The sequence below is a fragment of the Hypomesus transpacificus genome, unplaced genomic scaffold (assembly GCF_021917145.1).
Source record: "Hypomesus transpacificus isolate Combined female unplaced genomic scaffold, fHypTra1 scaffold_96, whole genome shotgun sequence".
Lineage (NCBI taxonomy): Eukaryota > Metazoa > Chordata > Actinopteri > Osmeriformes > Osmeridae > Hypomesus > Hypomesus transpacificus.
Genome location: NW_025814044.1, coordinates 305,198 through 377,286, shown reverse-complemented (window position 1 = coordinate 377,286; position 72,089 = coordinate 305,198). Strand labels below are relative to the sequence as shown.

General features: G+C 41.3%; 2 protein-coding genes across 2 annotated transcripts in view; both read right to left on the bottom strand.

The window, feature by feature from the left end:
* Positions 1-37,367: 37,367 nt before the first annotated feature.
* LOC124466365 lies at positions 37,368-38,975 on the bottom strand. Its single transcript, XM_047018197.1, has 3 exons — positions 38,268-38,975; positions 37,986-38,132; positions 37,368-37,660 (listed from the first exon to the last, which is right to left on the bottom strand). Exons 1-3 carry the CDS (start codon positions 38,833-38,835, stop codon positions 37,440-37,442), a joined length of 936 nt encoding a protein of 311 aa, XP_046874153.1. The 5' UTR covers positions 38,836-38,975; the 3' UTR covers positions 37,368-37,439.
* A 17,986-nt stretch (positions 38,976-56,961) lies between these two features.
* Positions 56,962-72,089, bottom strand: part of snorc (secondary ossification center associated regulator of chondrocyte maturation) — a 41,575-nt gene continuing 26,447 nt past the window's right edge. The window contains exons 2-3 of the mRNA XM_047018199.1: positions 57,536-57,700; positions 56,962-57,418 (exon numbers count right to left, since the gene is read on the bottom strand). Coding sequence (XP_046874155.1) covers positions 57,309-57,418; positions 57,536-57,700 — 275 coding nt within the window. The 3' untranslated portion in view covers positions 56,962-57,308. The remainder of the gene's footprint in view (positions 57,419-57,535; positions 57,701-72,089) is intronic.

Sequence of the window (72,089 nt, the reverse complement as noted above, 5' to 3'; positions counted from 1 at the left end):
CAAAGCGCAGTTGAGATTGCGCTTGTGCGTCCTTGAGAACTGTAAGTCGTATAACTTAATGTTGTCAGTTCATTTAAGTCTGTTATTGTATTAGTCTATAGTTCTTGCAAATTTAAATTAAGTTAACTGGTGATTTTCGTTGTTTGTATTCTTCCCCTGCTAGCGAAATTGCACGTCTGTTGATTCGATAGCGATTGCTGCCCTTGCTCACATTTGTATTTTAGGTGCATTATTATGCTTAAGTAGCCTAGTTTTAATGAATAAATAGTGGGTATATTGTTATTATTTGCTACAGAATGCTTAGCCTATCAAGATCAAATGAAGCAGACAGTGTACATGCTTCCGAGTGGCCTACCTTAATCTATAGGCTAGGCCAATGCATTTACAAGAAGTTGTTACGTCAATTATTAATTGGCAGCATTTATTCCATTTAGAACATACTGTAAGTCTTTAAGTATGCTAATTTTATTTCTTTAGGGGAAATCGGACAAAAATATGTGCAATATTACATCAGCTATTAGACCATTACATTAAGCTGCTCCGAAATATAGGCTTAGCATTTTGTTTTAGCCGGGGGGGGGGGGGGGGGGGTTGAACTGATCTGCCCCCACTGCAAAAAAAATCCTAGGGGAAACACTGCACACAGTAATGTAGCTACTTCAGACCAACCCATTTTAGATTTGCTCTAGGCGCAGAGTCATTTATCCCGCCAGTATAATAGCAACAGCGCCGGGAGTCCTGCCCACAGTCACTTGCGTTTCACTTTTTGATACTTACGTTTCAGATTGTTAAAATAGGGCCCAAAATGTCATTATCAATGCTATTTTGGGAGCCATCTTGAAAATGTCTGTGACATTTCAGATGGTTTGCTTAATGTTAAAACTAATTCACAAGTTATTTTAGATGTTGAGAAAAGCGCTGTGAAAGTTTGGTTCTTGATTTCCCAACAAATTCTGTGTGTATTTCAGACACGTCACATCCATAACGCAGGTTATTCCTCATAATATTGCTATTCTGCATAAAATTGCTATTTTTATGTTCACCTAAGACTCCATGATCATGTCAATATCAAACTTTCTACATTAGACTTAACGGTTCACAGAGTTACAGAAAAAAGTATAGTCTCCAGAAAATGACTGTCATTTCTCGTCACATCCATAACGCAGGTGTTTTTGTAAAAATGTTGTGTCTGAAAAATATTTTTAGCAAAATATTGTTTTCCTCCTCTATTCTACCCATTGAGTAATTTCAGAATATGCATGACTAATTAAAAAATTGCAAGAAGTTTTGTTTTACTGAGAAATCTTTCTTGTCATTGTTACGTTCCAGGACCCCTCCCTGTTTGTACTGCTTGTTTGCACTCTGTCCTGTTCTCCAATGGTTCCAGGTCCTGCCCTCCTGTGGTCCAATCAGTGTCCCCCAATCAGTGGCAGCCAATCGGAGGCACTCAATTACCTTCATTTACAAATCTGCTCCTGCCCCGCCCGGTTTTCCTTTGCTATTTAAATTCCTTTGTTCTCTCCTGTTGGGAGGAGGGTTTGTCTGTTGTTGCCATCAAATCCTTGACTGGGTGATGTATGGTTTATATGGTCTGTGTATACCCAGAGTTGTGCCGTTTGTTTAAACCCTGGGGGGGAGGGGGATTCCTGTAGGTTAGACGCCCATGGGCTTACATTCTACCCGTAGGATTACTTTGTCTATACACCCTAGGTAAGACCCTGGGCGGACCACCCCCTGTATTGTTTTGTTTAAGGCGCCTTACTTGTGTGCCAGATGTGTTTGTATTGGGGGCGGTTGACAGGCTAGGGGTGGGGAGGTTACCTATTTGATTTCTTTGCTTTGGTCCCGCTCAGCCCCTTTCTCCCAGCCTCCTTGTTTGGTCTTTGTCGCGCCCTGTGATTCCTGTTCTTTACATTGGTATGTGCATGCTCGTGATGACATTTCCAAAGTTTCGACTCCATACGGTAAACCGTCGCAGAGTCAAGGCCTCACGTCCGCTTTGGCGTCCTCTTTGTCAAAATCGTTTGCACGTTATTCTTGAACGGTTTGACTCATCGATAACATTTAACATTTTGATAACTTTTTGTCGGCATGGTCTGAAGATGATGTGTTGCAATTTTCATGAAAATCGGAGCAACGGCGTAGGACGAGTTCGAAAAAGTAGCAATTTCTTAAAATACAAATGACGTAAAAACCATCATGACGACAATGACATCAAAGGGTTCAATCGAATCGTCTGCATCCAAGGAATCCAATGATACCTCAATTAAGAAAAACGGTCATACAGTTCAAAAGTTGTGGGCGTAAACGCACCTCCAACTTTGACGCCTTGGTGGCGCTATAAAGCTTCAGGGATCAACATGAAACTTGGTGACGATAATCAGGACACCGTTCCAAATCAGTGTGCCAAAATTCAAAACTTCGCACCAATCGGTTCTATGGGCTGCCATAGACTCCTAGTCCTAAGTATAATAATAATAATAATAATAATAAAGCTAACAAAAACAATAGGTGCCACAGCAGCTTCGCTGCTGCTTGGCCCCTAATAATAATAATAATAATAATAATAAAACTACAAAAACAATAGGTGCTAATAAATATAGCTGCAAGCAGCAATCAAAGGGGCCAAGCATCATTCGATAAGGAAATTCAGTAGCTAAAAAGCTAAACTTTTCATAAAAAACATTCATGTCATTTTGAGACAGAATGCGCTGGCTACATGTAGCAGCGTTATATCTACAGAGCACAATAAATCTGCTTCTTCTTGACTGTAAATCCCCTGACAATGAAACGTTATCGTTACCATTATGATTATACTGCTAGACAGCTAGTGTGGCATACCTGGCTTCGCTAAACAGATAATCCAGTGTCACGACATGCTTGACGACTGTGGCTGGATTCGATCCTCCACCTTGCGTTTCAAAGCAGCCCGTCTAATCCCAGTGAGCTATTCTCGCTGCTGGAAAATGCTGTGTTCGGTTACTTTATTAAAAAAAAGGAAGCCGTTTCTCCCGTGGCGAGCTTTGTCAGATTTGACCCAAGTATAAACAGCTGTAATTCAGTCATATTTTGACATATCAAGGTGGTTATTGTGGTAAGAAGATGATTAGATTGCATGCTCGTGATGACATTTCCAAAGTTTCGACTCCATACGGTAAACCGTCGCAGAGTCAAGGCCTCACGTCCACTTTGGCGTCCTCTTTGTCAAAATCGTTTGTGCGTTATTCGTGAACGGTTTGACTCATCGATAACATTTTGATAACTTTTTGTCGGCATGGTCTGAAGATGATCTGTTGCAATTTCCATGAAAATCGGAGAACGGCCTAGGAGGAGTTTTAAAAAGTTGGCATTTCTTAAAATACAAATGACGGAAAAACCATCATGACGACAATGACGTCACAGGGTTCAATCGAATCGTCTGCATCCATGGAATCCAATGATACCTCAATTATGAAAAACGGTCTCACTGTTCAAAAGTTGTGAGCGTAAACGCACCTCCAACTTTGACGCCTTGGTGGCGCTATAGAGCTTCAGGGATCGACATGAAACTTTGCTTACGATAATCAGGAGACCGTTCCAAATCAGTGTGCCAAATTTCAAAACTTCGCACCAATCTGTTCTGTGGGCTGCCATAGACTCCTAGTCCTAAGTATAATAATAATAATAATAAATATAGCTGCAAGCAGCAATGAAGGGGCCAGCCTTCCAGAGCAGGACATGGCCTCCATAGCACTTAGGCAACAATTAAGTCACAACAACCTGTTGCACTCATGCAACACACCACGTTTGGTTGAAATATCTGTTTGCGTTCCAAAGTAGTGAGTGTTCAAAGTGTTTTTTTTTTCTGGTATAACACCACAGGCCTCCTCTGCTCCTCGTGGGAACGATGGAACCCAAGTTTGGTGACAATCGCACAAATGGTTGATGAGTTACGCTCTCACGTGTCTTTTGCAGCTTCGCCGCCGTCTTTGATTGTCTCTACCGAACAAACGGTTTTGAAAATGGAAAATCCATCCCGATACCTTTGTGAAGCTTGGTCTGAAGATCATCTGTGCCAAATTTAGTAAACATTGGACACAATTTGAAGCGTGTAAAAGGCTTTTACACTTCCATTAAATCCAAAATGGCGCCCGCGTCAATTCGGTTGTTATGAAATATTATCGATGGTCAAGTTTGATATCTCACAAGACATCAACCGACAAAAAAAATACTTTATTAAGGTAAACACTTCAACAGTTATTAGCCAAAACACGTTTATGCTTCCGGCCACGCCCCCTTTTAGTCACATGACAAAATATTTGGAGGACATACTCAGAATAAGGTTCCGAGTAGGCATATCAAATTTGGTGTCACTGCCTCAAAGAACTGCTGAGATAAGACTTCATTTCCTGTTTGGTGTCTATTCTGCTGATTTTGATTGGCTCTCACGGACAAACGGTTGTAGGGATCAAAATGCTCTACCATAACTTTTGTGCGGCTTGGTCTGAAGAGCATATCTGGTAATTTTGAAGAAGATTTGACAAAAATTGTAGGAGGAGTAGGCTTTCAGAGGTTTTTGATCAAACCGGAAATAGCGGAAAATCTATATAACCGGAAATTAACGCCATGGTGTGCATTGAACTCGACTTGATCCAGGGAATCCAATGGTACCTCATTTTTGAAAATCGGTCATACGGTTCAAAAGTTGCGTGTGTAAACACAAGTCCAACTTTGACCCATTGGTGGCGCTAGAGTGCCCAAGTATGGGACATGAAACTTTGTGAATTGGACCAGGGGACTGTCCCAAATGAGTGTGCCAAATTTCACAACTTTCGATCAAGCGCTTATGGGGGCTGCCATAGACACCCAGTCCTAAGAAGAATAATCATAATAATACTAACAATGACAATAGGTGCCTCGCAGCTTCGCTGCTTGGCCCCTAATAATAATACTAACAATAACAATAGGTGCCTCGCAGCTTCGCTGCTTGGCCCCTAAATATAACTGCAAGCAGTAATGGCGGATTCCTCCAAACATTGCGAACCATTGAAAAATGTATATTCTTGACAAATTGGAATTGTATAGAAGAATCTATGCTGCAGAATTACCAATGGGATACCAAATCTGAAATATAATACCATCAAGATCCACAAGGGCCTTTATTTCAACCCAAGGAGTGAAGGGAGGGGGCTTGGTTAGCCTATCCATTCCAGAAAGCCTTTGTGCTTTAGGGCGTGGAATGTAGCGCCACCTATGGGTAATGGTGGGACAGTTGTGGTGTGGTAATTACCCTTGGTCTATACTTTCAAAAAAGCTTGACCAGAGCATACCCCCCGCTCTCAGGGTACCGAGCTTCAGCTCAGTCATTATGCTGGGATGAATGTAGGCCTATATGTAGAGACCAGGGAGACAGACACACCGGCCAGCTGCCCTGATGGGTCCGTGGTAGATCATTAATGCGGGTTGTATCCTACAACGCTTGTGGCCTCCGAGTAGGACATACTGCTGCTGATAGATCAAGACGTTTGGTGGTGGACACATTGCTGGACGAGAGTGACATTGTCTGCCTTCAAGCAACCTGTATGGCCAAGCAAGATCTGGACAAATTGAACTCCCTACACAAGAACTTTCATGGTGCTGGAGAGTCCACTATCGATCTCAGCATGAGAATGGTTTGTGGGAGGATAGCTGGTGGTGTAGCTATACTGTGGAACATAAAATATGACCCAATGGTAAAGGTGGTGTGGCTTAACGTTGACTGGGCTATTGGGTTGGAGTTTAATCACAATGAAAATAAATGTACTATTGTAAATGTGTGCACACCATATGAATCCTATGACCATGAGGATGAATTTCAGAACAGGTTAGCTTTTATTCAGTCCTTCATAGAGGACAATAGTTCATGTTGTGTCTATGTCATGGGTGATTTTAATGCTGACATGTCAGATAAGTGTTTATTCGCACAACATCTGCAGCAGTTCTGTAATGAAACTAAATTAATTATATCAAGCGTTATTGCCTAATACAAGTTTTACCTATATAAGTGAAACGTGGCACACAACTTCCTGGCTAGACCATATTGTAACCACAGCCGATGCTCATGACTCACTGGAAAGTATAGAGATGTGTTATGGGCTGGCCACCACTGATCACATACCAGTTGCTATGCTGCTAAATGTTGAGAGTGTACCCTTGTTGCTGGCCCCCCAAGAAAACTGGACTGGTCAAAATTGACCAAAGAGGTTATGCACAGATATTCTCTATTAACTGACAGCTTACATAGTGATGTTGCATTTTCTAGGGATGCCCTAATGTGCACGAATATATGAACTGCAAGGATAAACATCATGCTGAAAAGCTCTGTGCCATGTATGATGATATTGTCAAATGTCTTTATGCTTCCAGTGAACCTTTTATTAATCACAAGAGTAAGGTCCCTAACGCACGGCCTGTCTGGAATGAGTTTGTGTCTGAGCAACATGCTGCTGCTAGAGAAGCCTTTAGAGTCTGGTCAGAGGCAGGCAGACCCAGACAGGGAGTGCTGCTTGATAACAAAAACCTCACAAATGCTAGATTTAAATATGCACTCGTTTCATTAAGAGAAATGAAAACACAATGAGAGCAGACTCGCTGGCCAGAAAGATGCAGAATAACAATCTTACTGACTTCTGGAAGGAGGTCAAGATCATAAATAATAACAGAACTCCCCTCCCTTCTGATATCAAAGGGGTTAGTTGTCCAGAGAAGATTGCTGATCTATGGCATGAGCACTACAGTAAACTATTTAATTGTGTTCAAAGTAACACAGTGAGAATTGATAATGAATATAAAGGTATCTCTGCAGACTTGATAGTTAGATCAGTAGATATTTATGATGCCATCCACATGCTAGACAACAACAAAGCTTGTGGTATGGATTGCATTTCTGCAGAGCATCTAAAAAATGCCAGTTATAGACTCAGTCCATTTCTAGCCATGTGTCTCACTGGAATTATGGTTCATGGTGTTCTACCGAACTCTATTATGTCAGTATTGTTAGTGCCTGTTGTTAAAGATAAGGCTGGTAAACTGAACAGCATAGACAACTATCGACCCATTGCATTGGCCAGTATCTTGTCTAAAGTGTTTGAGAGAATTATTTGATTGAAATTGCAAATGTATATTCTGACTGCAGAAAATCAGTTTGGTTTTAAAAGAAAACATGGTACTGATCTCTGTATCTATGCTCTGAAGGAGATTGTCTCAGGTACACAAGTCTTAATTCATCTGTATTTTTATGCTTTATTGATGCTTACAAAGCTTTGGATCGAATTTGTCATGAAAAACTGTTTATGAAGCTAATAGCGAGAGGTGTCCCTAAACCTCTTGTGAGGATTTTGGTGTTCTGGTATGCCAATCAAACTTTTCATTTTAAATGGGACAATGTTGTATCAGCTCCTTTCCATGTTGGTAACGGAGTTCGACAAGGAGGAATTTGATTTCCCTTTTTGTTTAATATGGATATAGACGACTTATCAAGCCAGCTGAATAAGACAAATACAGGCTGTCTTGTTGGTGAATCTATTGTCAATCATCTGATGTACGCAGATAATCTGGGTCCACTCAGCCTGTTGCAACAGATGCTATGGGTGTGCTCTCAGTATGGCTTAGATCATGATATAAAATATAATGCAAAGAAAAGCCACATAATGATAGTCAGAAATAATCAGGACAGGAAATTAACCTTCCCTACCTTTTATTTATCTGGCAGTCCCCTTGGTGTTTGTGAGGAAATAAAATATCTGGGACATGTCATTTGTGATGATTGGACAGATGACAACGATATGTATCAACAGCGCTGTCAAATATATTCTCAGGCCAGTATGTTATTAAGGACGTTTTCTATGTGCTCAGATTCAGTTAAATGTTCCCTGTTTAGAACCTACATAACACCATTGTACACTGCTCATTTGTGGTCTATGTACAGGAAAAGGAGTATACAGATACTGAAAGTAGCCTACAATGATGCTTTTAGATTGCTACTTAATGTGCAAAGGTGGCATAGTGCTAGTCAGTTGTTTGTGTCTAAGCACGTACCAACCTGTAAGGCAATCCTGAGACAACTGATGTATGGTTTCAATGATGCTTTTAGATTGCTACTTAATGTGCCTAGGTGGCATAGTGCTGGTCAGTTGTTTCTGTCTAAGCACGTACCAACCTGTAAGGCACTCCTGACACAACTGATGTATGGTTTCATGTGTCGACTGGACAAGTCTGAGAACTGAATAGTACAGGCTCTGGTCAACCCTCTAAAGAGCTGCTATTGATTACTTGGAACTTAAGACTACATTGGCACAAAAGTCTTCATACTTTTTATGCACTGTATTATCTATGTTTTATGTTTTTGTTTTACTCCCTTTTTTATAGCTCTATGTCCGTTATTTTATGTGGAACTTGGCGTCTGAAATAAAGATTTATATATATATAAATACATATATATATATATCAATGTTTCAGGATTTGTATAACTTTTTACCATTGCATACAAAATCGGAAATGCAATACCAAAAAGATCAGCTTTTGTTAAGAGTTCCAAGATTACAAGATCCACAAGGCCTTTGCTAGAGAGTAAGGAATGAGTGGGGGCTTGGTCAGCCCACACTCTCCTGAAATGTTGCGTGTGCGTCTTGCCAAGCCCGCGCGTGTGTAAGTTAAGGCTGAGTGTGTGAGGATGTGGAGCACGCGCGGGCAGGAGGAGGGGAGACATTCATTGGAAATTTGGCTAGAAATTAGCCAAGCAAGCATGTTTCAAATATTCACCAAAAATCGACCTTTGATCTTACAGTCAACTTTTTCACAGATTTGTGTTATAAACATTCTCAAGAGTCTTCATATGAACTTGTGATTGAATCAGAGTATCCGTTTTTGACTGGCTGATGTGTAAAGCATTATTTTAGCGTTAGCGATAAGTTCAATTTGCTTTATATCATTCATTTTTGGAGATATGAAGTTGCCTTTGCACACGGTAACATGTTGTAGTGTCTTCCATCGATATACCAAGTTTCGTGTTGATATCTCAAAGATTTGCTGAGACATGACTTCACATCCTGTTTGGCGGCTTTTCTGATGAATTTGATTGGCTGTACCGGACAAACGGTTGTGAGGATCAAAATTATTTTCGATAACTTTTGTGAGGCTTGGTCTGAAGATCATCTCTGGTAACTTTGAAGAAGATATGACAAAAATTGTAGGAGGAGTAGGCTTTCAAAGGTTTTTTATAAAACCGGAAATAGCGGAAAATCTATATAACCGGAAATTGACGCCATGGGGTGCGTTGAACTCGGCTTGATCCAGGGAATCCAATGGTACCTCATAACAAAATTGGTCATACGGTTCAAAAGTTGCGTGTGTAAACACAAGTCCAACTTTGACCCGTTGGTGGCGCTGGAGTGGTCTAATGGGAGACATGAAACTTGGTGTAGGTATAAAATCAACTGTCCTTAATGAGTGTGCCAAATTTCACAAAAAGTTGTCAAAGGGTTCTAGGGGCTGCCATTGACTTCCATGGAACAAGAATAATAATAAAACTAACAATAACAATAGGTTTCCTCCTGACGGAGGAATCCTAAATATAGCTGCAAGCAGCAATGAGGTGGCCAAGCAGTCAAATGACCCATAAAACACTTTAGAAATCCTCAGAACAGGGTTCCGAGTGCATGCAGCAAGTTTGGTGTGAATCCATCAAAGATTTGCTGAGATACGACCCAACTTCCTGTTTGCTGGCTTTATAGCACATTTTGATTGTCTGTATCGGGCAAACGGTTCTGAAAATCTAAAAATCATGTGAAGGCCTTTGTGAGGCTTGGTCTGAAGATAATATCTGCCAAATTTGGTGAAGATTCGACAACATGTGTAGGAGGAGTAAAGAAAAAACGTTTTTCAATTAATTCAAAATGGCGTCCGCATTAATTCGGCTATTATCACAAATGATGATGGGTCACACACGGGACGTCCCAAGATACCATGAGACAAAGGAATCACTTAATAAAGGCAAACAAATCAACAGTTATTGGCCTAAACACATTTCTGCTTCCTGCGGCCACGCCCAGTAATGAAATGACACCAAATTCATTGGACAGCATCGGAAGAGGGTTCCGAGTCATCATACCAAGTTTGGTGTTGATTTCTCAAAGATTAGCTGAGATATAATTCAACTTCCTGTTTTGTTGCTTTGTTGCCGATTTTGATTGGCTGTACCGGACAAACGGTTTTGAAAATCAAATATCCTTTGATAACTTCTGTGAGGGTTGGTCTGATGATGATGTTTGCCAATTTTGGGGAAGATTTGACAAAAATTGAGGGAAGAGAAGCAAAAAAACGTTTTTTCACAAAATTCAAAATGGCAGAAAATCTGTATAACCGGAAATTGACGCCATGGTGTGCGTTGAACTCGTCTTGATCCAGGGAATCCAACAGTACCTCATTTTTGAAAATCGGTCATACGGTTCAAAAGTTACGTGTGTAAACACAAGTCCAAGTTTGACCAGTTGGTGGCGCTAGAGTACTCCAATGGGAGACATGAAACTTGGTGAATATAAAGAAGGGACTGTGCTTAATGAGTGTGCCAAATTTCACAACTTTTTACCATACGGTTCTAGGGGCTGCCATAGACTCCAATGACAGAAGAAATGTAATAATAATAAATATAGCTGCAAGCAGCGATGTGGTGGCCAAGCAGTCAAATGACCCATAAAACACTTTAGAAATCCTCAGAACAGGGTTCCGAGTGCATGCAGCAAGTTTGGTGTGAATCCATCAAAGATTGGCTGAGATACGACCCAACTTCCTGTTTGATGGCTTAATTGCACATTTTGATTGCCTGTACCGGGTAAACGGTTGTGAAAATCAAACAATCATGTGATGGCCTTTGTGAGGCTTGGTCTGAAGATAATCTCTGCGAAATTTGGTGAAGATTGGACAACATGTGTAGGAGGAGTAGAGAAAAAACATTTTTCAATGAATTCAAAATGGCGGCCGGATCAATTCTGCTATTATCACAAGTTATCATGTATCACACACGGGATGTCCCAGCATATCATGAGACAAAGGAACCACTTAATAAAAGCAAAAAAATCAACAGTTATTGGCCAAAACACATTTTTGCTTCCTGCGGCCACGCCCAGTAATGACATGACACCAAATTCATTGGACAGCCTCAGAAGAGGGTTCCGAGTCATCACACAAGGTTTGGGGTTGATTTCTTAAAGATTAGCTGAGATATGATCCAACTTCCTGTTGGGTTGCTTTGTTGCCGATTTTGATTGGCTGTACCGGACAATCGGTTTTTAAAATCAAATATCTTTTGATAACTTCTGTGAGGGTTGGTCTGATGATGATGTGTGCCAATTCTAGGGAAGATTTGACCAAAATTGAGGGAGGGGAAGCAAAAAAACTTTTTTTCACAAAATTCAAAATGGCAGAAAATCTGTATAACCGGAAATTGACGCCATGGTGTGCGTTGAACTCGTCTCGATCCAGGGAATCCAACGGTACCTCATTTTTGAAAATCGGTCATACGGTTCAAAAGTTACGTATGTAAACACAAGTCCAACTTTGACCAGTTGGTGGCGCTAGAGTGCTCCAATGGAAGACATGAAACTTGGTGAATATAAAGAAGGGATTGTGCTTAATGAGTGTGCCAAATTTCACAACTTTTTACCATTCGGTTCTAGGGGCTGCCATAGACTCCAATGACAGAAGAAGTGTAATAATAATAATAATAAGAAAAGGTAGAATCACTTATGTGGCTTCGCGGCTTGGCCACCAATAATAAATATAGCTGCAAGCAGCGATGTGGTGGCCAAGCAGTCAAATGACCCATAAAACACTTTAAAAATCCTCAGAACAGGGTTCCGAGTGCATGCAGCAAGTTTGGTGTGAATCCATCAAAGATTTGCTGAGATACGACCAGACTTCCTGTTTGATGGCTTAATTGCACATTTTGATTGCCTGTACCGGGCAAAACGGTTGTGAAAATCAAACAATCATGTGATGGCCTTTGTGAGGCTTGGTCTGAAGATAATCACTGCGAAATTTGGTGAAGATTGGACAACATGTGTAGGAGGAGTAGAGAAAAAACATTTTTCAATGAATTCAAAATGGCGGCCGCTTCAATTCGGCTATTATCACAAATGATGATGGGTCACACACGGGACGTCCCAAGATATCATGAAACAAAGGAATCCCTTAATAAAGGCAAACAAATCAACAGTTATTGGCCAAAACACATTTTTGCTTCCCGCGGCCACGCCCAGTAATGACATGACACCAAATTCATTGGACAGCCTCAGAAGAGGGTTCCGAGTCATCACACCAGGTTTGGGGTTGATTTCTTAAAGATTAGCCGAGATATGATCCAACTTCCTGTTTGGTTGCTTTGTTGCCAATTTTGATTGGCTGTACTGGACAAACGGTTTGGAAAATCAAATATCCTTTGATAACTTCTGTGAGGGTTGGTCTGATGATGATGTGTGCCAATTCTGGGGAAGATTTGACAAAAATTGAGGGAGGAGAAGCAAAAAAACGTTTTTTAACAAAATTCAAAATGGCAGAAAATCTATATAACCGGAAATTGACGCCATGGTGTGCATTGAACTCGTCTCGATCCAGGGAATCCAACGGTACCTCATTTTTGAAAATCGGTCATACGGTTCAAAAGTTACGTATGTAAACACAAGTCCAACTTTGACCAGTTGGTGGCGCTAGAGTGCTCCAATGGAAGACATGAAACTTGGTGAATATAAAGAAGGGATTGTGCTTAATGAGTGTGCCAAATTTCACAACTTTTTACCATACGGTTCTAGGGGCTGCCATAGACTCCAATGACAGAAGAAGTGTAATAATAATAATAATAAGAAAAGGTAGAATCACTTATGTGGCTTCGCCGCTTCGCGGCTTGGCCACCAATAAATATAGCTGCAAGCAGCAATGTGGTGGCCAAGCAGTCAAATGACCCATAAAACACTTTAGAAATCCTCAAAACAGGGTTCCGAGTGCATGCAGCAAGTTTGGTGTGAATCCATCAAAGATTTGCTGAGATACGACCAAACTTCCTGTTTGATGGCTTAATTGCACATTTTGATTGCCTGTACCGGGCAAACGGTTGTGAAAATCAAACAATCATGTGATGGCCTTTGTGAGGCTTGGTCTGAAGATAATCTCTGCGAAATTTTGTGAAGATTGGACAACATGTGTAGGAGGAGTAGAGATAAAACGTTTTTCAATGAATTCAAAATGGCGGCCGCATCAATTCGGCTATTATCACAAATGATGTTGGGTCACACACGGGACGTCCCAAGATACCATGAGACAAAGGAATCACTTAATAAAGGCAAACAAATCAACAGTTATTGGCCAAAACACATTTCTGCTTCCTGCGGCCACACCCAGTAATGACATGACACCAAATTTATTGGACAGCATCACAAGAGGGTTCCGAGTAATCATACCAAGTTTGGTGTTGATTTCTCAAAGATTAGCTGAGATATGATTCAACTTCCTGTTTGGTTGCTTTGTTGCCGATTTTGATTGACTGTACCGGACAAACGGTTTTGAAAATCAAATATCCTTTGATAACTTCTGTGAGGGTTGCTCTGATGATGATGTTTGCCAATTTTGGGCAAGATTTGACAAAAATTGAGGGAGGAGAAGCAAAAAAACGTTTTTTCACAAAATTCAAAATGGCAGAAAATCTATATAACCGGAAATTGACGCCATGGTGTGCGTTGAACTCGTCTCGATCCAGGGAATCCAACGGTACCTCATTTTTGAAAATCGGTCATACGGTTCAAAAGTTACGTGTGTAAACACAAGTCCAACTTTGACCAGTTGGTGGCGCTAGATTACTCCAATGGGAGACATGAAACTTGGTGAATATAAAGAAGGGACTGTGCTTAATGAGTTTGCCAAATTTCACAACTTTTTACCATACGGTTCTAGGGGCTGCCATAGACTCCAATGACAGAAGAAGCGTAATAATAATAATAAGAAGAAAAGGTAGAATCACTTATGTGGCTTCGCCGCTTCGCGGCTTGGCCACCAAATATAGCTGCAAGCAGCAATGAGGTGGCCAAGCAGTCAAATGACCCATAAAACACTTTAGAAATCCTCAGAACAGGGTTCCGAGTGCATGCAGCAAGTTTGGTGTGAATCCATCAAAGATTTGCTGAGGTACGACCCAACTTCCTGTTTGCTGGCTTTATGGCACATTTTGATTGTCTGTACCGGGCAAACGGTTCTGAAAATCTAAAAATCATGTGAAGGCCTTTGTGAGGCTTGGTCTGAAGATAATATCTGCCAAATTTGGTGAAGATTGGACAACATGTGTAGGAGGAGTAAAGAAAAAACGTTTTTCAATTAATTCAAAATGGCGGCCGCATTAATTCGGCTATTATCACAAATGATGATGGGTCACACACGGGACGTCCCAAGATACCATGAGACAAAGGAATCACTTAATAAAGGCAAACAAATCAACAGTTATTGGCTTAAACACATTTCTGCTTCCTGCGGCCACGCCCAGTAATGAAATGACAACAAATTCATTGGACATTATCAGAAGAGGGTTCCGAGTCATCATACCAAGTTTGGTGTTGATTTCTCAAAGATTAGCTGAGATATAATTCAACTTCCTGTTTGGTTGCTTTGTTGCCGATTTTGATTGGCTGTACCGGACAAACGGTTTTGAAAATTAAATATCCTTTGATAACTTCTGTGAGGGTTGGTCTGATGATGATGTTTGCCAATTTTGGGGAAGATTTGACAAAAATTGAGGGAAGAGAAGCAAAAAAACGTTTTTTCACAAAATTCAAAATGGCAGAAAATCTGTATAACCGGAAATTGATGCCATGGTGTGCGTTGTCTCGATCCAGGGAATCCAACGGTACCTCATTTTTGAAAATCGGTCATACGGTTCAAAAGTTACGTGTGTAAACACAAGTCCAACTTTGACCAGTTGGTGGCGCTAGATTACTCCAATGGGAGAAATGAAACTTGGTGAATATATAGAAGGGACTGTGCTTAATGAGTGTGCCAAATTTCACAACTTTTTACCATACGGTTCTAGGGGCTGCCATAGACTCCAATGACAGAAGAAGCGTAATAATAATAATAATAATAAGAAGAAGAAGAAAAGGTAGAATCACTTATGTGGCTTCGCCGCTTCGCGGCTTGGCCACCAATAAGAAAAGGTAGAATCACTTATGTGGCTTCGCCGCTTCGCGGCTTGGCCACCAATAAAACTAACAATAACAATAGGTTTCCTCCTGACGGAGGAATCCTAATAATACTAACAATAACAATAGGTGCCTCGCAGCTTCGCTGCTTGGCCCCTAATAATAATAATACTAACAATAACAATAGGTGCCTCGCAGCTTCGCTGCTTGGCCCCTAATAATATTAACAATAACAATAGGTGCCTAGCAGCTTCGCTGCTTGGCCCCTAATAATAATATTACTAACAATAACAATAGGTGCCTCGCAGCTTCGCTGCTTGGCCCCTAATAATAAAAATAATAAAACTAACAAAAACAATAGGTGCCACAGCAGCTTCGCTGCTGCTTGGCCCCTAATAACTAGAGAGCATACAATTTCTGGGGAAATTGTGAGGGTGTGCTTGCTGCTGCCCCAGCTGCCCATAGTCTCCTGGTGTTTGGTTAGGGTTTAAGTGTATGACTGCAGTTCTGACCATTGTGTTCCCTTGATAATAATTTTGTAATAATTTTTCAAGAATTACATGTATCACTCAGATGGAGGAGAGGTGATACTAGTTGGTTGGAAGAGAAGGACGCCAAATGTAGCTCATGAAGATGTAGCGCTCAGTAGGTAACTCAGTAAATTGTAATCAGATATAAACAACTTGTTGGTTGCCCAACAAGAGGAACACACAGCATATGCTTCTTCAACTCCTTAATCCTCTGAGGCACCTGTTGCACCTGGTCATTAGGTTGTAGGCTATGGGACGTCTAATATTGCATTTGTCATGTAATTATGTGTAGGACAACGTCATCAACGTCAATATATTAATGTTTTCTGTTATTTTAAAGCAAGCTCAGAGACGTATGAATGTGGAGTTGCTCGCTATATAGAGTAGGACACCGTGAGCTGACCTCACAATGTAGCCTATGTGACGCCGCTTTTTATGACACACTTCAAATATGTAAAGATGGTACCATTTAACCCTGTAAGACCCCATGGTTGTAAAATTACAATGGCACTTTGAACGGTCTAATTGTTCATTTTTTTACATTTTGGGTGGCTCTTAAAAGAGTCGTTGTTGTGTGTGCTGTGGCTAGCACAGGAGTAGTCGGAGACCGTCTTGGATGTTTCCCAAGAACACATTGTTTCCAACGTGATCAAGGTGGACACCGTCGGGTCGGTACATCCACACGAAACCGTTTCGTATTTGGGGGTGTTGAATGCTCCCCATCCCACGGTCGGCCAGGAAGCTAGACACCGCTGCGTTGACTCGACGTCTTGCCCTGTCAATACCAGAAGCGCTGGTGCTCCTCTGATACCTCCAGACGCAGCGTTCCAGGATATCCGAAAACACCAGCAGAGTGTTTGGGAACATCTCCATGATGGCCACCAGGTCTCGCTTCATCCGCCTCGTCAAGTGTAGCCCAGTCACTTGGCTGAGGTCGTTTCCCCTGACGTGGAGCACCATTATGTCCGGGCTGGGAAGCATGCCACGCTTCTCACGGAGCTTAGGCACAAGGTCTGCCCACCTCATGCCCCTCACCCCTACCCATTCAATATGGCACTCCAGTGCAAGGTCGGGGTACAGTCCGACCTCCTCCGCGTGTTGTGCAAGCCAGTAAACCAACGAGCTGCCAACGATCCAGACGTGGGGACGACTTTGGTTTTCCATGGTGTGATATGATCCGACATCCAACATCTGCCTCTTATATACTAAATGGCTTCCCGCTTTTCAAACAATGCAAGGCTAACATCTGCCTGTTTATTTGCCGCCTGTGTCTGTGTTGTTTTTATTCACAATATTCTCATTGGTTGGCCTAGAGGAAAAATAGCTCTATATTATTTCTGAGACACTCATGTCCTATTTTGTAATTTTACCACCCTGATCGGCATCATTTGAGTAATGAGGGCAAGCACAGGCTTATTGATTACTTAAAAAACGTTTTGTTTCATTATGCAATATAGAGGAGCCTAGTTAGAGAAGGATTGAGCAGTTTTATTATTACATTAGCCTATTTTATTAATAATTTTCAGAGTAACCTCAAACCTTTCTTTTGTTTCTTTGACTTAACATTTTCTTTAAGGGCTTAGTGGTCTCGGTTTACATCCTTATTTATAGCGACATCATCATTTATAGCGAAGAAGCCTACCGGACACTGTTAGCTCGCAATGCACAAAGAATGCTCCTGCAACAAAGTTGTTACTTAGTAACAAATAGCCAGCTAGACCATATGCTAGACGCCCAGCAGAAGTTTGTAGCTAACAAAGAATGCTTGTGCAACAAAGTTGTTACTTCCCCTGCAAGAGGGAATGGTGATCAGCAACCTCATAGGTGATCAGCAACCTCATAGTTGAATCAAAACGAATACATTTGGCAGACCGGTGTAAAAATTGACCTAATCTCTATGACTTAAACGTCATTGGCCAGGTTTCCCAAATTCGTTAAGAAGCTCATAAGAACTTCTTAAGAACGTTCGAAGAGCCCTAGAACGCTGTTCGAACGCTCTTAAGAAGCTCTTAGCATTAAGCCAATAAACGTCATTGTAAGTTTTCCCTTCCCGTGATATTTTCAGGCATTCAGCTTATTCATATTGCATTCATTCATTAATAAAGAACCCCCTTTGAAGCTTATTTTAACGACGATGTTACCAGCAGTAGCTATCTCAGGTGGAATCGCGATTCAAATAGTAACATAGGCTAACTAAAAATATGCCCCCAAAAACGTAAATAAGCTTGACATTTATTTTGGGGAAAATCAGTCATTCATAAAAATGTCAGTGGTAGCGATCATTGTCAGTACAAAGGCAAAATGCGATATAGCCCTGCTGTGTGGAGAAGCTGCCCCGATAAATTGTAGGCTACTACTACTGCTTGACTGTCTTGGTAGCGATTGCGTTGGTTGAATTCGATTTAACATTACTTCCGTTGTACGGTCTAGGCTGAAATGAATTATTTTCATGAACAGATTGACAAGGTTTAGGCTGTAGCAATGGAGTTCAGGTTAGTAGTGACTAGTCAGATAGTTTTACCTATTGAAAGACTTTTTATTTAAGTAACGTTAGTAGTACTGTAAACAGCTGTGGAGATGTTTTTGTTAGCTACTAGACTAGGCTACAGCAATGCAGTGAGCTACACTGGTTTGAAACCACAGGTAATGATAATTTCACCCACCAATCGTTTACTTGTAATCTAATGTCATAATAAATCCTACAACGAAAATGTGTTTGTGAGGAATGTTTATTTTAACGATTGAAAACAGATGCATCATAGACCGCTGTAGTATGTGTTGCCCGGGCAACAGAGGCTAATTTCACTGAAGCATTATGCAAACGGTGCGAAATGAGGAGGGATTTTCGCTAGCCATGGCCAATTGGAGTGTTTTCTTGTTTGTCTTAACGTAGCAACCATGGCAAACATTTCTAGCTTTCTAGGTTTCAAGGTGGAGGAGAAACTAATCGTTTGTGTGGCTGCTTACCCAGTCCTGTAAGATACATAGCTGTATTTGTACAGAGATGTTAATTAAAAAACAAAAGTTGTTAAAAAAAACAATGCATGGCGCAAGGTTTGCCGAAGTTGTGGGTGCTTGTACTTTCAAATTCAGTTTAGTCACATTACGTAACTTCGTTCTGTGGTAACTAGCTACAGTAGCTACCCCGGCTGGAACTCCCTATCGTATCGACAGATTAGCAGAGACTGAGGAATATAGTAAAATGTTTTTTACACATGTCAACGTGTCTATTAAACAGTTTTTTATGTTGTATACAAGTTGTATTTTGATCGATGTTGCAACTACGTAAACCCATGTCTGCACACTTGGCCATGACAACTACAATAGTGACTTTAGAGAACTACATTGTACATGTATCTGTTTGAAACGCCCCCGAGCGTGGTGAACGGTGGGAAGGCAAGCGATGGCAAGCGATTCGCGTCGCTGCAGTGTGAATGCACTGTTAGCATCATGACGATGCTAATGCTTCAGTGAAATAGTAAGCTACTGTTTCCGAAAGTAGATGTACTTCCTTAATGATATTAGCTTGTATTGTACAATACACATTACAATTGTGTGTCATATCACGAAGTAAAATGAGCAAATAGTTATCACCCAGGCCTCTTTGCTTGTGGCGTTTCTGCAGCTGCCTTGCAGTAAAGCAGTTAGCCTAGCCATCTCCCAGAAAATAACGAGCTGCTAAACTAATGTTCTTCTAGAGATAGTCACGAGTTTTCGTGACGTTGGTGACGTTAGTGGCGTCAGTGACTGTGGCTAGCAAGTTAGCCACCGTTAGCTTCACTTTTCGCCACAAAACCGTAATTTCTACTTACACCGTGCAACGGAACGTAAATCCCAATACAAACAACTCAATTCCTACCAAAACGAAACGTTTGACACCGAGGATGTCTATGTAGTCCAAATATTAACAAAGTTTTAGGGGGGCAAAAAGAAATAATAATAATATTAATAATAATATATATGTGAGATAACAATGGTTTGTGCTCGCCGAAGGCAATCACACCCCAATAATAAAACTAACAAAAACAATAGGTGCCACAGCAGCTTCGCTGCTGCTTGGCCCCTTATTATCTGTGTAACAAATGAATGAATAAATAAAGACATTATAAAAAGTTGGAGATAGTTGTGCTGACCTGATGACACTGTCCAGACAGCTGATCTGCTGGTAAGAGTAAACGGTTTTATCGTTAAAGGCTAGCTCCTCTGGGATGGAGGCACTGCTGTCATCCAAGGTAGCTGCGGTTTCCTTTCAGCACAGCCCCCTGTGCATCGAAGGAGTCCCCTGGGCCCAACACTGATGGGCTCTTCTGGAAAGACTCTGATGGGAAGAGGCCTGGATTAAAGCAGTAGGCCAGTTATGGGCATGCACACTTACACAGACTGAGTAGATGATATGAAATGATAATGTTTCTCTTGATCTCTCTCCATCTTTTTTTCTTCACTTCCTTTCTTTCAAATCCACATATACACATAATCCTAAAGGCTTGATTGGACTCACTGCCATTGCTTATCTTCGTGTCAGTTTTGGCAGAGGAGGTGAGGTACACCTGCTGCTCCTGACTCTTCTGCAGGTGAATTCCTTTACAGATCTCCTGAAAGGTACGCTGAAGATAACACAATTGTGTCACACACAAGCTTTTTTCAATTGTGCTTTACAAGAGATAGACAGAAGTCAACAGAGAGAGAGTAGTGATAAAACAAAGGACAGAGAGTGAGAGGGGGACTAGGTACACACAGGTTTGGCTTTGCTGCTCTCTTCCTCCTCAGTTCCCCATGTTCTGCTTGTTTCCATAACGTTACGCACTGGACGATGTGCCCATGCCCATAAGGTGGTCATTGCTGCCCAGGCTACCGTAACCACTGGAGCCATTGTTATGCACCGGCTACGCACACACACGCAGGATGCGTGCTCTTATGGTTTCTTCCCTTTAGCACTTATTTTTGGTTGTTCACAATGTGTACTTCTGTTTTTGGCTACCTGCAATGCTTTGGGGCTATCTTGTTGTTATTATCAGTGACCTATGCACTTTGTAAAGCTCTCTCTTGGAAGTCGCTTTGGATAAAAGCGTCTGCTAAATGATGTCATGGAGTTAGAGAGGGGTGCAAAAATCTCCAATGAGACTTCAACTTGCACCTTGCTCAGTGTTTCTATCTAGTACTCTCTGCATGTGGTTTGTTTCTTTCTCAGGCTCCTTGCTGTCATGTCATGCAGTTACCCTGACTGTCTTTCGCTATCTCAATCTCCTGCCCCATTTCTTCTTCTTTTACTTTCATTTAGATGCTTGTCCCTACCCTGCCCTTCCATCAATCCCCATCACCGTCCCTTCACCTGCAGCAGCAGTCGGTGTGTCTCTTGAATGTCCAAGTCCATGGTCTTGACCTCTACCAGTGCAGGGACTGGAGCCATAAACACATCCTCGTTCACAGGGGCCCCTAAGGGAAACAGACATCAACACACACAGAGGAGAAGGCACATAAATACAAGGCCAAAACATCAATACCATATCACCCAATCTCTTTAAAATGCATTTATCATTTAGGTAAGACCAGCAGCCAAAGTAAACATTGGGATGCTAGATATCTAGAGTAGATCTAGAATAGCCAGACACTCACCTGCGGACTTTGTGTCCCCCAATGACAAAGGACACTTTACAACCCCAACAGGGGTTGACAAAGCTAGACCAGGAGGTATAAACAACAGGACATCTTTGCGGTGGCTGTGTCTCTAATCACAGGTGTGGAAGAAATTGGGATTTACTGTGTGCTTACATTATTCACTATCAATGGAACTAGTCATTGGATACTAGTTAGTATGTTCTCATGTAAGCTTGCTATTAATAAGAGTAGATTGCAGTGACGTGCACAGGCTATGGCTAAGGTTGCCCGGGCAACTGCCTGTTTGCCCTCCCTGAGTCAAAGTGCCCCTCCGAGGAAAATAAATAAATAATAATGAATTTAAACAGCTGCAGAATTTCATGTAGACCTAGATTTAAAAAATCGCCACCAGAAACATTTCATAAAGTAGCCTTATTCACTTCCAATCGATAAGCCTATGGGCAAGGAGAGTGGAAGTCACAAGGGGGAGGGGGGTATGCCCCCTACTCTGTTAACTCTGCAGTACTGCACGCGACCGCCACCTGAGCCTGCATTTTCTTGCACTTCAGAGACGGTCACGGTTGTTTTATTCTGTGTCGATAAAAAACTGCTTTGACGTTGTCAGAAAAGGTGAGTTTTAAGTTGTAGAAATGTACTGTGTTTGTGTGAGGCCGTGTGTGGGCGCTGTGGCTCGTGCAAGGTATGTTTAAACCACGTTTCTCTTTAGCCTCTGTCTGTTTGTGCCTATCTTTTTATTAAGTGGGTCTCTGTTTGGTTAGTTAGGGAGCCAACAGAGACGTGGCCGTGAATCATGGTCCCAGCGACGTTCTGATCAGCAGTGAACTAACCAGACTGCACTAATATTGCACAGGTATGTGGAAGCATACCATTGTGTATTGGTGAATTTAGCAGTGTTATTAGATCAATTAAAGGTGTGTGTATTGTGGAATGCAGACATTTTACTGTGTTTGGTTTGTTTGTTTTTTAGACCCGAGCTTCGCGGCGTGCTAGCTGCTGTTCTTTTGAGATTCGTTGTACGCATGTGTTTGTGAGTTTGTTACCTTGAGTGACTGGGCTTTGATTTTTCCCTCTAGCCTGGGGACTGTATGTATGTCTTGGTGAAAGTGTTGTGATCCCCAGGTTAGAGGAATTTTCTTTATTTTGTATTGTTCATTGTCTTCCCCGTAGTCAGCCCCATTACTGGTCAAGCCATAACACCCTGTAAGCTTTAGGAAGCCGGTCTCCATAGTATAACTTCACTGAGTGACTAGTGTTGCAGTCTTGTGTTGTCCTTAAGCAAAAGTTTCACCAAAACTTGTTTGCAGTGGTTTGCACTAAGGGTTTTGGCACTTTATTCACGTATGGTATCGAGACCGTAGCTCCCATTAGCCTTCATCCTTTTTGGCTTGACTAATCTTAACTGGTAACTGTTAAGATTCCCACCTTTTTAAGTATTTATTGACCAGCGTCTAACGACCTCCTTCAATACCTGAAAAATAAAGACTGTAATTTTGTATTTTTCTAACTTACCTGTGTCTGTACACTCATGGGGTGGCGTAGTCAGCTGTACTGTAGGGGCGCTACACTTGAACATGTTAATATGAAGTTGCTTGAACAGACTCAGTGCCAAAACTAATTGTGAGAAGTCAGTAGTTGTGGAGAATCAGAGTGGGGAGTCAGATGGCTGAGCGGTTAGGGAACCGGGCTAGTAATCTGAAGGTTGCCAGATCAATTCCTGGCCGTGTCAAATGATGTTGTGTCCTTGGGCAAGGCACTTCACCCTACTTGCCTCGGGGGGAATGTCTCTGTACTTACTGTAGGCTAAATGACTAAATGTAAATGTAGTTGTGAAACAGGATGAAGGTAGCGCTAATTCTCAAGGGAAACAAGAGAGCCTACCTAAGATTTGTAGCCTATTTCCCTGTTATATTCAAGTAACTACTTGTTACAGGAACTATTTTATGTGTAGTAGTTCGGCACTGTTTTACTATAGAGCCGTGTATTGATACCGTTTTCAGTGATGCTTGTGAGTGATCTTGTCTATAACGAAAGTATCAGTAAAGAGTTCATAAACTGTATTCTCCTGCATGGTTATTAATTTGTTAAGTGTAGAAATATAAAAATTGGCGACGAGGATGGGATGAATCCATATGTGCAGTGAAAGTAGCACATTTTACCGTCTGTTTTTGCCTTGTGGATGCTAAGCTAAATCAATGGACCAGCTAAGCTAGCTATCGTCAACCGTGACCGGAGGAGGGAAACAGAACGCATAGAATGAACGGACCAGTGAGTGACAAAGAAAACGACTAAAAATAGAAGTAAAAGATGGCTGGATGGGTAGGGCAAATGGACAGTTTTGATAGCACTGTGGAAGAATGGACTTCATACATTGAGCGACTTGAACAGTATGATGACAGTATGACACTGAATGACTATGTTTAGCTTGTGTTCTGCTCCTCTCTCCTACCAACCGTCTCTGGAGGAGGGGATCCCTCTCTGAATTGCTCCTCCCAAGGTTTCTTCCATTTTTTCTCCCATTGGGAGTTTTTCCTTGTCTTCCTTGAGGGTTTAGGTTGGTTGAGGGGCAGTTCTATGGGTGTATGTGAAGCCCTCGGTGACATGCTTGCGTGTAAAAAGGGCTATACAAATAAATTGGATTTGATTTGAACAGTATAGTGTTGCAAACAAAATAGAGAACGACAGAAAAGTAGCCGTGCTGTTGAGCGTCATGGGTGCTAAAACATCCAATTTGCTGCGCAACTTGTTGGCGCCGGATAGGCCAGTTTCAAAGGGTTTCGAAGACAATGTGAACACTTTGCGGGAGCACTTAAATCCAAAAGTCCATAGTAGAAAGGTTGAAAATTCACAATCGTAATATATGGATATAGAATATATGGCAGAATTAGGCAGGCTATCAAAACATTGCAAATTTGGAGATGGGCTGTCCGATGAGGGATAGATTGGTGTGTGGACTGCTACATGAAGACACACAGAGGCAGCTCTTTACAGAGAGATACCTCACACTTGCACGTGCATTTGAAATAGCCATAGCTATGGAAACAGCTGCAAAAGGTGCACTGGAGTTACAAAAGAAAACGACTAGTGAATGCACAGTGAACAAAATTGAAACAATGTTGCCGCTGTGGAAAGACATCGCATGGGCCTGATAACTGCTGCTTTAAAGACAAAGACTGTAACTCGAGCAACAGAAAAGGGCATATACAGAAAATGTGCTGAACCAGAACGAATGAGAGGAAGTCAAAATGAGAAACAAAAAGGTAAATGAAATTAATGAAGCTGATTGAGAGACAGATTCTGATGAATATGAGAGAGGCTTGGCATGCTTAGACCTTCATACGGTAAATGACTGTGAACACAAAGTCATTTGGGTGGAAAGTGGAAGGACAGAAACTAAGAATGGAGCTGGACACTGGGTCAGCCCTGTCAATCATTTCACGCAAAAAATATCGAGACAAATTTGCCAAAGTAAAACTGAGACGCACATCAGTGACATTGAAGAGGTACACGGGAGAAAAGGTAGTTCCACTGGGAAAACTAAAGGTGAAAGTAATATATGACAACACAAAACGAGTGCTGGACTTGTATGTCGTGCAAAATGACAATGTTCCCTTGTTTGGGAGAGAATGGCTGCGAAACATCCAGTTTAACTGGCAGTCAATCAAAATGATGGAAGCGACTGAGAAAAGCGCACAGCCTACCCCAAAGAGGCTAAAAAACTTGTTTGATCGTTTTCCATCAGTTTTTCAAGATGGTGTTGGAACTCTGGCACAAATAAAAGCCAAAATAGCCACAGAGGAAAATGCACCGCCAAAATTCCTCAAAGCACGCACCTGCCCTATGCCTTACACCCAAAGGTTGAACTAGAGCTCAAGCGCCTAGAGCAGGGGTTCCTAACCTTTTTCCCGGGTAACCCCTAATTTAACATTCAAAATCCTTAACGACCCCCCAACCACCCCCCACGTGCCTTTACTATTAGTTAATCAGACAGTTACATCATCTGTTCTCAAGTTTTTAATAAATGCAACAACAGCAGAATAATAAACACAAAACGCAACGATTCAGAATAAGAATGATATTTTTTTTCTTGCAGCATCAGGCTCCACTCATAATAATTATAATGACAAAATACTAATAGCAAATCATAATCTCCTCATGTTCATTTAATCAGAGAAATCACTTATGAAACAAATGTAGCAGTTGAATTTTCATCCATAGGCCTATTTATAAAAAAAGATTTTTTGATATTTTGTCATGTCTTGTATTGTTTTCCATTAATTCCTTGTAGCCTATCCTTTCCTTTAATTACTTTAAAAGTGTAATAACGCTATTTAATGTGAGCTCTGGGCCTGCATTCCTTGAGCTAGAGATTGGATGTCAGGTGCGATTTTCGTTACAGCCAAACGAAAGTCATTGTGCACTTCTAACTTGTTGCGTGCCTTCGTTTTGATGGTTACTAAAGAGCTGAAAGCAGTCTCCGACAGATACGTTGTGGCAAATGGCAGGAGGAGTCTGGTGGTGGCATGGTGTGCAAGCTTTGGCGCAAAGTCGCGTCCTTTTACAAGCCAGAACCGTTTGTACCCGTGTTTGGTAAAGAGTCTCTTCAGAAGAGAATTTGTCTTGACATCCACAAGCTCATCCTCCGCTTCTAGATACTTCACATCCTCCTCTTTTGCGGTGAATTGCGGTCGTCTAATAGTTGCATAGCGATTGTCTCTGCCTAGCATGGCTAGCTTGATTGTATTCTCCATGTGTGCCTTTGTGCACTTGTTTTGTTTTCTCAGATAAATGTTTAATGTCCTTAACTCCTGTAACAGTCCACGCTGTATCTGTTCCGAATGTTATAAAAAGCAAGCACGGGAAGCAAAACAAGGCATTGACATGACTGCATTCAGCTAGCAAGGCCTTTCTGTTGTAGCTTACCAATCGTGGGAGAAACCTCTGTTTATGATTTACCTCTACCCTTTTCGCTCGCCTGTTGTGTAATTTTTATGTCAGGTTGGGCCAAACTCTTTTATTTTTATTTTCTCCACTAAAGTTCTCCTCTCAAAAGTATTTTGGAGAGGATATCTGACAGAATTTGAGAAATGAGAACGTCTGAAGTCCGTTCCGGAGTCATTCATTTTCAATACCATTAAGTAGGCCTTACAGTCGCAAAATCACTTCTATACTCTAACTCTGCTTGGAGCGCTAGTTCCAGCGCCCCTGAGGCATAATTTTTGAGGACGCTGATTGGCTAAATATGTGTTTCTTGTTAGCAACGGTCAGCAATTCACCTATCGCCAGCAGGTTGGTAGGCGTTTCGATTGGCGCTTTTTCTAGCGCCCCAGATGTCGAGCATGAAGTAAATGTATCCCAAAACAGGATTTTTGTATATATATATACACAACACTTTATTGTGTATTTTTAACACTGTCATGCTTAAAATGATTATTGGTTGGTTATTGTTTAGAAAATATATTACATGAAAAACAAATATCTAAAACACTTTTCACCAGGGAGGGCGGCGCCCTAGCGCCCTCTATTGACCAGCCGCCACTGTCCATTACCCATGCGCACTTGGCGACATGTTCATTGACATCCGAGAATCGTGCCTTCATCTCCTCTTGTAGCAGTTCCATGTGACATGTGAACTCTTTGCTCAAGGATTCCAGCAACTTTCCATCAGTATGTTTGAGAAAGTGATGGAAAGTGTTGTAGGTCATGTTTCAGCAGTTTATTCTTTCTGGATGCCACTTTTTGCACAAACGCGTCAAGGATCTCCTTGCATTCCAGGATATTTGCATCTGCGGCCTGCAGGCGCTTGTTTGTTTCATTGTATAGGCTGAATATGTCAGCCAGGTATAACGTTCTAGTAAGAAATTCACAGGTCATTTGGTCATACAGTTTCTGGTTGTTCAGTTTCAGGAATTCCTAAATTTTTTCTTTCAGTTCAATAAAACGAACCAACACTTGGCACCTTGATAGCCAGCGCACTTCGGTATGAAGGAGTGTCTGATGGGCCTCATCTTCACACAGTTCTGCAAAGATTCGTTTGTTCAAGTTCAAGTCTTTTATTTGTCAGGTGCACAGAGCAACACAAGGTTAGACTGGGCACTGAAATTCTTAAGACAAGACAACGCAAGCACCTGGCATAACATAACATATAAGTACACAGAACAAATTTACATCTATGCTGAGCTTAGATGTAAATTTAAGCTCAGCTTAAATGTTTGGTAAAGAGTCTCTTCAGAAGAGAATTTGTCTTGACATCCACAAGCTCATCCTCCGCTTCTAGATACTTCACATCCTCCTCTTTTGCGGTGAATGGATCCATTAGCAGTGGCGGCTGGTGAAAATTATTCTAGGTGGGGCTGTGAAATATTCAGTCAATTCGGTAACCATCCTAATACAATTGAACACAAACTGCATGATACGAGTTCTCTGTGAAATAGTTTATGTAATTAATGCACACAGCTAGAGTGTGCATTAATTCCATATTTGTGGACGATAAATATCATTACACTCAGTTCAGAAATATTGAAAACCACGGACATCTGGGCACTTGAGCCACTCTGCCTGGTATTATTAGGAAACACAACACAACTATTACTGTAAAACGAAATATTTAGGATTTATAAATGAATTTAACACAATCAATTATCTTTGATAGAACGTGTCTGTTCTTATCCACTTATTCGTTGTTTCTCCTCACCTCAATCCGGTGACCTTCGTCTAATAGTTGCATAGCGATTGTCTCTGCCTAGCATGGCTAGCTTGATTGTATTCTCCATGTGTGCCTTTGTGCACTTGTTTTGTTTTCTCAGATAAATGTTTAATGTCCTTAACTCCTGTAACAGTCCACGCTGTATCTGTTCCGAATGTTATAAAAAGCAAGCACGGGAAGCAAAACAAGGCATTGAAATGACTGCATTCAGCTAGCAAGGCCTTTCTGTTGTAGCTTACCAATCGTGGGAGAAACCTCTGTTTATGATTTACCTCTACCCTTTTCGCTCGCCTGTTGTGTAATTTTTATGTCAGGTTGGGCCAAACTCTTTTATTTTTATTTTCTCCACTAAAGTTCTCCTCTCAAAAGTATTTTGGAGAGGATATCTGACAGAATTTGAGAAATGAGAACGTCTGAAGTCCGTTCCGGAGTCATTCATTTTCAATACCATTAAGTAGGCCTTACAGTCGCAAAATCACTTCTATACTCTAACTCTGCTTGGAGCGCTAGTTCCAGCGCCCCTGAGGCATAATTTTTGAGGACGCTGATTGGCTAAATATGTGTTTCTTGTTAGCAACGGTCAGCAATTCACCTATCGCCAGCAGGTTGGTAGGCGTTTCGATTGGCGCTTTTTCTAGCGCCCCAGATGTCGAGCATGAAGTAAATGTATCCCAAAACAGGATTTTTGTATATATATATACACAACACTTTATTGTGTATTTTTAACACTGTCATGCTTAAAATGATTATTGGTTGGTTATTGTTTAGAAAATATATTACATGAAAAACAAATATCTAAAACACTTTTCACCAGGGAGGGCGGCGCCCTAGCGCCCTCTATTGACCAGCCGCCACTGTCCATTACCCATGCGCACTTGGCGACATGTTCATTGACATCCGAGAATCGTGCCTTCATCTCCTCTTGTAGCAGTTCCATGTGACATGTGAACTCTTTGCTCAAGGATTCCAGCAACTTTCCATCAGTATGTTTGAGAAAGTGATGGAAAGTGTTGTAGGTCATGTTTCAGCAGTTTATTCTTTCTGGATGCCACTTTTTGCACAAACGCGTCAAGGATCTCCTTGCATTCCAGGATGTTTGCATCTGCGGCCTGCAGGCGCTTGTTTGTTTCATTGTATAGGCTGAATATGTCAGCCAGGTATAACGTTCTAGTAAGAAATTCACAGGTCATTTGGTCATACAGTTTCTGGTTGTTCAGTTTCAGGAATTCCTAAATTTTTTCTTTCAGTTCAATAAAACGAACCAACACTTGGCACCTTGATAGCCAGCGCACTTCGGTATGAAGGAGTGTCTGATGGGCCTCATCTTCACACAGTTCTGCAAAGATTCGTTTGTTCAAGTTCAAGTCTTTTATTTGTCAGGTGCACAGAGCAACACAAGGTTAGACTGGGCACTGAAATTCTTAAGACAAGACAACGCAAGCACCTGGCATAACATAACATATAAGTACACAGAACAAATTTACATCTATGCTGAGCTTAGATAAGTGAACTTCCTAAATATACAGATAGCAATAAATAAACGACTATACCAACCCTAACACTAAAACTTCCTAAATTACAGATAACAATAAATAGTACGCTATACTAACCCTAATACACACAAAAAAAAAAAAAACTGTTACAACCCTATAACCTAATCTAACCTAAATGGAGTACAGTGCAGTAGTGCAAATTTGCAGATCAGTGACTATGTCATTGACCAAACAGGAGCCTGGTGGCGAGGTACAGTAGTGCAATGTTACTGAAAGAGCAACCAGTAGCTGAAAGTGACAGTGTATAAGTGACTTGTGTGCAGTAAAAATTTCCATATCAGTGTCCATTGAGAAGCCTGATGACCCTTGGGTAGAAACTGTTGTCCAGTCTGCGTGTGCGCGACCGGATGCTGCGGTAACGCCTGCCAGAAGGCAACGGGCTAAAGAGACTGAAGGATGGGTGGGAACAGTCTCTTAGAATCCTGCTGGCTTTCCTTAGGCAACGTGTGTGGTAGGTGTCCTGTAGGGCTGGGAGCTTCCTGCCGATTATGAACTCAGCAGAACGGACCACACTTCGTAGAGCCTTGCGGTCCCTGTCTGTGCAGCTCCCATACCACACTGTAATACAACCAGTCAGAATGCTCTCGATAGTGCATCTGTAAAAGTTAGTGAGGATGACTGAGTCCATACCAAACTTCTTCAGTCTCCTCAGGAAGAAGAGGCGCTTACGGGCCGCTTTGACCACCTTGTCCGTGTGAACAGACCAGGTGAGGTCATTGCTGATGTTCACCCCGAGGAACTTGAAGCAGCTGACCTTCTCCACTTCCGATCCATTGATGAATAGGGGTGCATGCTCCTCCTCCTGTCCACAATCATCTCCTTGGTCTTGCTGATGTTAAGAGAGAGGTTGTTGTCCTGACACCATGATGTCAGGGTGTCAACCTCCTCTCTGTAGGCTGACTCGTCACTGTCAGAGATGAGGCCCACGATGGTTGTGTCGTCAGCAAACTTAACGAGGAGGTTGGAGCTGTGCGTTGCCGCACAGTCGTGGGTGAACAAGGAGAACAGGAGAGGGCTGAGCACACAGCCCTGGGGGGTGCCTGTGTTGGTACAGATGAGGTGCGGTCACCGATTCTCACCACCTGTGGCCTCCCCGTCAGGAAGTGGAAGATCCACTTGCAGAGGGAGGTGCTTAGTCCCAGGTCCACAAGCTTGGAGACCAGTCTGGAGGGGATGATGGTGTTGAATGCAGAGCTGTAGTCAATGAACAGCATCCTCACATATGTATTCCCCTTGTCCAGGTGGGAGAGAGCGGTGTGCATAGTCAGAGCGATGGCATCGTCTGTAAGACCTATTGGACCGGTATGCAAACTGCATAGGTTCCAGTGTGGGGGGCAGCGAGGAGCAGATGAATGATTTGACTAGCCGCTCGAAGCACTTCATGATGATAGAGGTCAGTGCTATTGGGCGATGGTCGTTCAGACATGTGACCTTGGTGTTCTTGGGCACAGGGATGATGGTGGTCCTCTTGAAGCAGGTGGGGAGTACAGACAGGTTAAGGGAGAGGTTGAAGATGTCACTGAAGACCCCTGCCAGCTGGTCAGCGCAGCCCCTAAGGGCCCTACCTGATATGCCGTCTGGGCCAGGTGCCTTGCGAGGGTTGATCTTCTTAAAGCATAGCCTCACCTCGGCTACAGTAAGTGTAGGCACACCACTGGCTTGGCCTTCAGGTAGCTCCACTGCAGGGGGGTCACCTCAGACTAAACTCTGATGCAAATAAAGTCTCTATCCTTATCCTTTTAGATCTCAGTGCAGCATTTGATACCATTGATCAAAACATCCTAATCAATAGACTGGAAAAGCTTATTGGGTTCACGGATAGTGTATTGAACTGGATGAAATCATACAGTGCCCTCCAAAAGTATTGGAACAGTGAGGCCAATTCCTTTATTTTTGCTGTAGACTGAAAACATTTGGGCTTGACATCAAACGATGAATGTGAAACCAGAGATCAACGTTTCAGCTTTTATTTCCAGGTATTTACATCAGGATCTGATGCACAAATTAGAAAATATCACCTTTTTGTTCGAACCCACCCATTTGTCACGTGAGCAAAAGTATTGGAACATATGACTGACAGGTGTGTTTTGTTGCCCAGGTGTGTCCTATTACATACATTATTCAATCAATAAATACCACTGAATGTCTACACTCAGGTTCAGATTGGGTAAGATAGGTTTTGTCTATGCAGACTGTATTCAGAGGTGAAAACAACATGAAAACCGGAGCGCTGTCTTTGGGTGAAAAACAAGCAATTGTGAGTCTTAGAGAAGATGGAAAATCAATCAGAGCCATTGCAGAAACATTGGCCATAGCCAGTACAACCATTTGGAATGTCCTGAAGAAGAAGAAAACTACTGGTGTACTAAGTAACAGACGTCGAACAGGTAGACCAAGGAAAACATCAGCAGTTGATGACAGAAACATTGTGAGAGCTGTAAAGAAAGACCCTAAAACAACTGTTAGTGAGATCAGCAACAACCTCCAGATGGCAGGAGTGAAGGTATCACTATCTACTGTTCGCAGAAGACTTCATGAACCAAAGTACAAGGGCTACACCAGAAGATGCAAACCACTCATTAGCAAGAAGAATAGGAAGGCCAGGCTGGAATTTGCCAAAAAGTACAGAGATGAACCTCAAAAATTCTGGGACAAAGTTTTATGGACTGATGAGACAAAGATTAACTTTTACCAAAGTGATGGAAAGGCTAAAGTTTGGAGAAAGAAAGGAACTGCTCATGATCCCAAACACACAAGCTCATCTGTGAAACACGGTGGAGGTAATGTCATGGCTTGGGCTTGCATGGCTTCTTCTAGGACGGGCTCATTAATCTTCATTGAGGATGTAACACATGATGGCAGCAGCAAAATGAACTCGGAAGTCTACAGAAACATTTTGTCTGCCAATTTAAGGAAAGATGCAACCAAACTGATTGGCAGAGCCTTCATCATGCAGCAAGATAACGACCCAAAACACACTGCCAAAACAACAAAGGAGTTCATCAGGGGCAAGAAATGGAAGGTATTAGACTGGCCAAGTCAATCTCCAGACTTAAACCCTATAGAGCATGCATTTTACCTGCTTAAGAGGAGACTGAAGGGAGGAACCCCACAAAACAAACAACAACTGAAAGAGGCTGCAGTGAAAGCCTGGGAAAGCATCAAAAAGGAAGAATGCAAAAGTTTGGTGACGTCAATGGGTCACAGACTTGCTGCAGTTATTGAAAGCAAAGGATTTGCAACTAAATATTAAGTCTTATTCACTTAAATATGTTTTAAGTATGTCTGTTCCAATACTTTTGCTCACATGACAAATGGGTGGATTCAAACAAAATGTGATATTTTCTTAGTTGTGCATCAGATCCTGATGTAAATACCTGGAAATAAAAGCTGAAACGTTGATCTCTGGTCTCACGTTCATTATTTGATGTCAAGCCCAAATGTTTTCAGTCTACAGCAAAAATAAAGGAATTCGCCTCACTGTTCCAATACTTTTGGAGGGCACTGTATATCACAGGAAGGAAGTTTTATGTTAGTTTAGGAGACCATAGGTCTAAGAAACATGAGAACTGCTACGGGGTTGCTCAAGGAAGCTGCCTAGGTCCATTACTTTTTTCTCTTTATATGTTACCACTCGGTGACATAATCAGAGAACATAACATGAATTTCCATAGCTATGCGGACGACACACAACTTTATATATCCACTGAACCCAACGATGCAACGGACATCAATTCCATTAACAGCTGCCTGTTGGCAATAAACAAATGGATGAATGATAACTTTCTTAAATTAAATGAAGACAAAACTGAAGTCCTACTATGTGGCCCCAAATCCAAAAGAGAGATGCTTACTAAGAATCTAGGAAGTTTAACCCCCTGCCTTAAACCAGAGGTGACAAGTCTCGGTGTAATCCTGGACTCAGATTTGAATTTCAACTCCCAGATTAATAAAGTGACCAAAACTGCTTTCTTTCACCTGAGGAATATAGCAAAGGTACGACCATTCATAAACCAAAATGATGCAGAGAAGTTTATTCATGCTTTTATATCCAGCCGGCTGGACAACTGTAACGCACTTTTTGCTGGTCTTCCCAAAAAAACCACTGAAAGACTACAGCTCATTCAAAATTCTGCAGCTAGATTATTAACCAAAACTAAAAGGAGAGAACACATTAGTCCTGTCCTAGCTACTTTTCACTGGCTCCCTGTTACCTTCAGAATTGACTTTAAGGTCCTATTCCTCACATACAAAGCTCTACACGGACAAGGACCTAGCTACATTGCTAACTCTCTTATAAACTACACACCAGCTAGAACACTGCGATCATCAAATGCAGGCCTATTAGAGGTCGCCGGAAGCAGCCATAAGAAGATTGGTGATGCTGCCTTTGCCAATTACGCCCCAAAACAATGGAACAAATTACCCATAAATATCAGAGAAGCAAATACGCCAGACATTTTTTAAAGACAGCTTAAAACCTACCTTTTTACCAAAGCATTTAACTCATTTTTATCTCAGAAGGGCCTTACAACTGGTAGTAGTTACATTATTGTTTTTATAGATTTGCTTTGTATTCCCGCAAAGATTGCGGCTTGTGTTTGACTTGCACTATTGCTTATGTGTTATATTTGATCAATTTTGTTGAGTTATTGTATTTTGTTATTCTGTAGTTTTTATTATTATTATTATAATTTTACTTTATTTGAGTTTTTTATTTTATTTTAATTGAGAAACCACAAAGACTGTGCAAGAGTGTATGTGTTTTGTTATATGGTTGGAAACTGCAAGTGCAGCTCGGATCTAAGACGGATTCGAGAGACTGCAGATAGAGTGCGGCTTGTCTGGTTTGTTATATGTTTGGAAACTGCATGAGGCAGCTCACATCCAAGACGGATTCGAGAGACTGCAGATAGAGTGCGGCTTGTCTGGGTTGTTATGTGTGTGGAAACTGCAAGTGGCAGCTCGGATCTAAGATGGATTCGAGAGACCGCAGATAGAGTGCGGCTTGTCTGGGTTGTTATATGTTTGGAACCTGCACGAGGCAGCTTGGATCCAAGACGGATTCGAGAGACCGCAGATAGAGTGCGGCTTGTCTGGGTTGTTATGTGTGTGGAAACTGCAAGTGGCAGCTCGGATTTAAGGCCGAATCCCAATACTCCCCCTTACCCCTTCCCCTTACCCCTTCCCCTTAGTTTTGCGCGTTCCCGTGAGAGCTAGAGGTGTCCCAATACTCTTTTGGAGCTAGGGGAAGGGCTAAGACTAAGGGGTATACACCCCTTAAAACCAAGCAAGATCGGGAGCTTACTTGAAACCTAGGGCTATGTGAAAACTGCGCGACCGGCAACAATGGCGACCAAATCATCCAGAGAGTCCGATAAATGTTATATTATCGGCTTAATTAATTGATAGAAAAATTATGACAGTCTTGTTTTGTGTTATATACAGTCATGAACATATATTTTTGCAACCATTTTCCTAATTGAAACGTTTCAAAAAATCGCTAGTTTGGTACGTTAATGTTACAGTTCTGAATTGCACAACAGTCCCGCATTTCTTTGACTAGCATGTCTACAGTTCTAAGTAAACTCCATTAGCAGCGAATTTCGTTTAATATCAGTGCATAACGCTACTTGCTTTGGAGATATCGATACGTGCTAGATGACGTACCTGTAACCAAGTGGCGTCCCATTTCCTAGGGCTATGTAGCCCTTACCCCTTACTTTCGAGGGCCAAGGGGAAGGGGTAAGTTAAGGGGAAGGGGTAAGGGGGAGTATTGGGATTCGGCCTAAGACGGATTTGAGAGACCGCAGAAAGGGTGCGGCTTGTCTGGGTTGATATGTGTGCGGAAACTGCAAGTGGCAGCTCGGATCCAAGACGGATTCGAGAGACCGCAGATATAGTGCGGCTAGTTTGGTTTGTTATATGTTTTAGATCTATTACTATTATCACTTGTATTATTGTTTTTTGACGATTTTATGTAAAGCACCTTGAGCTGCAATTCCTGTATGAAATGTGCTATGTAAATAAAGTCTTACTTACTTACTACTGTGTCCTTCAATTTAGCTGGATAGATTTAAAATAGACATTTTAAAAATCTTATTTAACTACTAGCCTACAACAATTCTGTTGTGTGAGCGTGGTATATGCCCATAATCTACCTCTTCAGTACTTCATTCAGTATTATTCATGATATTGGATTTTTGCAGTTACGACATAAGACACACACACACACACCTACTTAAGTGATTTTCTGAGACGTATAACTTGGAACCTGCTCTTTGGGGACACCCCTTTCTACATGGTTTAGACACAAAATAAGCATTTGGCTGCAATCCATGGCATGCCATTAAGAAGATTATCACTTCAAATTTGATCTGAAACACTTTTTTGACCACCTGACATTTTACCCTTACTTTGAGGACAAGTATTTTTTAGGTCACTTTTAGGGACATACTCACAAACTCACACACAAAGACAGATTTAAGTCACAAATGAAGACCTCACAGTAATTTGAGGGACACTGCAAACCAATTTCCCGAACATGTCTATTTAGGAACAGTATAAAGTACAAAGTCTCAAAGCATTTAACTTCCACTGTTTTGGCAACATAATGAAACTCTAGTTAACCATTGAGCAAAGCTACATTTTGAAACAACCACTACCTAAAAAACAACTATTAACATTTCCATAAATGGTTGAATGGTTGTCTTGACTGAATTAAACTCCTTGTCCAAAACTATATTCAGTACAAAGTAATAAGGCTCAGGTAATTTGTGTCACAAAGTCTTTTTACTTTACTTTACTGAAACAATTTATTACATTAATCATAAAAATATGTTAGATCAATCTATACATAGCCTTCGTACACAGTTTGGCCAAAAGTTATGTGGACACTTGTTCAGTAAATGGACACATGCTTGTTCATATAATTTCTAATCTGCAGTATGTCTTTCAAAACCGCAAGTCTTTCAAGTAATTTCATTCATAAAAAAAAATAAAGAAACATTATAGCTTAACCAAATTCCTACCAGCAAAGATTTTCTTTCCCTACAGTAAGCTAGATCTACATTAAATGGCTGTTATGGCAATAAAAGACACCAAAAAACACTGAATTATTAATATTAGATTGTTCTGCTCTATTGATTTTCATTAACAAAATGTCATCAAATTCACTACAAACCTTCCTGACAATACCATCTGTCATTTATTTACTTACTGTAACTTTTTCCAAATATATTGTCAATTTTTCCTACCCTGCCCTGTTCCACCTTGCCTACTTTCACTATTTAATCATGCTCTCTATTCAGCTTCTCCTTGTAAACTGTTAATTAACCGGGAGGGTAGGGTAGAGTAGGCAGGGTGGAATAGGGCAGGGTAGGGTAGAGTAGGCAGGGTGGAATAGGGCAGGGTAGGGTGAGTAGGCATGGTGGAATAGAGCAAGGTAGGGTGAGTAGGCATTGTGGAATAGGGTAGGGCAGGGTAGTAGAGTAGACAGGGTGGAATAGGGCAGGGTAGTAGAGTAGGCAGGGTGGAATAGGGCAGGGTGCGAAGGCAGGGTGGAATAGGGCAGGGTAGTAGAGTAGGCAGAGTGGAATAGGGCAGGGTAGTAGAGTAGGCAGGGTGGAATAGGTTAGGGTAGTAGAGTCGAGCTGGCAGGGTGGAGGCTGGACAAGAGTGGAATTGGCAGGGTGGAGTGGAGCAGGGTAGAGAAGAGTTGGCAGGTAGCAAGACAACGGAGTAGAAAAAATAGACATGTATTTCAAAACAGAATATTAATGTTTAAGTGGTACAGTCTATTTTTTTTTTTAAGTACAGTGACTATTAACACTTGAAAACAAACACATTAAGAACTTGTTTTTAGTTTTAGTGACGTAATTCTGTTCCTGACATAATTCTTTATCGCAGTCCAGGTCCTGCTTTTCAAAGAATTTGGTTCTGCTTCCAGGCATAGGACACAGTCTTTCTTTCCAGGAACTGTGCAAGTCAGGATGAATTTCATCATATGAAGCTCAACAGCCTTAACTTCTTCTTTGTCCCACTTGGACTTCCTCAGCTTTGCAGGTTCTTTAAAATTAAATATTAAGTGAAAATACATATTTACAAGGGATTATTTGTGTTACTGTATCTTAAGAAAGTTATATGCCAATGTAGAACTTTTAGATCCCATCTAAACTTTGGTTTTGCATTTAAACCTATGACAATTAAACTAAAACTTCACTTCCCTTCCATCAGACAGTTCTTTTAAAAACTTCATTCATCAGGTCTCACACTACTTTATACAATTATCCAAGTATCAATTAGAATGAGTGGCTATCAAACAATGTCATCAATGCAACACTGGAAGTGATATAAACGCCACCCAACAGTTAAGACAATTCATTGTTATTACCTTCATTGGCTTTTGTAGGGACTATGCCAACTCCAATAACCACTGAGACAGGCTGGATGGTCCTCACAGACTCAGGTTCCAAAATGGCATCAGCAGGATCCTCCTCATCACTTGAAGGGTTCTCTTCTTCTGAAAGATCAATCTTTTCTAATTGGGCAAAATAAATCATAATACGGTCATATTTAAGTCAAAAATAATAACAATAACTTATTGTACGATTTAGTATTATTGTAATGTGGATTTGCTTCAACATAGTCTGCAGACAACATAAGATGTTCATACCTTCTGGGTTAATCTCAATATCATCCAAGCTTTTGCCTTTGAAGTCTGAGAGTGTTCCCTTTTCCATAGCCATTAAGACTTTGCTCATTTTAGCGAGCTGTAGTGTTCCTTCGGGAAGCCGATAAAACTCCCTGTGAATTCTTATATCGTGTCCAAGGAAGTCAGCCAACTGGTCAGCCTCGTTTTCCTCAAGGTTCAAAACCTTGGACATTGTTGCGATATGTTTTCTGAGCTTTGTTGACGTCAGAGCCTCAGCATGTTTCACCCCACAGTCATTGGCAAATTTGTGTATACATTCCCCACCTCTGTATGGTGTCAATGCCCCATGTCTGGCAAAAACATACAAATTATCTTTTGGGACTTCACAAACCTCACGCATTTCAACCAGGAGGTCCATTGCTGCAACCACTGATAGTTTTAGCAGGACAGGGACCTTCCTCCCACGTTTTCCTCTGATCTCAACACGAGTGAAGTGCTGACACATCTTCCTCTCATATTCAGTCAGACATATGGTGATATCTTGATGGAGCTCTGATGAGTTTCTTTCTTTAAAGGCAGCCATTGGCATTTTTGATACCTCTCCTTCTCTTCGTCGATTAAAAATGATAACCTGTGCCAGGGTAACCTTTGCAAGATTGGCAAAGCTGTCTTTAGATGGACATATCCTAAGTAAACTATAAAACTCAGTTTGTTTCTTCTCCAGGTGTTCATGTAACAACCTCACATCCTCGGTGAACGGTAGGACCTGTGGGTTATTCCATTTGGCTTCTTTGAGAGTAGTTAAGGCACCTGCTGAAACAAACTCATTCCATCTGGCTTGATGTATTAGCCTGAAATCACAAGCAGAACCTGCTAGATCTTGGTCTCCTACCATCATGGCATTGCTCTCTACAATGCTGCAAATCTTCTGTAAAGAGTGGCCAAGTTTAAGAGCAAGGGAAGGAATGCGGTACGTATTGTCTTCCGGCTTATATCCTGCTACAACTTTCACAGTGGCAACGACATGCTGAAAGTTTGAGGGTAAGACAAAGTCATCCATTGTTTGCATTGGAGTGATAGCTTTGGCTTCTTTAAGAAGTCTGCCTACCTCTCTCATCTTCTGTCTGATATAGTCATGCTTGCCCACATCAGTTCCCATCCTGTTAAACAGGTGTTGTCCAAGTTGCATAATGCATTTATCATTCTGAACAGTGCGGGAAACTTCATCATAAACCATGTTGGAAAGTACATTCTTTAAACCCTCACTAATGTCAAGGCCAACAGGAGTGGTGAGAGCACACAAGGATCATACACATTTTCTTCCACCTTTGGGTTCACCATCTTTTTTCTTCAGTGGGCAGATTCTGACGTGTCTCCACAAGGACTTTTTAGAATAGAGACCTTGACAATGAATGCAATGAATAAAGTCAACAGCTTCAGTGCTCTGCTTTGGCCGGTAACAGGGAATCATATGGCCACCTCCTTGTCTGACAACATCTGCATTGTGAGCAAAGATGCCCCTTTTCCTGAGGTGGTTCAATCCATTTCTACGCTCTGTAGAGTTTTTTGGAAACATTACCGCTTTTACAACCTCCACCTCATTGCAGTGCACAGTTTCCAGGTGCCTGGCCATTTTTGAATATGGCTTACAGCAGAACAGACAATACTGCTTCTTATCATAAGCTCTACTGCGTACAGTACTGCTGCGTGATGTTGGGGATACTATAATAGTGCTCTGTTGGTTTCCTGTTATGACTTCTGATGTACCAACTGTGTCTTCTGTGAACAGCTTCCTGGGTTTTTTGACTTGCGGTTCACCAATAGTTTCATCAGAAGAGCTGTCGTTGAAATCAGGAATGTAATCATCATCAGAGTAATGTGTGTGTTCCGAGTCTGACATTTCTGAGGCACTTGAGATCTGAAAAACAACAATCCCTGATAAATTAAATGCACACATAAAAGAGTAAAAAATAAAGATGTTCGAATCTAATGTATCAAAACCTAATTACATCCAATTAGAAGAACTTGACTTAATTGTCACATAACATTACCAACAAGAAAATGATTTATTAGTCTTTAACGCTAACGATGTTCAAAACCAAACGGCCTTTTTTTAATTCACAATAATTTTAAGATTTGAAAGGCCCATAGTTACTCCAATTACAAATATGGTCAACACTGATAAACACCTGTTTTCTTTTGGAAGACTGTTTTCCCCTGCAATGTCGTCTTTTTCTGCATGACAATTCAACTGCTTGGGGTGGAAGACTCTTTATCTGAAGTTTAAAGAATTAAAAAAAAGTCTACAAAATATTTATGCCAATACTTTCATTAACAATAGTATGCAATGCTTTAAGGCTTGCACTGTGGGATGCAAAGAAATAATGCAACCATAAAAGAAACAACTGATAATAGCTAAATATTTATCTGATGAAAAGGGTACCTGGCTTTCAGATGGTGATGTGATATCGGCTAATGAATCAGAGTTGAAGCTGTCCGACAAAAAATCGGAAGCTGATTTGTCTTCCATGATTGAGGCATCATTTGTTGAACAGGACTGCTTTGAACATAAAAAGGACAGTCAGTTATAATCCACTTTTATATGAAGAAAGTTACTTTAAATGTAGTAAGATTACATTAAGCATTATGTACCTGTCTGTCACTCGGTAAGGAAACCTTCTCAAACTTTCCAGAAAAATTCGACAGTTGGTACTAGTTTTTTTTTTTTTTACATACCTCCAGCTGCGCCAGCTGTTTATCTAGCAAGGCTCGCTGTGACAAAAGATTTTGTGACAAAGTTTGTTGTTTCTCAAGTGCATTTCTTTTATAATCAGTGCTGCTCGGCTTTGTCGATGTAGCTTGAAATGCCTGTGAATAAACAAAAAAATATGTATTATCAACTACAAATAGACAAATTATGAATATTAAGTACTGTCTTAAAACCAAAAATATTATAATATTATAGTCTCACTTATGAAAGTTAAAGGATAATTGTTCATATTTGAGCCAACAATTGTATGATCAAGTTTAGCGTCCTACTAAGCATCCACAAAAATCTCAGTGAAAATAAAACATTCAGAACTATTTGAAAATCTAGTTCAAAAACAGCTCATTAAACCATTTTCTCAGGACTGCGAAGGCGTGGCAGATAACGTTTTGATTGGCATCATGACAACTCTAATATTTAGAACTCTGTGTGAGTTCTAAATATTACCGATGCTTCCGGGAGAAATTGGGGACCAGACATGCCTTACACTTTGTGTCCCGAACTCTGACAGTAGACAAATCGGGGACTTGCACTTTGACAAAAGACAAATTGGGGACTTGATGTACGAGTAACTTCATGTTCCAAACACTAACAAGAGACAAATTGGGGACTTGCATACTTTTAGAACAGACAAATTGGGGACTTGATGTTAATGACACTTCCGGTAACCTTTCCATTTTTACCTTTAGATGTGTGCTTTCTAAATATTATCGACGCTTCCACCAGAGTGAGTTATTTTTCCAAAACGGAAGCTAGCTAGCCTTAGTTAGCTTCCGTTACCTAGCAACCTAGCATAATACTCGTAGCAATGCTACTACCTGCTAGTGTTGCTTGTTAGCCTCCTAATTGTAAATTTTGAAGCCATACCATAGCGTTTGTCATATAGTTTTTGTCTATGGAAAAATAGTCGGTTGGAATGTTCAGAATCACACGTGCGACGTTACTCTGTGGGGCCCGCTTTTGAACGATCACATATGTGCGATGCTACTCCTTAACGGGTTAATAAGAGACAAGCTGGGGACTCGACACAGCTTGCATTACATCTTTGATCGACCTTTTCATATTACTATGCACAAGAACCTCGCTTTTAGCAATACTCGTGGGCGGCGGACCCCTACTCTATCAATGACACATGTAAAATACCTCCAAGTAATGTTCCCAAGGGTGTAGAGCTTACCCTTTGTTCTATGGCTGAAGAACTTTCTCCTGAAGCACTGCCTTGTGGTCTATCATGAACGTTTGTCGTCTTCTCAGAGGTGGAGGTATGTGTTTGATCAAGTGACTGGAGCTGGAAAGAACAGATCATTTTAGAAACAGGTCATACAGACAAGGCATGCGTTACAAACAGGATGAGGAGGTGGCAATGCAACATAATGCTGATAAAGCAGGAGAGAAAAGTCCAAATCAAGCACAGCAATTACATTACTAGAATGAGAAGAAAATTTGTTAAATGATGAAATTATGAAATGGGTGATAATCTCATACCAGGTTGCGCCAAGGCCAATCCGAATCCCCATAGTTATATGTAATCTCTTCACCAGGTACAATGTTTTTCAATGCAAATAGGCAAAGATGTGGCTTCCCATCAACCTCGATTACTTTAATCTTACAGTTAGGATTCTTGTGGTCGTCATTGATGAGTCTCCCCAAAGAAGTATCTTTGACAGATGCATCCACGCTGTTTCGCAAAAAAGTCAATCTTCAAAGTTCAGTATTACAATAAGTATTACAAAAACTCCAGCCAGAGTACAGCGACAAGCCTAACTGTCTCAGTGTTGATCAAAGAAAGACACTTGAGTAAATCTACTCTCCAACATAAAAAAAACTAAAAAAACACTCCTCTTGAAAATCAACAAAAAAGCAGGAAACTACTTCTGTAGCTGGCAAACCAAAATGTCAGGTCACATATTTAAACATAAACAGGCTATACAAAAGTGCCTGTATGCCAGTAGTTTTAAATTACCCATTTGTATTTTAATTCCTCAAGAGTTTAAAAATGCTGTTTAGATTCAACCATATACTTACCACCAAGATTTTCCTTTCCACTGGAAATCAAACAGGAAAACTGTTTCCTGTTTAAGATTTTTTTGAAACTTTAGTTCCCCTCTGTACTCAAGTACAAACTCTTCTTTTATAAAGATTTTTGTTGCAAAAACACCATAACCTATAAATAAGAAAAATAAACCGTCAGGTTTTTTAATAATCTACAAACTTTTTACTATTCATATTCACAGCTGGAATGTCTCTTGACTGCCTAAAACATCTATACAATCATGCAAGAAATATTGTCTGTACATGCAAGTTTTATAGTGGGATTTTAAGAGCGACAATCGTTTAACAATTGGCTTCAGGTGTTCAATTCAGAGACCATGGACGTGCAGTGCTGCGTTTGACATTGTTTGGATAAGAGCTCTGAGATCCCTAAATAGTTATCATATTCGGCCAAAGTTTTGCAATAATTAGAAATTGCTTTTATGATGATTTCAGTTGTGATCCGAGTAATGTAGGTACCAAAGCCACTTAGAAAAACTCAACAGCTGCATCCTGAGCACTGTACTATCAACTTATAGTTCCATGAATCTGTGTGTGTGTGCCTTAATGACATCTTAACCACCTAGTACATCAAAGTCATTGTGCACTAGAACACAAAATGTAAAGCTTTATACAATCTTAAGAATCAGTGGCATATTTAAAGGTAACACACTACTTTAGAGAGAATGGAATTCGTTTTTTTCGACTGCGGAATGTGCTTTCTGTTAAATGTCATCACATTAGAGAGGATTGGCAATTTAGTCAGTGTTAACCTCTGAACAATACTGTAAAATCAGCCTAAAACGCCAAATTGAGGCACACCTACAGTTAATTAAAATATGTTCTTGAACAATTTGGAGTACATGCATTGTGTTGGTCTCTTTTGAAAGGTGACACTCCAGCAGCCAGAATCACTAAGTGCTACTGGTTTTGAGACATTGTAGGTTTACAAATGTGTTTTTGCATACAGATGCCTGCAGATGGTTATAACTGGGAGCTATATATTAGCTATCAGAACAGAGTTGTCGTGGAGCTAAATGAAACCCTTATAAAACACGTTAATAGTCAAATATTGTTAATTTATTAACTCAATTGAATAGGTATGTGTTTTAGGCCCCGTCCACACTAGCCCGGGTAAATTTAGAAACGCATACATATGTCTGCGTTTGCACCTCCCGTCCACACTAATATGGCGTATTCGGATACTGAAAACGGAGCTTTACAAATACGCTACCCTAGCCGGAGACATTTGAAAACGCCGGGTACGCGTAGTAGTGTGGACGGGGTCCCCGGAGCTTTTCAGATACGATGACGCTCAGTTGACATGGCACTGGGGTAGCTTGCGCTCTTGAGGTTATAACGTCAAGATGGAAAGTGAAAGAAAATGCTGCTCCATCTCTATAACTTATTTATAAGTTAGTGTAGGTGTTTTTAGTATGACAGTTTTTTTTTTTTTTTTACCTCAAAACAAGTGTCAGTCTCAGCTGATCGCGTGCATGTAAACAGAGCAGCGTCGGGAGAGAGGGACAGAAGTGGCGTAACCATGACAACGATTGTCATGTATCCGTGTTAGTGTGGACGGCAAACATTTAGAAAACGATATGAAAACGCTAGTGTGGACGGAGATCGTTTTCAATTCGAATACGCGTATTTGTATTTACCCGGGCTAGTGTGGACGGGTAATAAGCCCCGACAGGGCGAACAGCACCCCGACGCGAAGCGGAGGGGTTTTATTTCGCCCTGAAGCGGCTCATTTTCCCGATAATGACCGGCGTTCTATATATTATCCCGCTTATTACACGGTTACTTGCCAACAAAATTACTTAATAACAAGTTAATAATAACTTGTTATTATTACACGGCTGTTAATATTCCCTAATATTTATAAGCATACCTATTCAACCTGCGTTAGGAAATTGCTTTCAAGGATTTGTCCTCAGGCTACTGCTGTAACTACTGTACCGTTTACACTAATCTTTCCCGGTGTGAGCTTTTCCTCATTATAAAAGCCACTATATAAATGCAGCAACACTAAGATATTAACTACAAGTTTTCAACATTGATTTTCTGGCCCACACACACCTTTGAACGGGTCGATGAACTTCTTAAGAAGGCCAGCCCGATCAACATTAAATTTTACGTAAAATTCTGCCTCCTCTTGTGGACGGACCCGTCTTCTCCTCGTCGATCGTTCATCCATCATCATATCTGTATGATTAGATAACCAATCAGCTATATTCTTTTGAGTAATGATCTTAACCCCTGTGTATATATAACGCAAAGCATATTGTTAATAACACGCAAGTGGGCAATTTGTCTCCAAGTTAGCTAACCTTACTGTACCTGCTGCTTCTAGAAGATGCAAGCTAGCTCTAGCTAAATGACAAGTGTTAACTACGTCAGTAATCATTAAACCATGCTAACTAGCATGGTTGGGACATCATAAACTGCATGTAATAACATTATTACTATCTAGTTGGTTAGCTAGCGTGTTTTCGTTCATTTTAGCATGAACTAAGATAGCTACACAAAGATAGCTAGAGCTACATCAAAACGTGGCTTGTAATAGTACTAGCTATTACTAGAGCTAGGCCTACTAGCTCGTACTCAACTTAAATATGCTAGTAAGAAAATATCCACTTCATATAATTTTCTATTAAATGTTACAGTATTTTCTTTAAAATAACCCCACTCTCTGATGCACTAGGAAAAAAGTAAGCCATTGAGTAGTTACTAACCTTATCTCCTGCAAGTCGAAAGCACAGTGAGGGGTAAATTAAGGCGCGCAGGTTACCAAAAACCGACGTTCTAATGGGGGGAGGGGTGGGGATTGACAGTCTACGTGCTGTACATGAAGTCGTGCAGGTTGCCAAATACGATTTTCTAATAGGGGGAGGGGTGGGAATCGACAGTCCACGTTCTGTAGAACAAAATCACAATGTATGCTTCATGTTTTGGCTACCCACATTGTTTTGGAGACTATGTCCTCGTTTATGATCATTGACCTATCACCTTTTGCTCTTCCTTGTAAGTCGCTTTAGATAAAAGCGTCTGCTAAATGACTAAATGTAAGAAAACATTTTGATTATTGGATTTATTTCTATTAATCGGCAAATTTAGATCCCATTTCGGGCTTATTTAATTTCAAAACCCGACCCCCCCCCCCCCCACACACACACACACACACAATTTCTTTTTTTTTTCTTAAAAAAAAAATATACCAACTAATTTGTAAACTTTGGAGCACACAAAAGCCACTGGCCATTGGGCCTATGTGTAAATCTGACCAATGTGACCAACGGTAAGGCTCCTTCTATTACACGAGTCTCGGAGACACACACGCAGCCTGGCAGAAGGGATCAGTTGTCTTGTCTCTTTGTTGGCGACCTATGTGTTGCACCACAACATTGGTGTTTAAAAAAAATATGCACCCCCCCCACCATCTAAATGATCAGATTAATTACAAATGATGCATTTGGTGTGTAATACTGCCGCAGTTTTTTTTCCTTAATGCTGCAGGCCTACCTCTAACAACAGAATCGGCCCAGATCAACCGCTCTAGCTGGATTGTTAACGTGCACACAGATTTATTCATTCAAATGTATTATTACAAGGTGGACTGACAAACCACTTGTAACTTCTTGATCGTAGACATGCTTTAATCGTGTTGCACGCGGACTCCTGATACGCTCTGCTCTTGTCCGGCTCTGCTTGTATCTGGCTCCACTCCACTGACTCGAGCCATTTGCACAGCCTGAAGCTGAGCTGCACACGTACATTGATCCAAATCTGTTCCTCTGCCATGCTCCAAGTCAGTGGTTCCCAACCCTGGTCGTCAGGGTACCCTGTCCGGCATGTTTTAGATTCCCTGCTCCAACACACCTGATTCAAATGAATGGGTCGTGATCCAGCTCTGCAGAAGCCTGCCAACCATGAATCAGGTGTGTTGGAGCAGGGAAACATCCAAAACAGGCATAGGCAGAGGACCAGGTTTGGGAACCCCTGCTCCAAGTCACACATCCGACATTACCAAACCCATCCTTTGACTAACAGTGCGTGTCCACTACAGCGGAATCCATTTTCAATGAAACCGGGCGTTGACGCTCGTGTAGGGCATTGTGGGAGCTTGTGAACGGAAAAACGAGATGTTCCCGATGCTGTTGATATTGTTAGCGAATAACGGTAATATTGTAACGGTGTATCAAACTCGTAGTGACTGAGATAGCTACTGCTGTAGCTACAATATCCAACTTAAGGATTAAAGATTTTCTGGACTGCGTGAACTTTCTAGCTATCTGTCTGGAGAAAATAATTTTCCTTCGGGGGTTAATTAAGTACCTATTTATCTTATTGACTATGGAAACTTTATCATTGTAATGATGAGCAGTTTTGAGGATTTGTGGATCGATGAGCAAGCAGAGTTAACAGTAGAAAAGTAAATGTTGGATAAAGCAAACATTAAGATTTCTTATTATATGGCAACGACGGTACAAGCTTTCTGATTGGCTAATGGGTAGTCATGCCAGCCGCGTATTGCCCTCGGATCGGTATTGCCCTCTGACGTCAGCTTCAAAATGAGCGATATCGACGAGTCAGCTGCTGAGTTTTACTATCCAGATGATGCTGAAAAGATTTGTCATCGAAAGTGAGGATGAAGACTAAACTCTTTGAATCACTTGTGTCGTTATTTTGTGTTGAAATTAAAGCCATTTTAGCAGAACGATGTTGTCGGCTTTCTATCAAAAGTAATAAGTTGCTAGGCAACACATGAAACACACCGTGAGAAGACTTGAGAGCTAGCTACAATTAGCCTGAACCTGTAGCCTGAACGCTATAATTAGCCTGAACCTCGGCTTTGCTATCGCTCAGTCGATACGTTCCAGCCTCAGTTTGATATTTCCCGGCATGACCGAACGGTCGAGGTTAGTAAGTAGTTATTATCAGTTAAATACTGATTGTTTCATTTATTAGGTACGTCTGTATATAGCGTATATATATTGTTTTCATATAGTTCAAGTCTTTTATTGTCCGATGCACATTCTTAAGACAACGCAAGCACCTGGCATTTACATATGCCTAACATTAGTACACAGAACATAAATTACATCTATGCTAAGCTTAAATAAGTAAACCCCCTAAATATACAGATATCTATAAATAACACAAACATAATAGTGTTGTCTGCAACAGAAAATCCTGACACGGACGCTGTTTCCTGTCTGACGACCTACCGCGCTGCACCTGAGCTGCTCCAAACTTTTCCCAAACTTTTTTGTCTTGTTTATTGCTATATTTTATATATTACTTCATTTATTCATTTATTGTGTCGTTACCGATGTAATCTATACATCTACTGTCTCAATTATAGGTTTACTCGGCACGGCTTTTTTCCTTGGAGCTCGACGCTACTGTTCCTGTTGAACTAGCCAATTCAACGTTCTGACGAATTATCTTGGCTGGCATAAACTATTAACGTAAGTTAACTATAATGTCTCACACCCACTCACATTGTCCGACATGTGTCATTTTGTTCGAAAAGTTGACTCTATTAGAGAGTCGCGTTCAGTCGCTTGAGGAAGAACGTATGCTAGTAACTTTAGATGCGACTGGCGCAACATCACAGACAGGGAGTCCTAGCGTGAGTGAGGACTCAAGTTTAGCCCCACCGGTTTCACCTTTGCAGCATGGTGGGAGTGGGACTCCGCAGACGTTAGTGATCGGTGACTCCATCACTCGTAACATTAGATTGGAGGGACCAGCGACACTGTGTACCTGGGGCCAGAGCTACCGACATAGAAGCTAATCTTAGGGTGCTGGCTAGCACTAGGGCTAAGGCAAATGCCCAAGCTAAGGCACATGGCGCACGCACTGATGATAGGTATGAGAATATTGTCATTCATGTCGGCACCAATGATGTTAGGCTGAGGCAGTCAGAGGTCACGAAGGTTAATATTGCTCGGGCATGTGACCTTGCTCAAAAGATGAGTCGGCATTGAGTAATAGTCTCTGGCCCACTACCTGCTAGGGGGACTGACGAGATCTACAGCAGGCTTGTCTCTCTCAACCGCTGGTTGGCTCGCTTTTGCTCAGAACAGGGTTTAGGATTTGTAGATAATTGGTCTCGTTTCTGGGCCAAACCTGGCTTGTTGAAAAGTGACGGGCTCCATCCTAGCTGGAGAGGTGCTTTTCTTTTGTCTAGGAATATTGAAGCTATTCTAAAGCAGACCTGACACTCACTAGAACAAGCCGGGCTACAGTCTCTTAGAGAGTCTGATAGGTATGTTGATAGGCATGCTGTGAGCTGTTGGGGCCCCGATAGCTCAGCTTGTAGTGTAGCCAGGGTGGTTGCTGATGTTGTTTTTCCCATTGAGACGGTGTCGGCCCCCCGCCCCTTTTCCAAATTCCGGCCCTCAATTATTAGGAATTATACCAATTTAATATATATTCAACCTTGCTCACCCGTTGCTCCTCCTACTCAGTTTCCTGATAACAGTGTCACCTTTTCAGAAGTATTATCTGCGTCTAAAGCTGCCAAAAACCCATACTGGAATGTTGGGCTCCTAAACATCAGATCTCTATCCAAAAAGGCTGTTTTGATTAATGATCTGATGTCTGACTGCAGCCTGGACCTGATTGGTCTCACCGAAACCTGGCTAAAACCTGATGAATATTTCCCCCTGAATGAAGCATTGCCTCCTGATTTTGCGTATTCACACATCCCTCGTGTTTCAAAGAAAGGTGGTGGTGTTGCTATGTTATATAAAGCTAGCTTCAACCTCAGCCTAAAATCTGTAAATACCTTTAAATCATTTGAGATAATTTGTATGAAACCACCAACTACTTTAAAAAGGACTAATTCTACTACTGTTGCCCCCCCTCCTTCGTTTTGTATAGTTACTCTATACCGGCCCCCTGGCCCATACTCCCTCTTCCTTGAGGAATTTGCTGATTTTAGTGCTGATCTTGTGACATACACTGACAATATCTTAATTATGGGTGATTTTAACATTCATGTAGATGACCCAAAAGATCCTTTAAGTAAGGCCTTTACTGCTCTTATGGATTCCACAGGTCTCACTCAGGTGGTTTCTAAACCTACCCATCTTCACTCGCATACATTGGATTTAGTTCTCACGCGGGGAATCAAGATTAGTGATGTCATTGTCCATCCCCACAATCCTATATTATCAGACCACTGCCTGGTAACCTTTAAAATGGATCTCTGCCAGAGCCTTGGAGGCACCCAGAATATTTATATTAGCCGCTGCTTAACCCCAAATACAGCTCTGGAACTGGCTAGTATTCTACCCGCAGCACTAGAAGCACTTGATGTCCCGAATAAATCATTAAATGCTAAAACAAGGGATCTGAATTTGGTTCTTCAGCAATCCCTAGATTCTGTTGCTCCACTCAAACCAAGGAAAAGAATAGACAAGAAACTGGCTCCATGGTATTCAGAGGAAACCCGCACTCTCAAGAGGTCCACTAGAAAATTAGAGCATAAGTGGCGTACCACTAAATTGGAGGTTTTCCGCCTGGCCTGGAAGGACAGCCAAATAGAGTACAAGCAAGTCCTCATCAGGTCCAGATCAGAATATTGATCTAAGTTGATTAGTAAGAACAAACACAACACTAAGTTCCTATTTGATACTGTTGCAAAACTCACTAAGAAAAGTACACTCTGTGTTAGTTCAGATCTCTCTCCCAATGATTTCTTAGATTTCTTTGACCAAAAAATCTATGCAATAAGGGACAAACTACAGACTAGTCCTGGAGGAGTGGCCATCAACACTGATTTTCCCTCTGTACCCAGCATTCTGCATGTTGAGACTCTCACTCACTTTAACCCTATTTCTATGGAAGCATTCATCAAGCTGATAGATTCCTCGAAACCCACTAGCTGCCTTCTCGATCCCCTCCCTGCCAAACTTTGTAGGGAACTTCTCCATATTATTGGACCGCCCATGCTTAGTATTATTAATGAATCTATTGTAACTGGACAAGTCCCTGACGATTTCAAACAAGCTATTATCAAGCCCCTTCTTAAAAAACCAAACCTGGATCCAGGTTGTCTTAGCAATTACAGGCCCATTTCAAATTTGCCATCTCTCTCCAAAATTTTTGAAAAAGCTGTGGCAAAACAGCTCACTGAGCACCTCTCCTCAAATCAGCTCTATGAACCTCTCTAGTCTGGATTTCGTCTTCACCACAGCACTGAAACTGCATTAGCCAAGGTAGTCAATGATCTATTATTAGCCTCTGACGCGGGCTTTAGCTCTGTCCTTGTTCTTCTAGACCTAAGTGCAGCTTTTGACACTGTAGATCATGAGATTCTCCTGGAACGTATGGAGAACTATGTTGGGATTTCTGGTACTTCACTTCAGTGGTTCAGATTGTATCTATCTGATAGATCACAATATGTCCACTATAATGGTTGCTCATCCAGGAGCTACATTGTAAAATACGGAGTCCCACAGGGTTCAGTTTTAGGCCCTCTGTTATTTTCACTCTATATGTTGCCTTTAGGAAACGTAATTAGAAGTTTTGGGGTAGATTTTCACTGCTATGCAGATGATACTCAGCTATACATGTCTATAAAGCCGGGAGAATTTCCACATGCTATGGAAACCTGTGTTTCCGGGTTGAAAACTTGGATGACTGCAAATTTCCTTCTTCTTAATTCGGATAAAACCGAGGTTCAAATTTTTGGTCCGAAAAAACACCAAAATAATTTATCCCATCTAACCTTAGACTTAGACGGCGTCAAAGTATCTCAAAGCCAGCTGGTAAAAAATCTGGGAGTCACAATGGACCCAGACCTTTCGTTTGAGTACCATGTTAAGCAAATCACCAGAACAGCATTTTTCCATCTACGTAATATTGCCAAAATACGAAAATTCCTCTCAAAGGATGATGCTGAAAAACTAATACATGCTTTTGTTACGTCCCGATTGGACTACTGCAATGTGTTGTTCTCTGGCCTCCCAATTACCTACCTAAAAAACTTACAGCGGGTGCAAAATGCTGCTGCTAGACTATTGACTAAAACTAGAAAGTTTGATCATATAACATCGACTCTTATCTCTTTACACTGGCTCCCTATCCAAGCCAGAGCTGATTTCAAAGTTCTACTACTAACTTACAAATCTCTGCAAGGATTGGCACCACTGTACCTCTCCGGTCTCCTTGCACCCTATTGCCCCGCAAGGACTCTAAGATCTCAAAATGCCGGCTATCTGGTAATACCCAAAGTTAAGAAAAAAACTGCTATAGAGCACCTCTTCTTTGGAACAAATTACCCATCTCAATTAAGGAAGCTGATACTGTCTCGACATTTAAAACTAGATTAAAAACGTTCTTGTTTAGTCAATTCTATGATTGTTAAAGGGAAGTATGTGTGTACTTTCTATGTAAACCTGGGGTGTGTGCTTGCCTATGTGTGTATCACATGTAACTTTTAAATTTTAATTATAGCTTATGTTCACATTGCCCAGCTAGATGTTACAAATAAAGTAAACCTGTTACTGTATATTGTAAGTATTATTATTATTATAGTTCCGTTGCTGTATATTGTTACTGTTATAGTTTTTATTACTAGTTGGAGACAACGGGGGACTGGTTGTTTTCATCCTTATTCGTATAAGTATAACCTACTTTAGAGTTCTTTCCCCTGGAACAGATTTCATGTTCCAACTGAGGGGGGCTGTCGTTGTTTTGGTGTGTGGGGCTGCATCAAATACCCTTTTTGCTCTGTTAAATTGCTGCACTAGTCCACACTTGACCGGTGGGGATCTCATTCTATTATGACTGTAACTGTTAGCTGCTCCTGGCATTCTCTAATCCCTGCTCTCCTCTCTGTCCCCCCCCCACACATTCCCTGTGGTGTGGGGGGTTTGAGCTGTCAGGACCTGCTTGGTCGTCGGTCTGCCTACGCTGAACCAGGTCGTCACCCGGAATCCAGTCTCCATGACGGCCAACAGCGAGTTTCCCGGTCCCATCCAACGTCTATAAAGCCGAACAATGGATTTTGGTGTTTCAAAACCCATTGACACTGTATGACTATGTTTAGCTTGTGTTCTGCTCCTCTCTCTTACCAACCGTCTCTGGAGGAGGGGATCCCTCTCTGAATTGCTCCTCCCAAGGTTTCTTCCATTTTTTCTCCCGGTGGGAGTTTTTCTGGGAGTTTTTCCTTGTCTTCCTTGAGGGTTTAGGTTGGTTGAGGGGCAGTTCTATGGGCGCATGTGAAGCCCTCTGTGACATGCTTGCGTGTAAAAAGGGCTATACAAATAAATTTGATTTGATTTGAACACAATACAAATTACTGTAAATACTGTGTGTACTGTACTAGAAAGCTTACGCAGTCCAGTAAATCTTTAATCGTTAAGTTGGATATTGTAGCTACAGCAGTAGCTAGTAGCGGTCTCAGTCACTACGAGTTTGATACACCGTTACAATATTACCGTTATTCGCTAACAATATCAACAGCAACGACATTGGGAACGTCTCGTTTTTCCGTTCACAAGCATAATCCTGAAACGTGTTCGTGGTTAAATGACATGGAAAATCCTGTTGGCTTCAATGGCTTGTTAAGGTTAACTTTCGCCAGCCGAGATCAACGTTATCCACCCGGAAGTAAGATATGTGTTGTTGTGACGTCAGGCTGAAATGTCCTATTGGTCAATATGTATCACCTGACCTGTACGAAAACCCCATGCAGTACCACAAGTTCGCCGCAAGAGGTCCCTTTTTTTTACACAATTTAAAGGGGGGGGGGGGGGGGGGGGGGGTGGGGGGTATACACTTTTTTTTCACTCAAATCAAGAAAAACTACATTTTTGGAGCTTCACAGATTTTAAGCCCAAACACCATTTTAGAGCATGCTGTATTCATCTGTAGTACTTGAAAAATGGGGACCATCATTTTGGTCCCCAATTTGCAAGACGTCCCCGATGTACTGGTGTGTACTCATACAATTGTCCCCAAATTTCACATAGACACACACACACACACACAGTCCCTCCCTTCCTGAGAGTCCCTGTTAACCCGTCGTCGTCAACTATTTCTTCCATCTTTTCCTCACTGGCCCTGTCATGGTCATTCTCCTCATCGGCTTCTTCCCTGACCCTTTCAATATCTTTCTGCCTCTCTGAGCCAGATGCCTTTCCTCCTTCCTCTACTACATTACATTACATTTAGTCATTTAGCAGACGCTCTTATCCAGAGCGACTTATAGTAATGTACAGGGACATTCCCCCCAAGGCAAGTAGGGTGAAGTGCCTTGCCCAAGGACACAACATCATTTGGCAAGGCCGGGAATCGATCCCAACCTTCAACCTTCAACCTTCTGATTACTACCCGACTCCCTCACCGCTCAGCCATCTGACTCCCAGGTGATGATGTTGAAGCCCCCCCAACATGCTTGAAATTTTCGTACATTTTGCTGCATCCACCTGTAGATTTTTGAGGTTTTTCTCTCTTAGCTTTTCTGCACCTCCCTTGCGCTTTCGTTTCTCCATTTGTATCGATTCTAAACTTTAACGATGCCAAACGATGTTAGGCATTAGCCAAAAGCTTGTATCTTCTTGGATTTGATTGGGTCAGGCAAGTGCCAATTAAGGAAATTAACCAATGGGCCACTGTCATTTCTCTATGGGCCGGCCCGACCAAAAACAAAAACACTGGGCCGCTGTCAGTTCTTTATGGGCCGGCCGACCAAAAACAAAAATAAACAATGGGCCGCTGTCAGTTGTCTATGGGCCGGCCCGACCAAAATAACTAAAAATATAATGCTGACCAAAAACAAACAAAAAACAATGGGCCCTGTCAGTTCTTTATGGGCCGACCCGACCCCAAAAAATAAAATAAACAAAAAATGTATATATTTTTTATATTGGCGAGTCTGGCCAAAAGTGCGTCGGCCCAACGGGCAAATGCCCGGTATACCAGATGGCCAGTCCAGCCCTGCTATAACCTAGTTGACAAGATCATGCAACATCTACTAGTAGTCAGCGTATCTGATTCCTTGCATCATGCCGTGTAAAAGCTGTATTTTGATTGAGACAGGTGCACCTATATTTATATCAATAATGATCGATATTGTAAGTTCATGAACCCAAGTCTGCACACTTGTCCATGACACCGTTTTACACAAACTACAACAGTGACTGTTAGAGAACTACAACTCTGTATTAACTTTTCTAACACGCCCCCGAGCGTAGTGCACTGTGGGAAGGCCAGCGATGCAGAGCGTTAAAAAACACTGCAGTGTGAACGCACCGTAAGGGGATTGTTATATTATATGATATATTTTAGGCTGTGGCATTGAAGACAGTGACGCACCACACACTCTTGAGTTTAAATACATTATTTAATGTGACATTACTTACTGTACATGCAAGTCTTGAATTGCTTAAATGTATAATGCTGCTACACCATACTTGCTGTGAGTGCAACAGCAATGCACGTTGTATCCATGAGTCGTTGCTAACGTGTGCTGCACAGTTCCCTTCGTTGACACAAGGCACTTTTTGCCACAAAAACTGAATTACAGCCTAAACCATGCAACGGAACGTAATAAAAACACAAGCAACTCAATTGCTACCAAGACGAAACTTTTAACATATGCGATTAGCGGGCGGGGGGCAAAAAAAAAAGAGAAAAAAAAAGGTCCATAGCCCAGGGAACTCAAGTGCTATTAAGACGTCTTGAGTGCTTCAGTCTCTTCTTTGTGCCTCTTCAGTCCTCCGCCTCTTTGCCTGTGGGGACACACTTTCAGAAGTTAGGAGAGAGACACTATTTTGTCTCTCTTGTGCACCCCTCCCAGTCCTCTCAGGTGTGCTCCCTCATCAGGGGAAAGCAGCCGTGGCTCCCTTGGACGCAGTGCTGAGGTTCTTGCCGGGCTCCCCTGGTACGAGAAAGCACATTCTGTTAAACTAGAAGAACTAAAACCAATCACAGGTTGAAATATGTACCACAGGCACTGCACTAGCATAATAGGCAATATTAAAAAAATGACACAGATTTTAGTTGGTTGGTTTATTGATTTAATTATTATTTATTTTTTTACATTGTTTAAATACAGTGACAGTGAAATCATCACAAATACATAATTTTCTGCTGTTACGGAAGAATTAATTGGCCTGTAAGAGGCCACTGCTGAATACAGTACCTGTTAAATGAAATAAAACAAATCAATCATTCAATTCTCTTGCCGAACCAAAAAACTATTCACACAAACACACACAAAAGCACACAACCACGCATGTCTACAGTACATACACCAAAATGCAAACACTTTTTATAATCAATCATAATATTTGCTTTCAAGACAAACCAAACAAGTTGCTCTGTTTTACATTCATCGAAGACGCCAGCATTTTCATCTACAAATGTTTTTTGGGGGGAGGACATTTTGACAAATATTGTATGTAAATAGAAAGGGATAATATAGCTAATATACAGATTTAAAAAAAATTGTACTATCAGAAAAATCCTTATGGATAATGGTCACTTTGGTACAGGGGGTGAATTCTTTCATTGAAGACCATCTCAATCAAATGTACCATCAGAAATTCTGATAAAATTACCATGGTGGTCAATTTAATAACAAGAGCACAAATCCTAGTCCCACAACAAACAAACAAAGTCAAGACATAAAGAAATAATGATGGCAAAGGTAGAAAAACAACAGTTTGAAATATAAACTATAGAAGTTTACAAATAAGTACTTAAGCCTAATCCTAGTACATCGACATGCTATAATTTAGAACTGGAGAAATCTGCCTGTCTTTAACACAGCATTATTCGGATGGCTGAGCGGTTAGGGAATCAGGCTAGTAATCAGAATATTTCCGGTTCAATTCCCGGCCGTGCCAAATGACGTTGTGTCCTTGGGAAAGGCACTTCACCCTACTTGCCTCGGGGGGGAATGTCCCTGGACTTGCTGTAAGTCGCTCTGGATAATAGCGTCTGCTAAATGTAAATGTAAGCACCATTGTTAACTAGTGGACAAGTGTGCCAAACAGTATAATTACATTAATCTGAATCTCTTTATGAAACAATTCTTGGCCAAAAGGACCTGCCACCTCCACACAGCATTCAGATGGAGGATATGGATATATGGACAGAGGTTACTAATGGTTATTTGATGAAGAGATATAGAAAGTTGGAGCAAGGGAGAGAGAAAAGAAAAGAGGAGCAGTTCGAGAAATTAAGCACATAAGAAAAGTATTTAGAAGAAGGAAGAAATAGAGGATGTTAAGTGCCTAGGAGGCAGTGAACTTCCTGAGTGTGATGACAATGAGGGCCAGTAGGACGGAGGCCCCCAGGAACACTGCGATGACGATGGCTGTGATGGCCCCGGGGCCCAGAACACCTGCACACAGCAACACTGACTTGAGATACATTGTTCACACCATGAGAAAACATTAGAATGTCTTGGGGTTGGAATGCTATTCTACCAAGCATGCTCATGATTGAAAACAGCTCTTACCCTCATCATCTTCCACGGGCGGGGAGTTTGTTGTGTCCTCATACTCGTAGGTAAAGGCTCGCTCCGTTATGTCCTGAAAAGGGTCCTTTGTGGCAACATCGTAGGCCCCCCCCCCGGACATGTCGTGGTTGTCCCCATTTAGAGTTGGTGCAAGGTCAATATTCTCTAAAAAATGCAAATTCACAGGAGGGATTATTTGAGAGTTTCCTGTGGAATATCCAACACTAGGCATTATCATTAACAAATGCAGGGCTCATAGACAGCACTAGACATTATGTCTAAGTAGTGACAACCATTGTGTCAAGAGAGGAAGCTGCTTTGCTGATGATCGTAATTGTCTATTTGCCAATGAAAACACAGTTGGGGGAAAAACTGACCTGAATCTTAAGAAGAAAAAGAGCAATCCTTGACTGATATCACAGTTATGACACAAACACACGAGTGCCAGGAGCAGTGATGCACATACAGGCATGCAAGCGGCGACCGTTGAAGAAATTATTTTTCTGCCTTTTTCCCCATCTCGCCCTCAATAGTGCCCAGGGACCCAGTTCAACTGTTCGCCTTATGTCCTGGCCAGGGACATGGGCAGGATAACTATTTGTTTGGTTCTGCATGTTTTTCCATTGGGTTTCTTTGCAGAAGAAACCCATGTGAGCACAGAGAGAACATGTAAACTCCACACAGAAAGCCCGGGATACCCTACCTAATTACCACCAGACCCCAAGCAGGGATTGAGCCCAGGACATTCTTGCTGCAAAGCCTGGTCTTTGTCAATGGTTTCTCTGACTTCCACTCGGGAGTGGAGGGGCTAGTTTAAAAGGAATGTACTCACTAGCTCCAATGGCCTCTGCTAAGGCTTTCCTTTTTGTCTCTACCTCCCTGCTCTCTCTAGTTTATCAGATCTGTCTTTCAACCTCAATCTGCAATCTTAATTTTCCACATCATCTTTCTTTGCTTTCCTTTCATTACACCTCCTTTCTCTGCCTCTCCTTATTAATCTTTTACCTACATTCCACAGGTCATAACTTAGCTCTGACACACATTTTCACACCATCATTTTAGTCATGGAAACATGACCTGCTTTCTCCTTTCTCTTTTGTCTTTCAGTCTCACTTCCCAGGAGTTTGAAACAGTTCAGAAGAGAGTTCTGGGATATGGACAAGAACATGGCTGGCTGTGGATATCAGAGGAAGTGAGGGTAGGTCACAGCTGGCTGCAAAGCCCAATGCCATCAACTGGAAAAGTGAAAATTGGGTCTTGATTACCACCGGAAAAACTAAATGTCCCCACACACAAGCCTACCCATTCACTCACCCCACTGATGCCTCACACACATACCAAACCAAATATATATACACCCAGCTTATTCATGATAGGTCCTACATATTTACTTTGGAACTGCTCCAGATACCACCAAACTCCAAACCACCAATTTTTTTACGTGAAACGTCTAAGGAAAATCAAGAACGTGAAAGAAATCTAGTGGTCAACAATATAAAAAATACTAATTTGGTTCTCTGTGGAAACTCAGAACTCTTATTCTAGATAGAAAGGAATCATTCTGCTAGAGAGTAATCGTTCTACTTCTGAAAGGTCATAACCCTGATGTCACCCCATCATTGTATTATAATCACATTCCCATTCACCCAGTAAGTATGACTGGACTATTTACCAGTGGACTATTAACTACACGGTGACTATATGAGTACTGGGCATTTCTTATGTTGCTGTGGTGTTGACTGTGTGGCATGGAGCTTCCTGTTCTAGGGCAGACAGCAGGTACAGGCCCTGGGCCCTTGGCCAGCTCTACCATCAATGAAGCCTTCAGCCCTGGCCACAAAAGCCTGCTTGTGCAGCCATGGAGGGCGGAGTGTTTGAGCGGGTGGCTGGCTCCAACCAGTAACAAGCGGAAAGGCCCCAAACCCTGCTGCACTGGAAGTTAAGAAGGCTTGTTTCTGTCTCTGTGTGGAGAGATTATGCTTTCTGGCCTACTTAATTTTTCATGTTGACGAGAAGAAACAAGAAACATCATGATATTTTTTCCAATACCATTTGTTTGTTTCTCCCCCTTTCAAGGTTGAACAAGTTTTTTGACCATTAACATAAGTGGAAAATACTGGTTTGTCAGCATCAGTGTTACATTTACATTTAGTCATTTAGCAGACACCTTATTCAGAGCGACTTACAGTAAGTACAGGGACATTCTCCCTGAGACAAGTAGGGTGAAGTGCCTTGCCCAAGGACACAACGTCATGTGCACCGACCGGGAATCGAACTGGCAACCTTCAGATTACTAGCCCAACTCCCTCACCGCTCAGCCACCTGACTCCCATGGCAAGTGTTCATTTAAATACTCAGTTTCCATTGAGGTTTATATTTCAAATAGATCAGTATCAATTAATATAGTTTAAACATTCTATCTATTACCACTGTATCCTCTTCATAAACATCCAACATTAAGAGACGGCTGAGGCAGCTTTCATTTCCATGTCTGCTTTTTATCTATCAAAAGAATGATAACTTTATATCTAGAATAAGTCAGTCTCAATTAATTAGAAGAAAAAACATGTATTTAAAGTGTACATCTCCTTAGTTCTTACCACTGTATCCCCTTACTAACCCCAACCTCAACATGAAACGACACCCAGGTCAGCCATCTTAGTCTTGTCTGCTATTGTACAGGCATACCAGTTCACCTTAAATCACAAGACGTTTGTTTGTGGCTTTCTCTTGCATCCCCTACCCCCCTCTTCCACTGACACCTGTTGATTGTTGTCTCTGTTAGGGACATGATCAAGGCTGTCTCCATGGCAATACAATCTGCGAACTGAGAATCTGACTGATTGTGGCCTAGGAGAAGGCGACCATCCAGGCATACTCATCCACATACTACAGATATGCAACAACACCCCCCACAACCCCATCCAACGCCTTCGTCTGCTTCGTTCGTCTGCTCCGTTCGTCTGCTCCGTTCGCCTGCTCCGTTTGCCCGGGTGGCTGGCGGGTCTGTGACCAGCGCCTACTGTGGCTGCAGGTCCAGATGCTGCTTGTCACCCCACCCCCCTCCCTGTTGCAAGTCACGTGTTTCTGTAATGTTGTACAATGTATGTGCTTATGTGCTGAGGTGTTTATTGCCTATTCCCACACTGTACTCCTCTGGGAGCATAGTCTGGGGGTTGCCTTTTTTTCTTTCTAGATGGCGCCGATAATGGCTGCCTCGGCAGGCACCTTCCTGCCAAAGTAAATTCCTTGTCTGTGCAAACTTTCATGGCGATTAAAAACCCATTCTGATTCTGACCTGTCTAGTCAGGGTTTCACACTGAACAGATGGATGACAGAATGGGCAAATGTTGGGTTGTGTGTCCTCATCTAACCTCAGCCCATATTATGTTTGATAATTGCATGGACCATCAGCACAAACAACATCATTCCCACCACCGCTGTCATGTAGAACAATAAGTAAAAAAAATGTGCCTGTGTTTATACATCTTTGTCAGTCAGCTGAGTGGAGAGAGATTTACACCAGCCATTAAATACAACTCTAGAATAATTAATAGATCAAAGCCAGTAACTCTCTCTAAGGTCAGAGTACATTTTTTTATAGTGAATTCAAGGATAATAGAACAAAACAAAATCAACAAAATAGACAAACTGTCAATCACAGACAACACAGTTCTTATATCAGCCAGGCTCAACCTATGAGAAATTCTTCTCCAGCCACAGGGCCCGCTCACACACACACCCCTTGCTAGGCTATGACCGGCTACTCAGCATGCTGACAATATGATGACCTGTCCTCCCCAACTGTCTTTATGTTTTTAAAGTAAATAAATTAGGAAATGACCATGAATGATGTGATGTATGATTGACATTAACATAGATAAATAGCAAATCCTTAAATATCTCTGACAGTAACCAAAAGAATCTGCAGAGCGAAATGTACCCAGAGATTAGAGAACAAAATGGGCCTCATTCACCAAATGTTCTTAAAAACTCATTTGTTCTCAAACCCCACTTACGCAGTTTTCACGAGGATTCTGGAATTCACCAATGTTTTCCTATTTGGGATTTGTTCTTAGGCAAGAACAGAATTAACGCACACCCAAGAGCACTCTTACGCACAATTGAGAGCTGACATGTTTGCTTAAAATAAGTAGTTATAACTTTTTCGTCCGTTCTAATTTAAAATTGAATATTTCTCTCCTTTATCATTTTCCAACTAATAATTGTCATAATTTTACAAAACAAATATGTTTGTTTTAATAAATACACACTACACTTACACTTCTGCTCATTTGTGAAGCACTTGGAATTTCGATCGTGTATGAATTGTGCAAGGCCTATAGAAATACAGTATTTTACAATCGCTATGACAATGTTTTCAATACTTTTAACAATTTTCCTAAACTCTTGACACAGTTAGCACAACATCCGTCTGTGTTGGCTATACAATTAACACATTTATTGTTGCTTTGAGACAAAATGCATAGAATAAACACAAATCTTAAATGCTTGAACTTCTTTTAAACACAAGACCTAAACAATTGATTTTTACTGCCCAATTTAAATGTATTCATTTAGCAGACGCTTTTATCCAAAGCGACTTCCAACAGAGAGCTTTACAAAGTGCATAGGTCACTGATAATAACAAAAAGATAGCCCCCAAAACATTTGTTAGCCAATAGCACATGAAGCACATTTTGTGAACAACTAAAATAAGTGCCATGGGAGGAACCAAAAGAGCATGTGGTTAAGCAAGTTACAATTAAACAACATGAACTGCTAGTGCCAGTGTACCTGTAGAAAAGCAAGCAACAGTAAAAACTATATCACAGGGAGTACAAAACTGTATATCAGTTACCACTAACCACAAGAGCAACAAGTCTCTATGCAAGAGTCATTGTGATCCTTGAGGAAACTAACGTTGGGTCAAGCAAACCATTCCTAAGTACTGTTGTACTCCCGGAACAAGTGCGTCTTGCCTTTTCTTGAAGGTGGAGAGACAGTCAGTGTCTCTGATGGAGGTGGGGAGTTGATTCCACCACTGGGGGGCCAGACAGGAGAACAGCTTGTGTTCAATCGCATGACCATAAGGTATATACAGTAAGAGGACCTCTTTGGGTTAATCTTGGGTCGAAAAAGAACAAAACAGAGAAATTGCCAGGACAAGGGAGAGGAGTGGGGCAAGGGAGAGGATTAAAATGTGTGGTGGTGCTCAGAGAAGGGCCAGAGCTAGGGCAACTGATGAAATATACCGTGAGACCTGACACATATACTATATAATAGAATGCAGTTTCTGTAATTTAATCTAATGTTGAATGTTCATCTAATGTTAGTGTTTGTTATGTCATGTGCTATGATTGATTATAAATGTTCCTGTTGAAAGCGAACGTGTGTTAGTGTTTTGGTAGACATGGTGTTTTTGTTAGTGTATTTTTGTGTTATGAAAATGAGTGTTTGAGTTGAGTTTACAATGTGTGATTTTGAGCATGCAATAAACAGTTTTGCCAATTGTGTGTGGTAGGTGTGTTGGTGCATTAAGAGCAAGAGTAAGAAGGAAACTTTTAGATGTATTGAAAATATTGTCATAACGATTGTAAAAAACTGTAAACAAGCCTTGCTTTGCCTTCAATTCAAATCAATTATGTTATAAGGGAACTTTGACATCAAATAATAAGTGACTTATCACTGTATTTATAGGCCCAAAGTAGGCTTATTCCGCACACTAGGACTACACCACACAATGGCGTATTTATTGCTGCTGCAAAATGTTGCAGATCGTTCCCTGAGGAAGGAACACATCTTGACCATACCGATTTATTTGCAGAGAGCAACGAGTAAGCTACCTCTTGGAACGCTTTAGGCTACCAAGAGCAGTCCCATGGATATTTGTAACAGTCAACTGATGTTTTTTAGCTTAAGAATTCAGATTAAAGTTAAACCATTTATTTTTTTATCTTAATCAGCTCTGCGCACTTCTCCAGATACAGCGTTCACTGCATGAATAATTGCATTCCATGCATTGGTTTTATTTACTGCTTTGTATCCACAGCTGACACTATTAAATATAATGTGTCGTTTGTCGCTAACTTCTTGCAGCTGTACCTCCACTTCAAAATGATTATTGTTTTTCTGTCTTTTGTCGAGGCCTCCACCGTCTTTACCACGTTGTTTTGACATTTCTCTGAGTGTGCACACCGCCCTACCATATCATGCCCTTTAATGGAAATTAAAAGGGCGTTTACCTATGCTAAGTAAGAGCAACTGGGCACGAGCTTTCAACTTACGAAATATTGGGATTCATCATTCTAAGAACACACCTGCGAACAATTCTGCTGTTCAAGAACACTTCATGAATCACACATAGATTTTTCTTAGGAACTTTCTTAAGAACAAATTTAAGAAATAACTTTAGTGTAGTGCCTTTCAAAACATGGCTTCGGATGTTCAATCCGAACATGATGTTTACCTGCTAGTAGTCAATGCAACAGGAGGTGATTGACCAGAGCCCAGGAAGAGAGCTGTCCTCATATACTGCCTTCGGAAAGAAGTGGACACCTTTGATGCTGCAGTGGTTGCATTTAAGGGACGTTTCACAGCCACATGGTTGTGGAGCGCCAAGACTTTTGAAAAAGAGCGCAAGGTCCACAAAGAGGCAGATATGAAGTATGTTCAAATTGTACGTGAACTTTCTGCAATATATTACTTTGTATGATGTAGGATCAGCTTATTGAACATAGCTCTACAGACCTTGCTAAGAGAACAGCTGTTTATTGAGCCTATAGTCATGAGCTCAACATTTGGTGTGGTCAGATGGCTGAGCGATTAAAGAATCGGGCTATTAATCAGAAGGTTGCCGGTGCAAAATGACATTGGCTGCGTTTCCCAGATTCGTTAAGAAGCACTTAACGTTAAGAGCTTTCATGCGACCATTGTCCCTGGGCAAGGCACTTTACCCTATTTGCATCGAGGGAATGTCCCTGTACTTACTGTAAGTCGCTCTAGATAAGAGCATCTGCTAAATGACAACATCTAAATTTGATAGCCAATTCCCCTGGCTTGAATACGTCCACTGCAAACATTTATCATATTCTCATATATATTTAAGCATCTAAACCAGCCAAGATGACACATTTGTGTGTCATTTCATTATCACGGCAAATAATTACACTGCATTAAACTGTTAACAAAGTACAAAAAAGTTGAAACAACAAAACCTGTAATTATTACTTATGAACGAATAGCATTCACGTGTTACTAAACCTAGCATTCAAGCGAAAGTGAATGAGGCCAATGCAGGTCACGAGAAAAATTATCCAAAGACTCGTGTCCGGTCATTGTGACCCACCGTCGTATTGCAACAACTTTACCGCATACAAAAACTAAGTAAAGCATTTTCTTATAACCGTTGGGCTGTCTCAGACCCCCGACATTGCAAAGGTTAAAAGAAAATTATTTTTATTTGTTTTTGTATTGGGTAAAATTGGGTAAACACAATGATGGTTCATTATGAACCTTTGGGTCATGTGACCCGAAGGCAGCACAAGGGTTAAAGATGCTGTAAAGTGGAATTGAAAATGAGTTTTAAGTTCATCAAACCACAGAACAATGTGTTGTTAACTACCCATCCCAATTCGAATGAAAGAAAATCACAGACAAGTATGTTAAATTAGGCTTTCAAATCGTGAAAAAAACTGCAGTGTTTGAGACTGGGGGGGGTGTGTCGCCTGAAGGAGCTGAAGCTCTGCCACCTCGGATTTATTGAATTTTATAACAACAGCAACACTAGCTAAATCAATTGCGGATATCAGAACAGGCCTACCTGTAGTCTCTGAGTGTTTTATGTGTTAATTACTCGGTCTTTGCATCGTACCAGCAGAGTAACAGAATGCAACCGTCTGTGATCTGACGTAGATAGGTCGCTGTGACGTAGATAGGTTAGGTTTTGGTTCCGCCTATAAAAAACCTGAGCTGAAAACGAAAGAGAAACTGTTCAACGGTCTAACTCCACATTTTAGTGCGACAAAGTTTTTGCGCTTTGCACATACTTTCAGGAACTAATTTCACACGTGTATAATGTACTGAGAAGCAAATCATGGAATTTTCTTTACAGCATCTTTAATTACAAGTGATAATTACAGGTTTTGTTATTTTTCCTTTTGTTTTTTACTTACAGTTCAGTGCAGTGTAATTGTTTGCAGTGATAATTAAATGCTAGTGTTATAATAAATGACTATTTCAAATCATACAAACTGTCAAGATGTGTTGTATTTAATGCAAGTTTTTCTTAAAAAAAATATTATTTGTCACACTAATGTGCAATTCCTTTTTATTCCAATTTTATTTTTATTTGTTTAAATAGATGTTGCCTGGTTTAGATGCACAGGTCACATGAAAAATTATTCAAAAGGTGTGTTCGACATCGGCTGTGGCTGCATGAAACGACCGGCGAGAGTTGCGAGAGTTAAACTCTCTCTCCAATCTGAAGATTGATAATAGGTGCGTTCGACTTCATGCAGTGCCGGCGGCATTGCACAGGTTCTAATGACGACACAGCTATTTCATGACTGGCCAGACTCACACACGACCCATGTTTTTGTATTTATTCTGACACCTTCAGTTTCGCCAATGCTCAAATCCGGATTTAATTGAATTAAATATTTACCTTTATTGACAGACTGCGATAGCCTACTATTGTTGAAGAAGTGTTTTAGTCCGCCTCTTCACTAACAGAATCTTCTGATCTTCTATGACGGTTATGTTTAGGTTATTCTGGCATCTCTCTAATAATGCCAGTAATCTCTCTGTGTGTCTGTGTTAGTTTCCCACAATTATCTTGAGAACCGGGCATTCTGCAAAGTTTTTTTTATTTTGCAGGTGTCCTTTTAATGGATGTGCAGTGCCACAATTGACAGTGTTTAGGGTAAGCATTTCGACATTTCCCAAAATAATTTGAGGAGATTTTGCTCTTTACTCTAAACACTCGGCCATGTTGAGTCGACTGAGCTAGCTCTCGCGAGCCGAAACAATATGGATATTTACATTTACATTTAGTCATTTAGCAGACGCTCTTATCCAGAGCGACTTACAGTAAGTACAGGGACATTCCCCCCGAGGCAAGCAGGGTGAAGCGCCTTGCCCAAGGACACAACATCATTTGGCACAGCCGGGAATCGATCTGGCAACCTTCAGATTACTAGCCCGATTCCCTCACCGTTCAGCCACCTGACTCCCTGCATGGATATAGCTAGCCGAAAACAAGCATTATATGCCAGTGATATACAGAAAGTCCAAAACAATTTTACTGATGAAATACTGGTTAGCTAACTAAGAAAAAGACAATATTTAAAGGGGTAATTTACTGATTTTATAGGGTATTTCACACTGTTTGTTAAGGTCTCCAAATAGGGTATGTAAGGGTAGGGTATGCTGAAAATGGCCCGGGTGCTGTTCTATGGCCCTTAATCCTGTAAATAGTCCTGGAATAAAACAAGAGGTTTTCTCTCTTTTATGGTATGCTCATTAATATATATGAGCTGCACGCTGATTGGTTGGTTTACAACGAGTGAAGCTGCGGAGCAAAGATGCAACATGGCCAACAGCACTCACTGAAACATTGAAGGTGGAGACTTGAAATAAAAACATACAAATACATCTATTGTCTCTACACAAAACAGTTTTCAACAAATTAACTAGATATCATTTGAAATGATAACGTTAGTTGTTTCCACTTCTGTTGTTGAAGAAAACGGGATTGACTTGGGTGGGTACAGCTTAGCAACCAAACTAATGTGATTAAACTCAGCTTCAGTTAGCTCTAGCTATCTTGCTGAAAAATAAAATAGAAAATAACCTGACAGAGATCTGGACAAACATGCATCGTGAATTGTAGATTTACATGACAATACAGGTTATTTATTCAAATGAAACACTGTCAGGAACATGACGAACACGTTAGCCCCATTGCCAGTAAACTAAATCATTACACATTCTACCTATGCTAGATATAGGATACGTTAGCATTGCTAAAAACTGTTAGCGACAAAATCATACTACAGTTGCGGTGGTGATGAACATACAGCACCTCTTCTCAGCAACAGCTTCATAGCAAATCCTGCTTTACATTGTCCCAGGTTTTCAAAACTGTCCTCGGTGAAATGGTTAGAGCAAAAGTCTAATTGAGGGTCGAACTGCACAGGGATCTTCTACGGTTTAGACAAACATCAGCCATGTCCGTCGAGTGTTTGGTTCCTTGGGTGTCATGCCCTCTGCCCCCTAGTAGCGGGTTGTTGATTGTGTTTCCCGGTTGTGGGTGTGACCATGGTCTCCAGTTCCAATCACCCACCCCTCTGCCTCCGTCTCCACACCTGTCTCCCATCAACTCATCAGCCCTGCAGTTTATCAACCCTGGTTTTCACATCATTCATCGCCGGATAATAGTTTTGTCTACCCTCGGTAGTATACTCCCGGTACAGTAAGACTAGTAATTTTAGTGTGAGACATTTCTGCACTGACCTTTTTGCCTGTGCCTCCAGGATCACCAACCTTGCCTCCAAGCCAAACCCTGCACAGCCTACCCTGCCGTCCTGTCTGTTTTCCAACACCATCATTCCCCTCTGCACTAACCCCAACATTAAACCCCTCTGGACCATCCCTCCATTTTTTCGTGTCTGTGTTGAGCACTTGGGTCCACCACCACCCCCGTAACATTGGGAAGACCATGAAAATATATTTTCAATATCCTTGAAAAACCTCCAAACTTTATTCTTTGTAATTCCCTTGGAAGTACACCGAACAGCGCCCAGCTAAACTAGTGTCTGAGATCTACGCGAACCCTGAGATTGGGTCTGACAAAGGTACAAACCAGAGCCAAAAAAGGGGAGCCACATTTGTGATGTCACAAAAGTGGCTTTTTGGAAACCGACCGTTTTACAGCAGCAGTTTCAAATTGTGTCAATGGACTTTGAGGTTCACTGTCTGTCCATTTTACCCACCGAACTGTCGTTATTCAACTATGACAAGGTCAACTCGGTTTTGCAGTCCATGGACCCTTTAAACTGGATGGTTTATTTCAGAAGGTAGGGCCTATAGCTGGAAGTATTAGCTTCAATTAGTTTGCAGTGCTGACTGCTAACAAAACACTCAATCAGCTACTTTCGAAGGGTTTCCTTTTGGATGAAATTCTTGCCGGGTAACAGAACGACAATTTTAAGTGGATTTTTTCAGTACAGGTCAGTGAATTTTGTTACATAAATAAATGTCTTTACTGATGTCAAAACTACCTGCAGATTGCAAATGTGCACAAAACTAGTGATGTGTCGTTTGTGAACGATTTGTTCATTTTGAACTAATCCTTACAAGGACTCGGGAGTAACAAGTCCTCTCAAAGAGTGTTCCTGTTTCTCGTGGCCGCGCATCGGGACTGTTGCATGTTTCCTCGACAAACCTATGCAGGTCACGTGAAAAAGGATCCAAAGACTCGGGAGATGAACAAATCTTTAACCCGAAGACACGGTCGGCAGAGGAACAAATCTTTGACCCGAAGACAAAGGCGGAAGGTCAACGGTACTTTCGATCGGGTACGAGTCTTTGGATCATTTTTCACGTGACCTGCATAGTACAGTGGCCCTGAAGTGCAAAACACACCCCCTAACGTGAGTACATCCCCCAAATGAGAACACTCCCCCCGAATATAAGTCAACTCCCCCCAAATCGGATGACTTGTTAACCTCCCCCCAATACAAAAACACGCTCCCCCAAATGGAAAACAACATTACATTAACTCAAAAACACATTACTTTAACTCTGAACGGAAAGGGTAGGTACTACACTTTAGCGCTGATTGGAAGCAGTAGGCTAACTAACAAGAAATATGAAATTGATCGACAGAAGTACAAAATGCAGTAGCCTGGCAGAGTTACGTGCACCAGAACATTTGTTTGGCTGTCGAAGAATTTAGCAAATAGTAAGCTACTTAGGCAAAGGTATTAAGTGGTAAATGTCGATAGCCAAACAACTATCCTGGTCCACATTACTCTTTCATTGTGGCATTTCGTTCTTCTGTAGTGGACTATTCGTTTTTTCTTCTGAAAGGTCCTGCTTCCTTCAACTGCGTTTTTAGCGTGCGCATAGGCTACTTATATTGTGAAACGTTAACAGCATATCTAAGATTATTTCGTAGGAATGACCCTGATTAAAATAAAGAGTAATGTCATGACTCTGAATTGTTAACACAAATGTTTCCTCTTTCCTTCCAACCAAAACGATCAAGTTTATGATAATGACAGAGTTACGTGGACCAGTCGTTAGGCTATTGATGTTTACATTTAACACGCAATTTATGCTTTTGCATACTTAGCCTATGCTACATGCTTCGATACCCAAATAAATGTCCTGGCGCACGTACAGTGGGACAAAAAAGTATTTAGTCAGCCACCACTTGTGCAAGTTCTCCCACTTAAAAAGATGAGATAGGCCTGTAATTTTCATCATAGGTATCTCAACTATGAGACAGAATGAGAAAAAAAAATCTGAAAATCACATTGTAGGATTTTTTATGAATTAATTGGTAAATTCCTCGGTAAAATAAGTATTTGGTGACCTACAAACAAGCAAGAATTCTGGCTCTCACAGACCTGTAATTTCTTCTTTAAAAGGCTCCTCTGTCCTCCACTCATTACCTGTATTAATGGCTCCTGTTTGAACTCGTTATCAGTATAAAAGACACCTATCCACAACCTCAAACAGTCACACTCCAAACTCTACTATGGCCAAGACCAAAAGAGCTGTCAAAGGACACCAGGAACAAAATTGTAGACCTGCACCAGGCTGGGAAGACAAAATCTGCAATAGGTAAGCAGCTTGGTGTGAAGAAATCAACTGTGGGAGCAATTATTAGAAAATGGAAGACATACAAGACCACTGATAGTCTCCCTCGATCTGGTGCTCCACGCAAGATCTCACCCCGTGGGGTCAAAATGATCACAAGAACGGTGAACAAAAATCCCAGAACCACACTGGGGGACCTAGTGAATGACCTGCAGAGAGCTGGGACCAACGTAACAAAGGCTACCATCATTAACACATTTAGTCATCAAAAATTACTAAATGTAACACACTACGCCGCCCGGGACTCAAATCCTGCAGTGCCAGACGTGTCCCCCTGCTTAAGCCAGTACATGTCCGGGCCCGTCTGAAGTTTGCTAGAAAGCATTTGGATGATCCAGAAGAGGATTGGGAGAATGTCATATGGTCAGATGAAACCAAAATAGAACTTTTTGGTAAAAACTCAACTCGTCGTGTTTGGAGGAGAAAGAATGCCGAATTGCAGCCAAAGAACACATCATGCTTTGGGGCTGTTTTTCTGCAAGGGGACCAGGACGACTGATCCGTGAAAAGGAAAGAATGAATGGGGCCATGTATCGTGAGATTTTGAGTGGAAACCTCCTTCCATCACCAAGGGCATTTGACGATGAAACGTGGCTGGTCTTTCAGCATGACAATGATCCCAAACACACCGCCCGGGCAACTAAGGAGTGGCTTCGTAAGAAGCATTTCAAGGTCCAGTCTCCAGATCTCAACCCCATAGAAAATCTGTGGAGGGAGTTGAAAGTCCGTGTTGCACAGCGACAGCCCCAAAACATCACTGCTCTAGAGAAGATCTGCATGGAGGAATGGGCCAAAATACCAGCAACAGTGAATGAAAAGTTTGTTAAGACTAACAGAAAACGTTTGACCTCTGTCATTGCCAACAAAGGGTATATAACAAAGTATTGAGATTAACTTTTGTTATTGACCAAATACTTATTTTCCATCATCATTTGCAAATAAATTCTTTAAAAATCAAAGTGATTTTCTGTATTTTTTTTTTTCATTTTGTCTCTCATAGTTGAGGAATACCTGTGATGAAAATTACAGGCCTCTCTCATATTTTTAAGTGGGAGAACTTGCACAATTGGTGGCTGACTAAATACTGTTTTGCCCCACTGTAACTCTGTCAGGCTATGGCATTTTGTACTTCTGTCGATCAATTTCTTATTTCTTGTTAGTTAGCCTACTGCATCCAATCAGCACTGAAGTGTAGTACCTACCCTTTCCGTTCAGAGTTAATGTAATGTGTTTTTGAGTTAATGTAATGTCATTTTCGATTTGGGGGAGCGTGTTTTTGTATTGGGGGGAGGTGAAGACATCCAATTTGGGGGGAGTTGACTTGGGGGGGGGAGTGTTTTCATTTGGGGGTTGTACTTATATTAGGGAGTTTGTTTTGCACTTCAGGGCCACCGTAGCATAGGCTCAGTACTGGCAGAGGAAATCGAAACCAAGAGAAACCACAACTGTGAGTTTAGATCTGAGTCTTTGGATCATTTTTCATGTGATCTGAATACATATGCTCCGAAAAGAAAACAGAAAAGATTTGTTTTTCCTCATTCACTTTCACGGGACTGCTAGGTTTAGCAGTAAGACGTAAATGATATTCGTTATTTAATTACAGGTTTTGTTATTTTTGCAACTTTTGTTAAACTTTACATAGTGGCGTGATAATCAAATGCTAGTG

Coding starts and splice junctions, on each gene's coding strand:
- LOC124466365 (XM_047018197.1), bottom strand. CDS start 38,835: ATGCCAATGGCTGCCTTTAAAGAAAGAAACTCATCAGAGCTCCATCAA. Junction 38,133..38,267: donor TATTGAGATTAACCCAGAAG/GTATGAACATCT, acceptor TTGCCCAATTAG/AAAAGATTGATCTTTCAGAA. Junction 37,661..37,985: donor CCCTACAAAAGCCAATGAAG/GTAATAACAATG, acceptor TTAATTTTAAAG/AACCTGCAAAGCTGAGGAAG.